Source organism: Papaver somniferum, chromosome 2, assembly GCF_003573695.1.
Source record: "Papaver somniferum cultivar HN1 chromosome 2, ASM357369v1, whole genome shotgun sequence".
NCBI classification, from domain to species: Eukaryota; Viridiplantae; Streptophyta; class Magnoliopsida; order Ranunculales; family Papaveraceae; genus Papaver; species Papaver somniferum.
This window is the reverse complement of record NC_039359.1, coordinates 104437685-104509773: the sequence shown is the minus strand read 5'-3', so window position 1 is coordinate 104509773 and position 72089 is coordinate 104437685. Positions and strand designations below refer to the sequence as shown.

At 38.2% G+C, this 72089-nt stretch overlaps 2 protein-coding genes across 2 annotated transcripts; both read left to right on the top strand.

Moving 5' to 3' along the window:
- Positions 1-37346: 37346 nt before the first annotated feature.
- Positions 37347-40139, top strand: LOC113351717. Its single transcript, XM_026595655.1, has 3 exons — positions 37347-38237; positions 38470-39344; positions 39782-40139. The coding sequence occupies exons 1-3, from the start codon at positions 37347-37349 to the stop codon at positions 40137-40139; spliced, it is 2124 nt and encodes a 707-aa protein (XP_026451440.1).
- Positions 40140-40793: 654 nt separating this feature from the next.
- On the top strand, positions 40794-41267 carry LOC113351716. Its single transcript, XM_026595654.1, has one exon. The coding sequence runs from the start codon at positions 40794-40796 to the stop codon at positions 41265-41267; it is 474 nt and encodes a 157-aa protein (XP_026451439.1).
- Positions 41268-72089: the final 30822 nt, after the last annotated feature.

Here is a 72089-nt window from a genome sequence, read left to right as displayed (position 1 = left end):
TTTTTCATGATTTTAGGAAAATATCATAAAATCAAGAGGTTTGTTGAAACCAAGGAATTTGTTGAAATCAGGGAGTTTCCATGAGATGAGGGAAACATAAAAAATAATAATAAAAAAATAAGGGGCGTGTGGGACCGGCTAGGGCATGACCGACCGACTAGGGCCCGGTCCCACGAGTTTCTCTAATTTTACATTATTTTCATGACTCGAGGGAAATTTCATGAATTGAAGGAATTTTCATGGAATGGAGGAAATAATAATAATAAAATAGTAAGGAGTCATGAGGTGTGGGATCGTCCACGGCTAGCGCAAGGCCGGCCGGCTAGTGAGTTCGGTACCACGACATCTTTCCTAATTTATTATTATTTCTTTGATACGAGGAAACACCATGAGACTGGGGAGTTTCCTTGAGACGAAGGAGATTTGCTCAAATGAAGGTATTTTCATGAGATCAGGGAAAATAATAAAAATATGATAAAATATAAAATTGGGCGTGGGACTGGTCACAGCACGACAGGCCGGCCGGTGGGCCCAGTCTCTCAGCGCCTCGAGTAGTATTTTATTATTTATTATTTTCTTCCTATTTTGCATAGATTCATCGTTCCTTCGTGTTTTGGAATGCTCGTTTGTGCATTCAGGTGCTCGTTTGTGCATTATTGCTGAGTACACTTGCACCATTTTGGTCGGGGCTTACTCGAGAGTGCTCATATGCCCGTACGTTGAACATTTATCACTAACCCGTGGAATTCTGCTGGGAAGAACCACGAATTGAAGTGACGAAATATTACAAAGAATCGTAGAATATTGTTGAATATTCAGTTAACGATTTGAGATAATTAATTTATGGCTCTATACTAGCAGGCATGCTGTCTAGGAGCATTAATTATCTGAGAATTGAGAAATATGAGCTTGTTGAAACGTCATATCTCCTTTATATAGTCAGGGAGAACCTTGTTGCATCCTGAAGACGTTATTGCTCTATACTAGAAGGCAAGCTGTCTAGGAGCCATCCAATCTTTCGATTCTATATAGAAGTAATTACTGAAATTGCTCAGTATTCATGAGATGTGTCGTTGCCTCAGCTGAGAGACTACACATCTACATATACTTTGAGAGACAGTATTCTCATTCAGAGATTTCATGGCACGAGCTTTCATGCTTCAATGAGAGACATGAGCCTCAATACTCACCTGATTGCTGGATCAGGAGCATGTATAATTATGGTTTGATCAATCGCCTGAGATGGTATGATCGGGTTTGTGATTTTATGTCTGACCAAATATGGTAAAGGGGAACCTATCCTAGTAAGAGGTGCAGTACATCACAAAGGGGAACCGATTCTTGTATGAGGTGCAGTAAGGTTTATAGCAGAAAGGGGAACCGATCTTATTAACATGTGAAACACGTTTTTAGGCAAAGGGGAACCGATCTTATGGACATGTGCAACACATATAAGTTAGATACCATATATATGTGGGGAACTGATCCTAGTACCTAGTCAACCGAATTTTTGGAAAGCTAGCGTGACTATGCACAGTACTCACATGGAAGGTAGAACCGTTAAACCCATGATTGTGATTGAATTTTATTTGATCAATCGCATAGTTCTTGAAAGTCAGATGAACCAATTATAAACTTGTTTAGAAGTGTGGCAAATCGGTTTCAAGGTTGTAAGTGTGAAAGAGAACTTACAAAGTAAGGATGTCGACATACTTTGAACACGTGCTGTGAATGTTTATTTCTTTAATTGTTCAAAGTTATTCCTTAATATCTAAGGGAAGAGAATCTCAGGATCGAAACATAAATAAGTTAAGAATCTTTTAATTAAGGTAATTAACTTCATTTTTGGGAAAATAAGAATCAGTAATGTGCATTTACTAATTAGAGATTTTCTGAGAGATTTCAATCATTATTTTTGGACAGAGCATTTCCAGGAATTATGGAAACCGAATTTGTGCTTTAATGAATATCTTGAGAGTATTTTCGGTTTTGGAAATTCCTTGGTGTCCAAACTTCCTTGTCTATAAATACTTGAAGTTTGCCTTTCTAGCAAACTAATCCTTCGTAACAACAAAATTCCTCTTTGTTGTGTTGTTACTGGTGTAGCCTCCTATTCGGAGAGGAGAGTAACCTAATTAGGCGAAATATCTTACGGTCGCTCAGTTTAAAGTCTTCTTTGGGATTGAGAAGCTCTAGCATGTACCGTTGGTGGGAAACTAGATAATTGCGGTTTATCTTTTGTTTTCATTGATTTGATTGACTAATGGTGGTTGAACTTTGATTGCACCTAGTTTGTTTATGATTGAGAATCTTCTCTTCTGATATAAGATTCATTCAAACTAGTTCAGAGTTTTGACAGGGATCTTTAGACTGTTGTTAGTTCTAAAGACGATCTTGTGATAATCCATTGTTAACAGACTCCATTCTGTGCGTGATTGATCACAAGATATTCAAGTGATTGTGTGCAGGTTATTATTGAAGATATAATAATATTTGAAGACGAAGAAGATATTGAGGATTTCTGATTTGTGGGTTCATAATCTTTGGTGTGAACAATACTTGTTTCGGTAAAAGAGGATCCAATTAATAATCGGTTTATCCTTTTGACAGATTGGATTGATTAATTGAGTAGATCGGCATCAACACAATTATTTGGATTAATAGTGTTGTTGGCTTAATCTTAAACGATTACTTCGGTAATTGAACATAAGATAGATCTGAGGAGCTGATGAAGGAGTTTATGTTAAGATAAACAGAAGATCCTTTGTCCGACTCATATCACTTGGTTGAATAGAGTTGATACCAAACATATTTGTTGTTCCTTTACTGTTTGGAATACGAACCAAAAGAATTGTTCCAAGTACGTGACTTATTTATAAGTTGGAGGCATGGGAATAAAGATGGGACTAGGTGAACTATAGATTTAGTTGCTTGGTCTCAACTATATGAAGTTAGGTGTAATTTTGTGTAGGTGCTTAATCCTGAGAGTATTCAATTCTGGATAAGGTCCCCGGGTTTTTCTGTATTTGCGGTTTCCTCGTTAACAAAATCTTGCTGTGTCATTTACTTTATATTTCCGCATTATAATTATTTTATTATAATTAAAGTAAATTTCACAAACGTTAATTCCTATTTACTTGATAAATTAATCCTATTGTGTTTGGTTAAGTCCGAACCTTTTTATCAAGTAATATACTTCGTTGTTATATTTTCTCGATCTCGTATCCATAGACGATCACACGAAGTGTGAACAAATTAGTTGTATTGTCTCGACTCAGTCCATAGACAATCACTTTCTGATAAAGGACTTATAGGTAGGAAAAGTTTTAGCTTGAGGTATATTTGGGTACCCTCGCCTTTTCAATTAGTATCAGAGCAGGCAAACACGAAAAGATCTAACAATCTGTGTTTGGTGCGATCCAACCTATAAGAATTGAATCTAATGTATGATTCAGTTAACGTTACGCAAGAGTATGAATACTCAAAATTTGAAGATGTGACTACTTTGTTGACTCATGATCCAGGAGTTACGAAAACATCTATGTCTATCTCTGATGAAAGAGAAGATGTTAATAAAGAGTTGGTAAAACTCCTAAAGCCTATACAATCTCTGTCTAAAGTACTCACTTTAAAGACAAAGTCAAATCTTCTTAAACAGGAGATCATAGAAAAAGACATTCAACCGAATTGTCTAGCCAAAGAGAAAATGGATCTCACTATCAAACTAGAGGCTCTTGGTAAATCTCTTACAGATAAAGAGACATGTTATATGATTCTAACTAATGATGTTGTTGTGATTTCTTCTGATGAGGAAACTAAAAGTCCTTGCTCGACTTTTACAGACTGTGATAAAACCAGTTTAATCACATTTGAAACAGATCAAGATAATGGTAGTTTGCCTAACTACATCAAGTTAGAAGAGGATGAGAAACCAACTTCTAGATCTACTGATGATCAAATGAAATATTGTCCAAAGGAAACTTTGAACTGATTCCGTGGTTATTGTAAGGAATACAATTTTCAGTCACTTGACAGGAAACTTATACTACTTCAACATACGGTGGTAAAATTTTTGAAGGAAGTTTCTTGTCTTAAAAAACTGAAAGATCATTCCTCAGTAGAAAGACAGATTATACCACATCCTGATAAGATCAACTCAAAAGAGTTAGAGGAAAGAGTTGATAATCGCTTCTAGAAAAAGGTTCCTCCGCACCCATATCGAAACAATTCTGGTTTTGATAAGGAACGACTTCAGAAGGAAGGGAAAGAGAGAATCTCTTCCAAAAGAAACAATCAGGAGTTTTCGAGACTTGTTTCAGATGATCATACTAATATATATCACAAGTAAGTTCTTAGAATGAGGAAATCTTATGAAAATCTCATTGAAAGAATTAAGAGAGATTTATCTATCTCTGAGAATTCTCGCATTAGTACGTTTTCTCCACATGATCATATCTCTCTAGCTAGAAAAGATCATCGTCTTTGGAGGAAATATTTTGGGAAGAAATTCCCGAAGAGAAACATAAACTATGTTTCTGATATTCACTATAAGCTGGAAAAAGCTTACTCCGATGCAACTTATTTGTATCAAAATTATGCATTCTCATACTTTTCGTGCTCATAATCTTGGATGGGAAAGGCACAATAAAACAGGAGCACATTTGTTTTGTGTAGTTGTTTATCAGAAAAATTCTGTGACACTATATGGGTAGCTGCGAATCCATGGTTGTCTGAAAAATGTTCATGTTTAACATGATCTTCCAAAAAGAGGTTTTATTTGAAATTTTCGAATTTTAATAAACCTTCCAGCTTGAGAAATTCGGACTAAGGAAACGAAATATATTCCTTTATATTTTCGGATTCTCCAGAGGTCTTTTGGTCCGAAAGTTGTCTCTTATAAAAGGAGAAACTTTCTCTTACCTGTATTCGAAAACCCTGATCAATCCTTTTATATTTATTATTCATACCCGAGCATGCTTCCAATAACTCGCAGTGTCTCAAAGGCTAATAAGGAGGAAACTCAAAAGGTTAAGGATTGTCAAGGAATCAATATAGAGAGAAAGAAGAAGGGCATATCAAATATCATGTCTATTTATGACTCTGATAGTTCAGTTGGATCACAAGATGAGTCATGTATGTTGGCTTACAACCTACAAGATCCAACCAAAACCAAGTGTATCCGTTCTGATAGTATGATTGACTATATCCATGGTTTTGAGGAACTAAGAACCAATCTCATTATAACGGTTCGAAATCAAGATTGGCTCAAAGATAAGATTGAGAAAACAAAAGTTAATATTGCTGATATGAAGATTCAAGTTGAAAGACTTGAGAAACAAGAAGTGGTTGCGAACAAGTCTCTTGAGACATGCTTTAAGAGTTTGAACACTGAAGAGACCTCAGTGAACAACAAGAGCACCACTAGAGATTAAGTTATATGCTAGATTGGATTGATTAATTGAGTAGATCGGCATCAACAAAATTCTTTGGATTAATAGTATTGTTGGATTAATCTTAAACGATTACTTCGGTAATTGAACATAAGATAGATCTAAGGCCTGACGAAGGAGTTTATGCTAAGACAAACAGAAGAGCCTTTGTCCGACTCATATCACTTGGTTGAATAGAGTTGACACCAAACAGATTTGCTGTTCCTTTAATGTTTGGAATACGAACCAAAGGAATTGTTCCAATTATGTGACTTATTTATAAGTAGGAGGCGTGGGAATACAGACGAAACTAGGTGAACTATAGGTTTAGTTGCTTGGTCTCAACTATACGAAGTTAGGTGTAATTTTGTGTAGCATCTTAATCCTGAGAGTATTCAATTCTGGACAAGGTCCCGGGGTTTTTCTGCATTTGCGGTTTCCTCGTTAACAAAATCTTGCCATGTCATTTACTTTATATTTCCGCATTACAATTGTTTTATTATAATTAAAGTAATGTGCACAAATGTTAATTCCTATTTACTTGATAAGTTAATCCTATTGTGTTTGGTTAAGTCTGAACCTTTTTATCAAGTAACATACTTCGTTGTTGTATTGTCTCGATCTCGTATCCATAGACAATCACATGAAGTGTGAACCAATTAGTTGTATTGTCTCGACTCAGTCCATAGACAATCACTTTCGAAGAAAGGACTTATAGGTAGGAAAAGTTTTAGCTTGAGGTATATTTGGGTACCCTCGCCTTTTCAGTACCATATGCTTCATTGACCTCCTTTTCGCGATGAACCTCCAATTGATGAGATTTAGCGGCATACCCGGGGAGATGATCCTAAGACCACGCCTGAATAAACGAAACATGAACAAAATTTTCAACCTCGTGGATACCATCCACCCGACGGATGTCATGACAAAGCAGGTCCAATTGACGATACAAAACCCCTAACAATATCGAGGCCATGGGAAAAGAAACGCCGCACAACATCAATATAACCATTGGCATAAGATTGCTCCTAAGAGGGTCCCGGGGACTGTACTCGAAGACATCATGACAAAGCCAAAAAAAGATGAAAGCCGCCAACTCGGCACGAGGTGTCTCTTCTTTACTGAGAGGAGGTGTGACATCTTTATCAACTAGTCTTGGTGCCCAGTATTTAATCCAAATGGGAAGGGAGGCCCGTCTATTCTGTTTGATGACAAAATTGGAAGAATCGGCATAACGCATGGGAGAAGGAGCTGAACCATGGAGAGCTTAGAAGTATTGGATAGAACTGGCAAGTAAGCTCTCACCCGTCGGGCCCAGTGAAGGTGTCTTTTTGATCCACAATACAATAGACTTCCCTTTCGCGGCAGGAATTAACTTCTCCTCCTTCGGGGAGGGAGTTGACTTCTCTTTCTGACCACTAGATTTAGACCCACCTCCTTTCTTCGGAACCTGATCCTTCCGCACCTACTCCTTGCGCGACTCATCCTTAAAACTTATCAAGTAGGTCCATAAGTCCCCCTCTTCATCAGTCATAGCCGTGAAGATTGTCTTCTCGTCATAAGAATGAGTACCATGGATAGGAAATCCTGTGAGTGCGACCACATCCTCCAGAATGATAGTGACTTCGCCCATGCGAAGAAGAAAGTATGAAAAAGATATACCCAGCGGCAACAAATCCACGTGACAACACATTTACACATGACTATCTTCCGGTGAAGAGACGAGTGTATTACATCCTCAATGTCGCCGCCCTGATAGTGGCTAAATAGTCGGGATTGGATAAGATATACTTTACCCGATGAGGCTATATGGGCGGTGTTAGGGCAGTAGAGTGGAAATTAATAGAAAGAAGAAGATAATCGCCACGATGAACGGCAATACGTGGAACCTTATTGAATGAATAGAGAGTTGGATCTTCCGTCTCAACGTGCATAAGTCGTCCGGGCACAGGCAGATACGATGACACAGGAGATTAACAATACAAGGGACGAGATTATAATCTCTGGGAAACACGCTCTAGCCATCGTCATGAACCCTCTGTATTAGGACGCGTTTTATGAGTGCATTCCCCAATAGCTCATCGATCTTGTAAGACTTACCATCCACGGGTTTGGGTAACATCGGCGCCTCCTGATCCTCAGGTTCAACCTCTTCAATTTCTACGCTCGCCTCTTCCTCTGATTCCTTTTTTTTTTCCAGACGAATCGCTTCTTAAAGAATCACTCGACATGGTGCGAGTATGGTAGGTCCAAAAACGGGATGAAAGGAAAACGATTGGATGATGAAAAACAAAGGAAGGATTTAACGGACGTATATATATAAATATATATATATATGCGATCTCGAGTGAGGGATGTGGAAGTTACAAAAAGGCGAAATTAATGAAAGAAACTAAAAATACTTCTGACACATCGCGGGTAAGCCAACTGTCATAGAAAATGTGGGGCTGATAAGGGAAGCTTCTCTCCCCGCTCCCAAGGGCGCACGAGGAAAGATTGGTTGATTATCGGGTTATTTTACAATTAATCCAATAGTCAGGGGACTAATGTTGATACATGAAAATATATACCCCTTTACAGGCTAGGGGTTCCTAGATAAAGGGTAAACCCATTAGCTAACATGGGGACTTGGAGACTAAAGCCCAAGCCAAAAGTGCTTATCCATAGATTAGGAAGGATAAGAAAGGGATTAATAGAGAAGTAGAAGGTTATGTTGGGAGGAATCGCAATAATGGTAAATAAGGGGAGACCTATGATATGTGGCATAATGTCGAGAAGAGGGATTTTGGGGAAAGATTATAAAAGGAAGGACATAATACAATGGGAAGGGGGATCTCTCTCATATTATTCTAAGAGAAGGTGTTGTCATTATTGTAACTAGGACGTGCAGGACCCATATCATCTTTTTACCTATTAACAGTCATGATGAATACCAAAGGAAAAGTCAATAAAATCATTCAAATTCAAACAGTCTGATTGTTTATTAGGCGTTTCTTCGACTACAACCTTCACCTTAGAACGACTTGTTGAAGAACCATCCATTTTCTCACTATGTAAGAACCAGGTGGTGTATGTCTGGTCGACACCATTCTCGTACAGATGGGTCCTAACCAGCAAGAATTCAAAATGATGTTTATTTTCACACTTCCTACATGGGCAAGCGCACAATTTTGTAGAAGTACCATTTTCCATATCAAAATCAGTGAATTTTCTAACCCCTTCTCTATATACTGAGTTATAAATGTCCGCTATATGCATCCAAGCTTTATTCACAAAATTTGACATCCTACAAACAAGTAAAATACTATGTGTTAGTAATCTAAGTTCATCAAGTACACTTAAAAATGTCACAGATGTATCAACATGCTACAGTAGAATACCATTCACAAGAACATCTATAATCCTCAATTTTTAAAACTAATAAACCCCAGATTTTGAAAAACAATCGATTAAGAAAACAATAAAAGAAGTACCTTAATTGGTTGAAGATAATCCAGGAGAATGATAGATTCAGAAATTTTAACCAAACTTAATCCTTCTGTGATAAATCAATTAAGACTAAATCTTTGTTGGAATCGAAGATTCACAGAAGAATCAGTTGAAACAATTTTGTTGGTGAAGTTTCCTGCAGCTGAATCTCAAAGTGAATCTGATAAATTTTCCGATGAAATCGATGGGGTTGCATGGATAAACCATGAAGTCAGTGAGATGTGTAATAAATGGAGGTGAAAGATAATATGTAGTAATGTCTCAACCTTTTTGCTATCAACGCATTAACTTGTTTATCTACCTCCAAACTTTCAGACATATTAAATAAAATACTAATTTCAATTGATTTTAGTTTTAATTTTGTTTTTGGATTTTACTTTTGTTTACTGATTTTCGGTAATTAAAATGAAGGGTTATAATGGGAAAAAATGTTGGAGAAATAAACCAAAATCGTTGGCATGCTGGGTATCCCTTGAGCATGAGAAGAAATTGGGAGCTTAGGAAAGTAATTGCCTACAACTCTCCCGAAACTTAGTAACAGATACCAATTATTGCAACGATTATTAGATGTTACAAAGTTACCAACGTCGATACGTCGTTACAAAATAAAATACCGTTAGAAAATCGGGCGTTACAAATTCCCAGATTTCGTGTAGTGCTCTAATTCAGGTCTAATAATTTCTTTTTCAGTAAATAGAGTTTTGTAGTATCCCACTATATGATCTTGCAGCCTTTTCCTGTCAGACACTATTTGATCTCCGATGTAAAGTTTCCTTATTATGTTGTATCTACGTCTAGCAGAAGCATTGCCGATGAAGAAAGAGGTATTCCTATCTCCTTCTTGCAACATTTGGAATTTGATTTTCTAAGAGGTTTCCTCCATCTTTGAAATCTTCTCAAATTCATCCTTATTTGTGAATATTGAAGTTGGCACTTTCTGGACGCCATTCAAAGTGGTACCTCAGTGAAACTTCCAACAAGGCAGAAATATGATGTTGTCTGCACAAAACCATAACATAGGAGGTTGTAGCAAACAAAATTATTGTATCCGTCCTTCTAAAAGAAAAGAAGTCAATTGGTTTAATCTTCTTGATAAAATAATACCAAACAATAATATATGTCCTTTCAAGATGTCCCCGTTACTAGGACATTCCGTATAACGAAAAGGGTACTAGTACTTACAATCCAGTATATAAAAAATCTAGGTTGGTTGTCGCCATATATGTATTGGTTCACCTAATAAAAAAACAAAGATGAAATTCAATGGTGCCAAATAAGAGGATATAAATTTTCTTGCATATAATTTTTGGCATGTAACTTATCATCCATCATGCTTCAATAGTATTTTTTTTACTTCGTCATCACCTGCTGTAACCCAGATTTGGGATATAATTATTTCGGCTGGTGTTTCCGTAACCGGTTTCTAAATATTTATTTTTGCTTGTGCTCCAAGAATTCTTGATATAGGAAGTCTGGAAACTAAAGTAACCACAACAGTAACAATACAATAGAAGCAAATACCCGTACTAATCGATCTAGCACACCATGAGACGATGATGGTGGCCGTGGTGATCTTGGTATGTCGTTATCTTCACAATTAAGACATGGAGCTCCGAATTGGACTGGCGATGGTGAAACAGGAGGTTGAGATGGCGGGGGTGCTGGCGATTCGTTACCATACACAAACACACATACAGTAAAACCTCTGTAAAATAATATCATAGGGACCACAAAAAAAAATTGTATGGAGATTATTCTTATACGGAGGTCTACCTTGAACAAATAATCTGTTTTTTTTTTTGTGTGTGTACTTAGGAAAAATATATTCATATGCATAGAAATCACAAAAATCACAAACATCACAAAAATGTACATAGGTAAATATAAATACTATTTAAATGTGTATTTTATTTACATGCATGAATATATGAAATTTGTTATAATGTAATTCGCATAAAATTCAACTACGACACCGAAAATTGACAAATGAAATAATATATGATCGAAAGATATTGGTATTAAGTTGTGCAAAGAAAAACAAATATTCCATTTTGAAGCATAATGATCTTCTAAAATGGTTAAAAAAAATCTCTTCATCTTAAGCTTATGTATGGTAAGACTTATATTATTTATATTATAATATCAATTTTTCTTATATATGGAGGTAAGTTCCTTAAGATGGGACCAAAAAAAATTATGATTTATTCCCAACCAGATCACTGTTGTGCTGAGAAGAAGTAAAAAGGTGTGGACTTAATACATGATTGTGGGAAGATGCAGATAAACCAAGACTGGTGGTACAAGTTGCAGGAATGGGTCTTGCTTGTGGTCGGCAGATGTTGAATCTCTAATGGGTTGAGCTGATGCCAGCAGACGAGATTAAGTTGTTGTTAGCTCTTGAAATACATTACCTGAGATACCAATATGATGAGAATGAGAATAAAGAAATTAGAGACGTCCATAAGAACCGTTTTCTGATCTTCTACCACAAAATAAGCCTATCTATGCGAAGAAGTTTTAGCAATAATATACACAGTCAGTCTTCTTAATGAAATACAAAACTATTGTGAACATCCATGGCCTACGACAGATCATCAAATAATTTTTCAACCTAACAAGTTTGCCAAGAATCTTCCATAATAAGAAAAAAGAAGAAGAAGAAAGCTTTTTCCAAAAAAGTTTTGACTTGAAAGGTTAATTCTTTATATAAAAAGAGAGTTTTTTCGAGCGACGTGGTTAATCGGAGCTTCTGGTTGATTATGGTCCCACCATTCTAAATTTCAGCCAATAGAATTTCAAGAGAATCTTTTGGACCCACGAAATATTATTTGGAATCACATTCTAGAAAATAATTACTTAAAATTACTAAATCTTATATAATCTTATAAAATTATGAAACAAAAAAATATAACTTTATGTAATTATTTTAATCATAAAATTAATTTTAGAATTAAAAAATATATATATTTGGGAAAGACCACACCAAGATATGCAGTATCCATCATGATTTCATCATAAAATTAAATCGATCATAAAATTAAAAAAAAAATAATATTGTCCAATGTCCAATTACACTTCTTATAAAAAAAAATCATCTAATTACAACTCCAAACTATCGATAATTAAAACCCTTACTTAGGATCAAATTTGAATCAATGATAAAAATTGAAAATAAAAATTATAGTTATGGATACTTACCTGTAGATCAAAGTATGCTTCTTCTTCCACAACAATAAATAACTAATCCTGTCAAATAGTCGAAACAAAATTATCGATTAAAATTTTGATGAAAAATATATGATATTAAGCATAATTTTGAGAACGATATTTAGCAAAACAATTTTTATAGAAAAGTGCAGTAGACAATCATCACAACGAATTTCAATATTGTTTTCTTCGTTTTTGTTAATATTACTTACTTATTCCACAAAAAGTAAAAAATATTAGACATCTTCCAGAAGATTCTACCAAATTTTTTATATACCAAAAGTGAGGCTTCGGAAACTCTAAAATTGGAGAGTTTTTCATATATTTTTAGTCAAAGAAATCTCACTTTTATGATTCTATTATAAGACATTTCAGAATATGCATAATATTTTATTGGACAAAAATAATGCAACAAATAAATGTTCGGCATTCTATATATAGAATGATTAAGCTAAATATACAAAAATACTGCAACAAATATTGCAAGAAATAATCTATTTTCATTTTTATGGGAATCTCGGGTTTGGGTGACTTTCTATATAAAGCCTTTGAGCAAGGGATTTTTTCTTTACGTTTTTTTTTTCCTTTTTCTGTTCTTGGGATTTAATGTTTTTTGTCTGATCTATTTGGTGTTTTTTTTTACCGTGTAGCCAATCGGCTCTAATGCGATCTTGAGCATTAACTTGAGGTGAAACCGGATAATATTAGTCTTTTTGAAGCTTGATGGTATCGATTTTGAACACACAAATACACTTCTTCTTTTTTTGTCTTAATTGTGATACGACATGATGCCCCCTATACAAGATGAGGTGAAAGAAATCATTTCTTTTTATTAGTGCATACCTCTCGCTTTCTCGGCACGGGTTTTTCATAACGAGGTAGTATTTTCATTTTCTGTCGTTTTTATTTTTTTTCTTATTAAATTTTTTTATAATATGGGATTTGATTTGGTTATAACTTTGTGTAATACGCAGAGATTTGATATGAAATATTGATACACAATGCAGACCGAGACGGGTTTTGAGGAAAGAGGTAGTATTTTAACTTTCGGTGTTTTTTTTCAATTCAATCTTTTGATAAAATACAATCTTGAGATTCAAGGGTATTTGATTTTTAATGTAGGGTTTTACTTTTTGTTGATTTATGGCAGATTTGTGATTTTGAAAAACAAAATTTAAGATTGTCAGTGTCTATTTTACTCTCTGTGGGTGATGGATTCTTACTTATTTTTTATTTTCAGTAGAACCTCGTATTTAAATATTGAGGTTTGAGCGGATTTACAACATCTAAAGAGAAAACTCCAACCAAATTGAGCATTTGTATTAACATTATTTATTTATAGGACTCATAAGTTCGGATGGATTTTTCTTCTTTGTTAGATCTTGATGAATGAATAATTTTCTCAATCAAGGTACCCTAAATTGTCCCTTTCCGAAGTCCGGTGTTACAAAATATATTGATCTCGCTGGAAACTTGCTTTTTCAAATGAAATAAATTAATTATATCATCCAATGATATTTTCTATTTACATTTTTGTAGCTTAGTTCTTATAATTTATAAAGAACCTTATAATAAACTATATAAAATTTATTAAATGTTTTTTTTACAATTGATCCTTTATGTCAAGTGTCACGGGTTCGGCTTCACCAAGTGAGTGGACTTTTCTGCTGAGAAGTTCTCGGTGGCTTCACTTAATCCTAATCAAAATGTCTCTTTGTGTCAATCCAAATGAGAGTGCTTTCGAATTTATTTCAGGCACTTACTGAGGTTATACATTGGTATTTGTTACAAGTGTTACAAGTGATGTCGATGATGAAAGAGTCTCTTTGTGTATCCATGAGAAACTTAAGTGATGACAACGACAACTGTGCGTATAGATGGGGTATTAAGGAAGTAGGTGTCACAATTATTATTATTATCTGATTTCATTTGTGATTTCATTTGTCGACATCGTTGATCATATATTCTCATTTCCCGCATAGTGGAGGCTCTTAAGCGTTAATCCTATAAAATATAGTTTAATGATATCAAATATGAGCTTATCCATCCAGTTGGAGGAAACCATTCCGCTGACATAAATGAATGTACGTTTGTGCATCTATTTGACAAGGTTAAGGGAATGACATAAGTTTGATTTTATATTGTCCCATGTAAAACTCGTATCCATTCGGTTGATATAATTGGAGATTTTTTATTTCACAATTTGAGAAAGCGACGTTTAGGGATGCTTTTAAGAGCATGACTCATGGTAATGAGGATGATTATATTTCACCGGAACCGCTTCATACAGTATTTGAGATTACTATAATGCATTATGTTTTTTTTTCTTGCAATATGTATACATCCCTTTTATTGTTTTGGTCCTAAGACAGGGGGACATGGGACTCCTCCCACTTCTTAAAAGAGAGACCAAAATTTACATTTAACTATGGCAAACTTGGCGTATAAAGGTTTATAACAGCTTTTATGCTAACAAGTGAATGCAGAGTTGGCAAATTAAGGATGCAACAAAATAGACTTTAAGATCCCAGCGAAGCCAAATCTCATAAATGTATACAACTACAAGGTTATGACAGTTAATAACGTAAAGAAGTGAAGTAACCGTCCAACACTGCATTGACAATTCATCAACTCCCTTATTTATCAACAAGAATCCAGCTTTAAGCATTCGCTTATGGATTAATAGTATTTATATTTTTCATTTTTCTTAGAGATTAAAATGCAGTTACATGATGTCTTTGTATTAAAATTATTTAACACTGACTGGTACCAGCCCTCTTGAATGAATCTCTTAGGTATTAAAGTTAACAGAAGCTGTATTTGGACAATTACATGGCTGCGTGTAATTCATTGTTAACAAAGTTTATCTAATTTGGTAATAAGTGTTACTTATTATAATCCATTTTAATCCACTTAGGAATCTTAATTCGAACCGGATTACAACTTCTGCTTATAAGTGATGAATTATAATCCATTTTCTTACATTGCCGATGAATTATAAACCATGATGCAATGTGTGTATCCGGTTCAGAAAAACAAAACTCTTTCTAAAGCGAGACCTCTTTCTGGTAGTAGATAATTTCATTGTTTGTATATACATATATGGCTAGAGAGAAATGCTATGACCAAATTCAACCCACTCCGAGTACTCGGATCATACTGTATCACTTCAGAGAACTTTTATGGGATCAACATTCTATGTGACAAATGTTTCCAAGTGATTCATATAATCCGTTCTCTAGATTCCTAGGTTTCCAAGATGGTACCCTTCGAAGAGTTGAGTGGTGATGTTTACAATAAAATCTGCGCTCCAGCGAAATGTTATTAGATGAGATCATAACATAACCTCCATGTGAACACATGACTCAAGGCATGTGATGCGAGTATCCATCTAATCTACTGCTACCTACAAAGCTACATATATAACGAGAAATTGGTAAACGAGAGATCAGGAAAAATTAAAGATTATGAGAAAATTGGTTTTATTGTTCGTTATGATGTTCCAAATGAAAATGCAGAAAAGTTCACAATATCTTATTTTCGCACTGATAGGCGAATTATTTGGAACAAATCAGAAGCTTCTAATGCACAAATACTAAAAGCAACAAATTGATTCAGATAAAAATAAATATTAAAAAACTCTTCACTTACCGAGCCAAGAACAAAAAAAAAACATTCAGTTCAGACTCACACAAAAGTGAGACTTACCATCTAATCTTGGTGGCTGGAGACGGGGGCCATGCCCCGAAACCGTGTCGACTTTTTTCCTTTGCATCTCCAAATATAACTACTAATACATGCAATTTGGTATGTGGGCACTTGGAAACCAAAACTCAACTTCCACATTAATGCATCTTCAAGGATACTAAAAGACTAGAGCATCTCCAATGGTAATGTGGTGCAGATCCCTGTAACTCTTCTTTTAAAGATGTGAATCATAATTTCCTAAATTTAAAGAGGCGAGAAAAATTCTTCTTCAACCATAGAACTTCTCAGCTTATTTAGTTGTGCAGGTTTATAAAATTTATTGGTTGAGAATATTTGGGACCACAATGTGATCCTAACCTTAGATATTGATGACTATGATGTCTATACATTCTCTAATATGACCTTTAAAATTAGAAGATCACTTGGAGCATCTCCAACAGCTGGTGTTAAAAATCCTACGTAGAATTTTATTAAGACCCTTACTTAGGAGGATATACACATATAGTAAATATAGGACCCCACGACTAATAAATCATCTCCAATGGTATAGAGGTTTGACCCTTAGAAACCCTTATGTGATGAGATCTTAACCGTTCAATTGTATATTATTTAATTACTAAAACTAAAAAAATATGACATGGAAGTCATTCCGGAGGTCAAGATAAGGCTTTCTTCAAAACCTTCAAAATTCGTATTTCATCCCTCCTGTTTTGTAGGACCTACTGTTAGAGATGGATTGAGTTAAAATGAAGGTATAAAATCCTATATGTCACTAAAAAAATAAATCTTCCGCCTTCTACTAGAGATGCTCTTAAAGGTGGAGATTTTATCTTCACATTCACTTGATTATTTGTCTAACACATCACAATGCACTCTCTATCACGGCACAACACATCACAATAAGCCTTGATTTCTGGCACATCACAACACGACAAACAACATTCTAAACAAATGATTTTGTGGTCCGAGATGGGCTGGACTGACACGTTTTACACCTTTATATTATGGATTGGTTGGTAAATGGCTCTTACGGATATTTTCATTGGATTCATTATTTATATGTGTTCAAAGTGGTCTATAATAACAAGTAAAATATGAAAAATGAGGAATTTAACCAGTAAAATATATCTTACTGTATTTCCACTTACCTTAATAAAATACCAACAAAATAATCCTGCATAAACGAAATAGAGGAATTTATAAAAAGGTAAGCGGTCGGACGATATTTATTTAACGATATAATCTAACGCGATCTCGATGGCGTTTCTATAGACGGAGTGAATGAGCACGATAATTCGATGGACCAAAATAGGCAAGAGTGTATAAGAAATAAAATCATGATGTTAAGAAGATCAGTTTTCGAAAAAAATCCGGAGCGATAGAACTTTTAATCAATCTTTGGCTTTTAAATAAATATTGTTGAAGCTTGGAAGATGTCGTGCTGGTTTTTTATCAGTTTACTAAAAAAAATTGTCAGTTTCAAAAGCGTTGAACTTCTTGAATTTTCATTAGTTTAATTTATTTGTAACGAACTTAAATTTAAAACATGATCCAATATTTCTTTTACAAGAAACAGATGCACGGGTGAAAAACTAGTTTAATTAAAAAGAAAAAATCACATGAGAAGAACGCATAAGCGGAACCAAAGTTGAGGTCGACACAGAACAACAAACAAAGAAATGCAAGCTAAAAGAGTGGCACATGCTAGTTCCTTAACCAAGCAACAACAATAAAAACAAGTCATAAAACAATTTGATGGTTGTTAAGAAATAATTATACGGAGATGAACCACCACTCGACTAAATCATAATAATTAGGCACTTGATATCCACTTTATGAGTGTTAATTTAGTAACAACTGCACATCATTTGAATTTATTGTCATTTCTCCAATCGGAAGATAAAAAGTATCTGTTTACCCGTAGTATCTTTCGGCGAAGGAAAAAACAAGAGGTTTGTCATATCTAACCACCGATTTGTTGACCGCGACCAACAACCCCGTAGCATCTCCTAAATTATAGACTTCTTGGGCTTCTTTATCTAGTGGTCATTGTTGAAGGGTGATTTTAGTTCTGGTTCTATCCGTCCTAGCTATACCAAATGACCTCAGCTTTTTAGGAATAGTAAGAGAGAGAGTTTCCTTTCCATTGTACCTTGTCCCTCCTTATATAAACTTTCCAAAATCCCCTTCCTTTTATGACATCATGACACATGTCCTAAACCTCCTTAATTACTTCTAATGCCATTCCTTCCTTAATATAACCTCCCCCTTATCTGTTAATTTCTTCCTTGTCCTTTTTTCCTCATAGGTATTTTCTCATTGGACTTGGGATTAGTCCCCATGTCCCACGTTAGGATTGCCTCCCCTTTTTGGGGCACCCTAAACCTGGTTAATTGTAAAATAATCCAGTAGTCATGTCACTTTTTAACATGAATCAATACGCGTTGCGACATGCATGGGGATGCGAACGGCTGTTGCATCCTATATGTTGCCCTTCCTTCCTATATATATGGTTTGCATTTCCTATTTTCGTTATTCACTTTCAACTCGTCTTTCAATTCCCTTTTGTCATCATATCGTCTACATGGCTAGCTCTCTTCACGGGTATGTGTTGACCTTGGCGCCTGTTCCCGCGCTGGTCTCATCAATGTTTAAGCGTGACGAGTTGAAAAGACCGTTGCTCGTAAAAGCCGAGATCGAGACGCTGCGAGAGCAGAGGGTAGCTAATAGGGACGTTATGCGCGCCAGATTCAAAGAACCGTTTGAGGCGCACCAAGATGCTCAGGAGACCGAGCCGTATGGTCGTGTTTCAATGGAGGTCCAGCGTGCATTGGATGATGTCGTCACTGCTCGTTACGCGGCTAATCAACTGTGCATGTATTCTTCGACGATGGTGGCTACTATATACCGAGCCAATTGCGGTCTCTGGATTTCAAACCAAGCGATGAGGCCACTCCTCGGACATACTCTGACCTTAGCAGTTGTGACTTCGCTTGTGCCTCATCCTTACCTTGAGGATGAATTGGCGTGTTTGTTGGTTTTGAAGGAGAAAGTAGGCATGTTATGGACTCTTAGGTTGATTCGTCAGGATAAGGCGCGTGAAGAATATGATGAACATGAAGATACCCTCTCGCTTGCTCGTAGGGCTAAAGCTAAGGACAGGATCATTCAGGATATCCATAAGTTGGTGGTTGAGGCCGATCAAGACATGCATTTGGCTGACGCGCAATGTGATGACGGGCGTTTAATGGTAGAGACCCTGGATGCGGATATCGCTCGTTGTCGTGCATTACTGGCTGGTTAGGTTACGCGCCTTCCTGCTAGTTGTGTTGCGTGCCTTCCTGTGGGACTTGTCTTTTGTCTTTGTTTTGTTATCTTGTTAGTGTTCCCGCTGTTGTTGTTGTTTTTTTGTTTGTAAATGAACCTTTGTTTTTGGGTAAGAATACTACTCTTTTCCTTCATATTGCGCGGCTTTACCATTATCTAGGATGGGTTGGCGGTAATGTATCTCTCTTTTCTTGCGGGAAGTGGCGGGTGTACCGCGCCTATCTTCTCCTCCTCCCCCTTTCTTTTTTTGGGTGGCGAGGCGGTTAAACACGCCTACTTCCTCTTATTTTTCAGAGGTAGGATTGGGTGAATAGGGCGTGGGATAAACGCGCCTACTCCCTCCATTTCTTTGTGAATTGGTGGGGTGTTATGGGTAGGGCGTGGGTTAAACGCGCCTACTCCCTCCTTTTATTTTCGGATTGGTGGGGTGTTGTGGATAGGGCATGGGTTAAATGCGCCTACTCCCTCCTTTTCTTTTCGGATTGGTAGGGTGTTGTGGGTAGGACGTGGGTTAAAGCGCCTACTCCCCCTTTTTCTTTTCGGATTGATGGAGTGTTGTGAGTAGGGATTTGTTTAAACGTGCCTACTCCCTTTTCTTTTTCGGGAAAGGATTGGGTGGGTAGGGCTTGGGTTAAACGCGCCTACACCCTTCTTTTCTTTTCGGATTGGTGGGGTGTTGTAGGTAGTGAGTGGTTTAAACGCGCCTAATCCCTCATTTTTTTTCTCGGATTGATGGGGTGTTGTGGGTAGGACGTGGGTTAAACGCGCCTACCCCCTCCTTTGTTTTTCGTATTGATGGAGTGTTGTGAGTAGGGCTTTGGTTAAACGCGCCAACTCCCTCTTCTTTTTCAGGTAAAAAATGGGGTGGGTAGGGCGTGGGTTAAACGCGCCTACTCCCTCCTTTTCTTTTCGGATTGATGAGGTGTTGTGGGTAGGGCATGGATTAAACACGCCTATTCCCTCCTTTTCTTTTTCATAGATAGGATGGGGTGGGTAGGACTGGATTAAACGCGCCTTCTCCCTCCTTTTCTTTTCGGATTGATGGGGTGTTGTGGGTAGGGCTTTGGTTAAACGCGCCTACTCCCCCTTTTCTTTTTGATAAATATGATGGGGTGGGTAGGGCGTGGGTTAAACGCGCCTATTCCCTCCTTTTCTTTTTCAGATAAAGGACGGGGTGGCTAGGGAATGGGTTAAACACGTCTACTCCCTCCTTTTATTTTCTGATTGATGGGGTGTTGTGGGTAGGGATTTGGTGAAACACACCTACTCCCCCTGGTGGGCTATCATGTTGGGTGCCTTTGGCGTTCCCGTATCCTTTTGTAATTTCGTCAGCCTATCGGGCGCCTTTGGCGTTCCCGTAGCCTTTTACAAATTCGCTAGTCTATCGGGCGCCTTTGGCATTCCCGCAGCCTTTTGTAAATTTGTCAGCCGACCGGGCGCCTTTGGCATTCCCGCAGCCTTTTGTAAATTTGTCAGCCGACCGGGCGCCTTTGGCATTCTCGTAGTCTTTTGTAGAATTGTCAGCCGACCTGGCGCCTTTTCCATTCCCGTAGCCTTTTGTATATTCGCCAGCCGGTCGCGCGCATTTGGCATTCCTGTAGCCTTTTGTAAATTTTTCAGCCGACCGGGGGCCTTTGGCATTCCTGTAGCCTTTTGTATATTCGTCAGCCGGCCAGGCGCCTTTGGCATTCCCGTAGCCTTTTGTAAATTCGTCAGCTGACCGGGTGCCTTTGGCATTCCCATAGCCTTTTGTAAATTTGTCAGCCGACCGGGCGCCTTTGGCATTCCCGTAGCATTTTGTATATTCATCAGCCGACCGGGCGCCTTTGGAATTCCCGTAGCCTTTTGTAAATTTGTCAGCTGGCTGGGTGCGTTTGGTATTCACATAGACTTTTGTATATTCGTCAGCCGATCGGGTGCCTTTGGCATTCCCGTAGCCTGTGCCTTTGGTATTCCTGTTGACTTTTGTATATTTGTCAGCCAACCGGGCGCCTTTGGCATCCCCGTAGCCTTTTGTAAATTTCATACCATCATCGATAACTTAACCTTTATTTTTCAGAGCAAGTGCTTATACATCGGTCGATTCATGCATGGAACTTCTTTAACCATTTGTCGTTGGTTTTGACCTTGGTACCATTCATTCGCCTGAGCTTATAATATACGCTTTCTGCTACCTTTATTATTTTGAATGGGCCCTCCCAGTTTGCAGCAAATTTACCAGCGCTGGCATTCCTTTGCACATGAGGGGAGATTTTGAGGACCAAGTCGTCCACCTTGAAGGTTCTCTCTTTTACGCTTTGGTTGTAATAATTAGATGTGAGCTTCCTGTAAGATTTTGCGAACCGTTCCGCCCGCGCTCTTCTTTCCTCTATCGTGTCTAAGTGAGCGAAGCGGCTTACTTCATTTGGTGTAGTATGGCCCATCGCTACCCTTGTGGACGGGACTGCTATTTTCGCTGGTAGTATCGCATATTCTCCATAGACTAGTGAATAGGGTGACGACTCCATGAAACTGCGCTTCGAGATCTTATATGCCCAAAGTGCAAGCGGTAACTGTTCGTGCCATTCTCTGTGATGATCATGCATCGTTCTGCTTAGGACTCGAATGAGCGTCTTGTCAGTCGCCCCCGCTTGCCCGTTCTTCTGGGGATAATAGGGGGTCGACGTATGTAGTCTCGTGTTGTATTGGCGTAGCAGGTCTATCACATCATTGTTTACAAACGACTTGGCATTGTCTGCTCTAATTATCATAGGCACGCCAAAATGGTAAATAATGTGCTCTTTGATGAATGCAGCCACAGTTGCCCCAGAGTTGTCCTTGAGGGGTATCGCCTCGACCCATTTCGATGTATACTCCGTGGTTGTTATTATGCATTTGTGGCGCTTCGAAGACATTAGGTTGATTGGCCCTATAAGATCCATACCCCAGCTATGAAATGTCCATGGCGTTAGTATATTATGTAACTGAGTGTGAGGTGCTCGAATCAGGGTCCCGTGCATCTGACAGCTTAGGCATTTTCTGACGTGCTCTGCGGTGTCACTCTCCATGGTTGGCCAATAGAATCCACCCAAGTTCCAACAACTTCCACATTCCTTGATGCTCGGAATCATGGGTTCGAGTCATCACCTTCGTTGCTTCTTGGTCAGACAGGAACCGTAGTATAGCATCGTTGTAGCTTCTACGATAAAGGATGTCCTCGTGCATAAAGAAATGCGTTCCTTTCTTTTGAATTTTTAAGGTTTCCTGCCTCTTGCTGGGTAGCTTTCCGTGTTGGATAATATCTATATAGGGCTGTCTCCAATCCGTTCCCTCGACTGTACAAACTTCTGCGGGCTGAGGCGGGGCCTGACAGTCGGTACAACTGTCTTGGAGGAATGCTGCTTGCGGGGACATGCTTGGCTAGTAAATTCCTAACCTATGAAGCTTTCTGTAGAGGTATACGTCACCGGTTTGGCCGCATGTATCCATGTGCAGTTCCTGGAGTATCTTTTCTGCTTCCTTTATATTCACGCATCTTGCGAGCGACCCTCCGGCGGCTCGGTAATATAGGGCTCCTTGGATCATCACAAATTGTTTCAAGTATTGGGTAGGCATTAATCGATCTTCCTCCATCCGAGTTAGGTCTTCAATGTATAGTCGCCTCCAATCATCAGCTTCCTCGAAAGCTAAGTCCTCTTTCCAGGTGTTGTGTAGTTCCTTTCTTCTTACCGTGACCGTACCCTCTTCATCATCATTTAATTGCATCTTTCTTGCTAGGATTGCTAGAGCATTTGCGCGCCGATTTCCGCTGCTGCCAGTATGGTACAATGTTGACCCTGTTTGGTTCATCAAGATCTGAGCCTCTGCTCGATAGGGGGCCAGATATGGTTGCTTGACATGGAAGTCGCCATTCCCTTGGTTTGTCACTACCTTCGAGTCGCCTTTCACTTCTACACTTCCTAAATTGAGTTCCTTTACCATTCTGAGTCCCATGATTAGTGCTTAATACTCGGCAACATTATTACTACATGGGAAATCCAATTTGAACGAATATGACAACAAGTTGCCTCGTGGGGCCTCGAATGCTACTCCTTCTCCTCCAACGGCACCGTATCATGACCTATCAAAGAACATGCTCCAAGGTTTGTCGACGTCCGCGGCTGCTATTTCTCCAGGTATGTACTCGTGTACCTCGCCGTCTCCTTCTCCTGGGAACACGGCTATCAGGTCGGCTATCGCTTGTCCTCTCACTCCATTTGGTCGTTGGTAATTGAGCTCGAATTATGACAACTGTAGAAACCATAGAGCGGTTCTCCCCGTTAGGACGTGATTTAACGCTAGGTAGGTATGGGGTTTGTCGCGGCTATCATAATGGTTTCGTAAGTCAATAGATATGGGTGCAGCTTCTGTGTTGCGTATATGAGAGCCAAACATGCCTGTCCTACACGTGGGTATCTCAATTCCACTTCTCGCAGGACCCGACTAACGTAGTAAATAGGTGACAATTAGCTCCCCCCCATGTCTTGTGCCAGAACCACGCCTATTGCCGAACTAGTGAATGTCGTGTAGAGATAGAGGGGAATTCCCCTTATTGGAGGCCTGAGGACCCGGGGGATGACGAGGCATTGCTTCAGTTTCTCGAATGCAGCGTACTGTGCCTCTCTCCACACAAAGGCGGTACCCTTATTTAACAAGGTAGGAATGCTCACATCAGTTGTGCCAATCCAGGTACAAAACGACGTATGTATGATATCCGTCCTATGAAGGCTTGTAATTCCTTTGCATTTTCCGGAGACGCCATGGTTGTAATCGCCTCGACCTTGCTTGGATATACTCGAATCCCTTCATTAGTCACCACGAAGCCTAAACTTTTTCCTGATGTCACCCCGAAGGCGCATTTGAGGGGATTCATTCTGAGCTTGAATTTTCTGCATCTCTGAAAGACCGTCTTCAAATGGGAGACGTGACTTTCGGCAGCTTGTGTTTTGACCACGATGTCATTAACGTACACCTTTACTGTTTGGTGCAATAAATCATGGAATATGGATATCATGGCGCGCTGGTACGTAGCACCAGCGTTTTTCAGGCCAAAGGGAATCACTACGTAATTGAAGTTCCCATATGGGGTTTGGAAGGCGGTTTTATTTTCGTATGACGGGGCCATCCTTATCTGGTTATACCCGCCGAAGCCGTCCATGAAGGAGAATCGTTTCTTACCTCATGTCGCATCTAGCGTCATATCAATATTAGGTAGCAGGAAGTCGTTCTTTGGGCGGGATCGATTTAGGTCTCTGTAGTCTACACAACATCTGATATTTTCGTTCTTTTTTACCACAGGCACAATTTAGCTAGCCAGGTTGGGTGATGGATGGGTTTGATGAACTTGGCTTTCAGCAACCTTTCTACCTCCTTCTTTATCGCGAGAGCCATGTCCCTTGGGAACTCCCTGCTCCTTTGCTTTATAGGCTTAAAATAGGGCGACACTCGGAGGTTATGGGCCATGAGATCGCTATCCAACACCGGCATATCGTCGTAATCAAAGGCGAAGACATCTTTGTATTCTTTGAGTAGCGCAATCAATGCTTCTCTCTCTTCCTCGTCTAAGATTTTGCTGATCATAATGGGGCGCTAGTCTTTTTGCGTTCCTATGTTAACTTCTTTCGTACCATCCATGGTGAGGTCTCCAGGCGTTCGCTCTTATACAGCCTTAGGCGTCGCCTCTATAAGCTGGTCTCGCAACTCCTCATCGCCGATTGTGTTATAAGGTAATTCAGCCAAAATTTGACTGGTATCTTCCGAGGAAACCTCCACTTCATTTGCTGGAACTTCGACGCGGTTTTGCATGTCCTCGGATGTCCCCTCAGTTGATTGCTACAAGAGTTATACATGCCCTCCATCTGGCCTTGAGAAGCGCTAGAATCTGTATTGCCGTTCTTGTTTCCTTTTTATTTCCGCGGGAAACACCATTCAGGACGGGATAAAGACAGACTTGTCCAGTTCCAGTTTTTCTTCCTCCCTCCACTTAGGGAGCGGGGTGAGTTGCGCTTCGTGCATTTCCCCGACTCCTTTGGTACGTCATAGAAGACTGCATCCGCCATGTACGCTTCCTTTGGGTCGAACGGGTTGCTTGTGGCGAGGATATGGTACTTCTTACCTCCCATATTGGTCTTAACGCATTGGTGATATGTCGATGCCACTACCTTATGGTTGAGCACCCATCCTCGCTCAGTAGTACGTAGAACGTGGTATCATCTTTCAGCACGTAAAATGATGTAAGTGCTCGAATGGGGCCGACCTTCATGACTAGGTTGACGATCCCGATGGTTGTCTGGGTATGACCGCCGAACCCCTTCACTGTAGTAGTTCGCATCCTGATCGTGGACTGATGCACTCTGAGGACGTCTAACGTGTGCATCGAGATTAGATTCAGGGACCCCCCCATCTACGAAGGCTCAGTCCAATCGGTGCTTGTTGATGTGCTCAGTTAAGTACAATGGTCTAATATTTTCCCCCGGATAGCATATGTCTTCATCTGTAAACACGATCGCTTCCTTGGGGAGGAAGTCGTAGGGTTTTCCTGCCGTAATAGCTGTTATATCCTTGGATGCCTCTTTGATTTGGTTCTCACTGAAACCGAGGGAGTCAAAGAACTGCTGAGCCTCTACGATGTCCAGCCCCCAAATTTTTACCGCCTTTTCGACGAGGTTTCAAGGTCGTAGGAGAACCAAAATCATGTTTCTTCTTCGCTCTATTTTCATCTTGATTTTGCTTTCCCTTGTTGTCCATAGAGAATACGGCAACACATGATAAAAAACAATCAAAGTAAAGTATATTTACAACTCCAATGCTAGAATCGGTCAGCACGATACATCCATATAAATTGATCCCTAACAGTTCCACAAGAGAGTCAGTTTAAAAGTATCAATATAAACCTATTATAGGCTAAAAACTATATATAAAATTGTGAACTTTCTCCACTCAGAATCAGTTTATATATGCATTTATATATACCGATTCTAGTAAAACGGTTTAGAAATCACAGACTTTATGTAGACATACACATAATCGGAATGAACATCGACCGATTTTGGTTAGATATTCTTTAACCAGAAAAAACATATTGAGTATCGGTTGGTGCGGGGAACAACGGGCATTAACATAGACCGATTATGATAAACCCTCCATAAAACTTTGATCTTAATTTTTCAATTCTTGAGTGATTGCATGTTCTGAAAACCTAATTTAGAAGATTGGGTTGATAGAAAAGTACCTGATTCAACCATTTATTCTGCTTGTATTGCATTCTGAGATTGTTCGTCTTCTGTAACTGTTTTCTTCCTCGAATCTTTATTTTGAATCACTTGACCAATTCTTGGATCACTCCCACTATGATAAATAGTTCCAGTAAGTTGCTTAAATCTTGATGGTTTCGACATTACATAGAAATAAATAAATGATTAATCTTTCATAAAATCATCGATAATCAACGATGTATTCGTTTGAAAATGAGAAAAAAGGGAGAAGAAGAATCGATTCTTATGGGAAAAAAAATGAATTAGAACAAAATAGATTAAAGTTTTAGTTTTTCTTATTATGATTTAATGGAAGATAATTTCGTATAAAAACACTTGTGATCCCCATGTTCGATTAAAATACCTACTGTCCCCATCTAGCTGGGAACAAGTGATTTTTCTTTTTCATTTTTTGAGAAGAAAAGGATATATTAAAGAAAAACCTATTTCCGGAGTATATACAATGGTCAAAAAAACAAAAAAAAAAATGGGAATAAGATTTTTATACCTGACTAAATTGGGGCCTATGCCATTTAATCGGGGCCTATGGATTTCTTCATTCAGCCAATAGAAAATAATAAAGGGTGTCTAAAATATTGTAAAATTACTAAATTAACCCTCAAAGAAACCTTAATTATTCTAACACAAATACAAACACTAAATCATAACTTAATTAACAAATCCTAATCAATCAAAACTCATTTTATTTTTCAATTTCCATCAAAATTAAAACTAAATCTTAATCAATCACAAACAACAATTAAAGTCTAATTTCTTTTTGTTAAACAATAATAAAACCTAAAATCAGACAATTCAAGTGATTGAGTTAAAATTCCCTTTAAACCATTCCATCTAAGAGATACTCTACAATGATTTACCACTAAATCTTTACAAAAATTCTAAAAACCCACCCATAATCGGTTTATTTGTTCACCATAGTAATCCGATTGTAATCTTAATCGGGTTTTAATGTGATAAACATCAACTACAATCGGGTTACGTTAGTGAACACATCAACCGATTCTGACTTATTATTCAGATCATTTTGGACCATATGTACTCCAATTGGTAGTTGAAAATATCTGTATATCAATAATCAGACTACATTATCGTTAGTATAAACTGAATCTGAAAAAGCTGCAACAAACTACCTCTTGAATCGGACTTTATAAACATTTTAGAAGTCCGATTTTGTTACAAATTTCATGATTCCAAGTTACCCAAAAAAACAAAACCACTTTCATTCATTAAGCTTGGTTCAAGTTTGCAAAATATAATATAAGAAAGCGACAAAATATAAGCATTCGATAGATCAAGTTTTTAACATAAGGAAAATACATCAATTCCTCCCGTGACCTTGTTAAACTTATCTACCGGTGGTAATGGACAATCATCACGTACTCTAAGACCGATATAATGTATGTTGTTATGATTGAATAAAACAATTCTCCGATCCTTAAGCGATTCATCCCAAATGGTGTATTTTGGTGCGTATGTATAACATGATCCCTTACCAAATAGATGAACAACGCAACTCCACGTTTTCGCCAAGAGATTACCACATAAAGGCATACGCATCCAATACTGTGGGGTAATTGGTCCATTCCCCTTTGGCCCTTGTACTCTAGCAACCATTTTTTCAAAAATCACTTCTTTGTATTCTCTTGTTTTTCCTTCCCTCATCATCGATATGTAAAATTCCTTGTCTTCTTCTAGGCGCAAGGCCATAATTTTTCTAAAGTATTGACATTGGGATAGGTTCTCATCGTCCGCCAAAATTATATGGCCTATTTGTTCCGACGCAACGTGATAACCACAATTCCCATCCGCATCCACGTCGTCGGTGGATAACACATAGGCTTAATGATTTCAGGAAGTTTAGAGTAATACTCCTCGAATATGGTGTAATACGTTCGATGGGGTCTACCTCTGTAAGGACCCTCAAGCTCGTCAACGCTATTAGACCGGTCAAGTGACGTTTTAGCCGATAATAAAATGATTAGTTTAACACGAACGTTAATTGGTAGGAATTAATCTAACAACTATCTAGATACAAAACTAGTATCGCTAGATAGGTCTCGAAAAGTTAGGCGAAATGGACTACTTGAACGTGTCATTCGGATTTCGGACGAAGAAGATATGATCAGTTTAGTTTGAAAGGAAAAATAGTTATTTTGTAGGATTACCGACTTGGAAGCCCTTATCGAAGTTTGGGCACCTCAGTATCTTGGGTCGGCCTTATCTTCTCCAAACCGAGGAAGAGAAACTCATTCTTATCTTTTATTCTTATTTCTTCTTTCTTCTTCTTCTTCTCTGTTTCTTCTCTTCTTTTCCCTGGCGATTTCAGATCGAGCTTTGTATTGTTTTTAACGAAATGAATCACTGAAGTTTCATAACATGATGATCCGACGGAGCTGGTGATGGTACTGAGGTTGATTTAGCATCGGGAGAAGAAGAAATTGATATTACTGCAAGTATGAGTTTGGGTTTCTGTAATTGAATTCGAGAGTTCAATTGAGGACGAATAAGAGGAGTTAGAAGTTGGGTTTGTTTCTTAATTGATGTTTGATTGATGTTGTAGGGTGTATTGAAGATTGAATATGATATTAGGGTTTCCTGAGTTGGATTGGAATTCGATTTTGTGATGAACAAGAAGAATTAAGGACTGGGTTTGGTTAATAGAGGAAAGGGTTGGAGTTAATTAGATATTATGGAGTTGTTCTGAGGAAGAATTGAGGAATACAAGGTTTCAGTTGAGATAATATTTTCTTAGTTATTCAGTTCATTGTTGTGTATAGAGTTATTAATGAATTGAGCTTTAAGAACTGGTGTTGGTACTGATGTTGATTGCATGGAGTTATAGTGAACTGAATAATGGAATGGTGTTACAGGGTACGTATGAGATGATAATGTTAATGGAATTGCAGTTCATGATTTTTGGATTGTTTGTATGATAAGTGAACAGTTTTAGAGTGGATGCGTATTCGTAGACGTTGTTGATGAACAAAATTGAGAAGTATGTACTGAACCTAGTGTTAGAACTGTATTGGTGAAGTTAGTGGTTTGAAATGGCAGAGTAAAGGAATGGGGTTGTGTTGAGATAACTAAATATGCTTATGTTATTATTGTGTGTTTTGATGATACTAAACTTGAAGAACAGAGATTTGTGTTGTTGTTAGTGTGAACATGGTATCTAGAGGAGTAATCTGGTGGTAGTTCAGATATTGAGCTTAATAGAGATGAGCCATGAGTCTCTGGTGGTGATTGCAGGGTTGTATGAATGGATGTGCAGTGTTGTCATAGTTAAATGTTGCAGTTAATGAATGAGTTGCAGGCATATAAGATGTTGAGAGTGATATGTATTGGAATTTGATTTGTGAATATTGGTGATGAACTAAGATGGGTTGTTTTGGTTTATGCTTGAAGTTATAGTAGTGGTAAATGAAAGGTGTTTTTATGAATGTTGTTACAGTAAATATTGAATGCAACTGATGTTGTTGTGGTAATGAGTTTGTTTATACTGAGATGGAATTTCAGTTAGGAGCGGAGTGTAATCAAAAGAGGAGTTACATATGAGATTTGAGTATTATTTGGGTGGAGGCATGTTAGATATTGCTTCCACTGCACATGTGGATGTACAAGTTGAAGTTGTTTATAATGTTGATGTGGCATTGGCCTTAAAGAAAGCTGCATTTGCAGGTAGGCTAAGCTTACAGTTGTAGTTAACTTATGAAGTTTAACTAAATTTCTATGTATTATTGTTGTACTGAACTTTAGAATCTTGTTAGAATGAATAGAATCAGGTTGCAAGTGAATTTGTAGTTACAGTAGAGTATATGCCTGATAGTCATTCCAGTCAGTTTACCTGACTGAGTTGAATCGGTGTTGACTCACTGAGTTACAGATCCTGACCTGAGTCGACTCAGTTGACTTGACCTTAACCATTTACCCTGGACTTTGACTGTTAGTTGAACCATTTGACCATCATTGACCGTTAGTTGACCCAGTTGGATCACCACTTGTGTAATGGGCCGAGTCTAGTGAACTTGGGCTTAGTGCCATGTATCCTTGGTTAGATATTTTGGAACATTTATGGTTTGAATTAGCCTTTTACTTCTTCTACACGGTTGTAGATATTCATAAGACTTAGCTATGGACTATAGAATCAACCTAATTGGATTAGTAAACTCTTAGTTATGTTAAAGATAGAGAATGTGATACCATAATGGGCTTAGAACTATTAGATATAATTGTATGATTCTTGTGTGAGCCATCTTGGCTAGATTCTTAGAGTTTTTGTATGATTATCAGTTAGTCTGTATTAACAACGATCGATTCAAAGAATGAACCAGTGGATCGTGGATCTCAAGATAGGCGTGGCTTGTCATCAAAATAGGTGGGAATACTTTTAACTCTTTTGAAACCATTGTTATTTCTTTTACAAAAGTTTATGTTTAAGAAACTCATGCATTGTCAGTTTGTGCATTTCATGCATTGTTTGGTTTGTGTTATGATTGTTACTGTTGATTGTTTGAATCTTTACATGGTTTGGAAAGGTCTTGTAATGTTTGAATGTCAATATGAATTTTTATGGGAAATAAGAATTTCCACCTGTGGTATATAGGAAAAGCTCCTTCACCTTTATACCTAGATCTTTTATGATATATTGGTCGGCAGTTTGCGAGTTCGGAATTGTCGACATCTATATATACGATTAGGTGTGGATTTGCGAGTTCGGAGTTGCACAACCATATTATACATTGTTTGAAGAAGGAGTTTGTCCATATACATATTTGTGCATTTCCAGTGACTTAGTCACTTTGATGTTTGGGAAAACACTCTTGATCATGATTTCTTTAAAGTTAAATGTTATTCCTGCTGGGAACCCCTTCTAGGGATGATGTGGGAACCCCTTCTAGGGATGATGTGCTCACCCTTTCCCACTTTCAGTTTGAGAGACAGATCAAAGTTGCGCAGCGAAAGCTTCGAGGAGTTGACTCCGTTAATTAGTTAACTTCTGTTATGTTTATTATGTTGTTTATTCTATTTGCAAACAAAATGACTATTGTATATGTATCATTTGAGAGAATTTCTTGTATATATATTTCTGAGCAGGGTTAGTTTTCGGTTAAGTTTTATGGCAGATTTCTTAATTGATTGTTTAAGTAAATGATTTAGGTTCTTAGTGCCTCTTTGTTTAGTTAATCTCCTGGATTAGTCAGCTGCTAGATTTGGGGGCGCTACAACCTCGTTCATCCCTAGGCGTGCTTCCATATCCAAGAGCGTCCCTTAGATTCACCATAGAACCCTTTTGTCCTTTCCCTTCCATGCACGTAACCTTGATACTCGTGTTGTACTCGCTTGACTCTCTTGAGAAGGAACGATTAGATTGATTGGCGCTTGACTTTCTTGAGAAGGAGCGATTGGATCTTCATGTTGCGAAGGAGAGATTGGATCCTCATGTTGCGAAGGAGCACTTGTCCCGCTTTCTCCCTTCTTTGGTCGACCCCTTTTCCTTTTAGTCGGTGCCTCTTCATTCTCAATGTGTGAAGGAACGTTTGATGACCGATTAAGGAATTGTCGAAAAAATTTCAAAGTATACAATCGGTTCACCTCTCGTGTCATATAATCTGATTGTTGTTCACATTTCTCCTGTATCTTTTTTCTACAAAATCGGATTACATATGCACGAAAATAAACCGATTTTTAACTTTGTGTATTCTACGTGATTATTCAAGTGAAGGAATTGGATTATGAACATCACCAACAAAAACCGATTCTCGTCATGTACCCATCGCGCCAAAAATTTACTACAATCGGTTTATTTGGTGATGAACAAATACCGATTCCTGTACCCAATTTGAGGATTTTACCCAGAATCAGTTTATGGCATGCTATCGAATAAACCGATTCTGGGTTAAAGTTTTGAATTTTTTTTTCCTTATTCGGCAATTGGGACATGAAAATACATGTTTGTAGATCGTTACAACTCATACCTGTTTATTATAAGCATTATCATCTTCTTCCTCCCGAAGAAATTGTTCTTGTGCTTGAATAATATCCTCAAGCATTCTTTGGTTCACTTTATCTTCTTCATTGAACAAATTGTCCAATTCCGTAGGATCGAAATCATGATAATCTAATGCACCCCCTTCTTCATCATCACTATAAAGTTTCATTTTTTCTAAGAAAATCACAAACCCTAGTTTTTCCTTTTTTTCCCTCTACTTCTTTCCCTCCCAACCTTAAAAAAGAAAAATGAATTTTTACTCTAATCCTAACACTATAATCAAACTCAAAAACTAATTAATTTAGTAAATATTAACTTAATTAATCATCACTAATTTTAATAGGGGTATATTAAGCATTAATATAAATAGTGGATAAGGGTTTCTACAAATTACTTCCTAATAACCCTATTTTGTCATGTAATTATAGGCCCCAATTAAGTGGCATAAGCCTCAATTTAGCAAGATTTTTATAGGATCTTTGTGCAGAATCCATAAATACCCATTGGAACAATCAGTTTAAATAATTGATGCAACAAAAGGAAGTTTGAGAACCATTGCTCTGCAACGTCATCCTGACGTGTGCATCTGTTTCTTTCTTTGTTCATGTTTCCTGAATTTTCCGATATGAGTCTCAACCTTAGTAGTGTTCATCAATCTCTTCAGCTCATTGTGATTCTCATTAGCAGTTATATCATCTACAGATCTCTGTTCTTTCAAATTATTTTAAAAACAGAAAAGCATTGCAAAAGGATACTAAATCCAACATAAACAAGTCAAGTCCTACCCAAACATCCTTGATGTTAATACCAAACAGTTCATAAATTTGTATACTAAGAGTTTAAAATTTTGCATTCAGCATTACATCCCAACTTTCTTAACAAACTCTCAAAAGATTAAAGTCCCAAAATACCAAAATCTCAAACCTGTTACTGAATGTCACAGTACTATTATCCAAATCCTAACAACTATTGAACATTGTAACATTCCTGCAAAAACCATAACAACTTCAAATTTCAAACACTGCAACCAGAAAACACCCCTGAATAACATCACCTTTTCACATAAACACCACCAAAAAGTTAAAAAAACCGACCGATTTTACAACCACCGGAAAAAGAAGAAGCTTCACATCATCCACACCAACACCAAAAAAGTAAGAAAAGGGAAAATTTACCAGAAAAACTGTTTTGTTAAAAACTTGTTGTTCGTTTTCAAGATTTACGCAATGCCTGAAAAACTAGCTTTTCCTGGTAAACCTGAAGAGATTACCACCATTCATCTTCATCAGTGTCCAATCCTTCCTCTTCATAGTGTTCGCTATCACTATCAGATGGTGCAGGAGAAGTCCCACTGGAAGATGATGCCTCATCACTATCCTCATCCCTTTCTCCCCCTTCATCCTCAGTCTCCTCATCATCCAACTCAGCAACACGCCTGCTTACCCTTACACTGCTTGGCTCACCTTCACTCATGGTGCGTGCAAAGATCTTGGGATTGGCAATCTCATACTCAAACCGACTTCTCATTTTCCCATCATGATAAGAATTCATCCTTCTCTTATCCTATGCAGCATCTGAATCAAGGTCACTGGTGTTCACCTCCTCTACCTCATACTCACCTCCGTCAGAAGCCTTGGAATCACTTTCAGTCGCACTTCCAGATCTTGGGTTCTTGGCATGCTTCTCAGCCCTTTCCTCATCCTTCCATTCTTTCCATTCCAAAAATTTTGGTAGCCATGCACTTTAGAGAGCCTCGAAACTTCGCTTTCCCCGTTCTTGAGCGGCCTCTTCTTGTTCTCTCTGACGATTTTTCTCTTGAACACGACGATCAATTTCGGATTGTGCATCATCTCTCAATTGTTGTAATTCTCTCATACGTAAAGAAGGGAGACATGATTTGGCCTGTGCAAATTCAGGTGTTTCTGGTGGTGCAACGGGAAGATTTCCATTGAAATTGGATGAACTCTGGTCAGGATCAGCCATTCTCTCAAATTAATTTCCTAAACCTAAACCTTTCCTCTTTCATAAAAAATCACTTAGAAAATAATAATCCCTTTAAATACCCATTTGCGTTCATTTAATTCCATTTATGGCCCTTTAGTTAACCCGTCATGTCTCTTTGTTAACTACGCCCATTCAAAGCCATGCGTACCCTCTTCACCCTAATAACTATCATTACCTATCAAGACCTATTTTCAACACCTAATCTTTATTACTGCCTTTACTTCTTTTGGAACTGCCATTAAGGAAGGTTACGGTGGGTTACCAAACTTTGAATATTCTCTTTGGGGTCTAATTAAAATTTTACGTTTTATGCAGACTAGAAGAAGGCAACATCAGTTGGAAGGCACCAATGTGATCTGGGGCACGTCAGGCAGTTGCATTGTTAGCTTCACCTTTGCTCCAAAATTATTCATGGACCTTCTTTACCAATCCCCAAACCAGCCATCTCATATCAAATTTTCCCTCCAATTCGCTATCATTATTATCCTTGGCATTTTACATCATCACAAAAACGTCATCCCAAGAAATGACAAATCCAATAAATACCCAACAACCTCAACCCAAGTTTTGCAATCCCAGTCCCACCCTCATCAGAAGATCCAACAATGTATTATTGGGTCTGTCCTCATGCGGTTCTCATCCCACCATACTCACGTGAATACCCCAACTCGAACCATGTACATCAAATTTGGACATGAAAGTGACATTCCATATGTTAGCTCTCTTCCCCCAAAGTAAACTTTGTAGCTATCCTACAACTACCTTACACCAATTTTCTCCTGAAAGTTTCAAACTCCATAGTCAACAATTTTCTCATTCCTTTGTTAAGGTTCTAAACCAAAAACAAATATATCTTACTTGTGTCTCCTACCTCCATATTGTCTGTAACCAATATCAGAACAATATCAACAAGAGATTCTTTTCTCTACAACTGTTTTTTATATTAGTTATTTGGAATCCTGATCTCCATCAATCCACATTCATATATACCAATTATTCTTACTGGATGGAAATATCATACCTATCAGAGAACACTCAAACTTTGAACCAAGAGATCCAAACCCTTTATACTCAAATGACTGAGAAACTAACTCTTCCATCTTATCTTACCAAACCAGTCTTCATTGATAAAAAAATGGTTTTAGTTGAAGCTGATACCAATTGGGAATGGTGCATAGTGGGATATGTTTGCTGTGAAACCTTGATCCCAACTTCCTCTATCAGATTCTATATCTGTAATAATTGGCCTTTAGATCAACACCCAGATATCACTACTTTCAATGGCCAGAGAAATAAAGTTCTTATCCGCTATATATCTGAAGAAGATTTCAACATAATCAACTCTCAAAAACCTTGGTTTGTTTGTGGTTATCTGATGTTTCTAAAAGTTGTCCCAGTAGAAGGTTGGCCCCCAAGCCATCAACTCATCTTTGATGAAGAAATCATATAGTTCATCTTATGCAATATACCAAATGAATGTACTGAATTTGAGGATATTCAGCTACTCTCTCTCAACATGGGAGAACTTATTGAAGCTCAAAACCATTTTGGAAAATATCCTCACAAGAAGAATGTCAAAGTTTGCATTAAAATCCCAGTCCAGAAAGCTTTACCTACTGGCATTCCCCTCTTCACTACTGGTATGAGTGAACCCTTCTTGATAGAATGTAGACATATAAGAGTTCCAAGATACTTATGTACCTCCTGTCCCATCTTCGATCATAAAGATCAAAACTTCCCTGCTTGGAAACTTAAGCAGAAAAAAATCAAAGAGATTGATGCTCGTTGCAGTAACTACTCTCTTCCGGCAGTCTCAAAGCTAATAATGCCACATGAAATTAAGCAAGTAAACCCTTCCTATGATGTCATTTCTGATACAAATATGCAACAGTCAGGGGTAGTACCAGAAACTCAAATTGAAACAACTGCTATTGAGGTGTGCAACAAAGGTAAAGCTACAGCTGTTGGTCAAAGAATGGATAATACCACTCAGAAGAGCTTCTCAAACACCTTTCAAATGGGTCCTTTCATCAACAGATCCACCACTTTGAAGATTTTTGATGTTGGCCCTGTTCAAAAACACTCTACCCAGTTGGAAAATGGTCTGCCAATTATTCTCAAACAAGTCACTACCCAAAATGTTACTGTAGCTGCTTCTATCTCTGGTGCTGAGTCAATTCCTAGTGGACCGATTCGTACCACTAACTCTTATAGAAGGTTTAAAACAACTGCTATCCCAAATACCAGCTCAATTATTACTAGAGGAACAATTACTTCTGCTGAACAAGATGCTCTAGCTAGCCTCAAAAGAAAGATTAATCCCAGAGCTGATCTACGGAAACGTACTAGATCTAACTCCAACTTAGCTAGTCTAGTAGTTATCTCTGAAGAACAAAATTCTACTGAACCTGATTACGCTCAATTTGTACTCCAATCACCAATTTGGGAGAATTACCAGCTATTGCTCTCTCTACATGCTCTCTCAACACTCAACCTATCTTCAACTCCTTTGGAAGCTACAACGTACCTGCTGATAATGCCTCAGATAACAGTGATGTCCGCAACAATTCCCCTCTCAGTGCTGCTAGTTCTAGTTTCAATTCCTCCCAAAGTGATTTTCAAAGTGGTGACGGCAACAGTGCCTCTCTTGGTGGTGGATCTGACTCTACCACTCAGGTAAACTCTATACCCTCCTCTCTGTCTCTTGATAATTCCAACCCCTATTTGAACCCTTCCCCTGTCAATAACATAAACTTAATTGCGTGGAACCTTAGAGGTTTTGGGAAAAAAATTCTGCAAACAAAGAACTTAGTCTGCTTTGTATGAATGTTAACCCTGATATCATCTTCCTATCTGAGACTAAAATGGGTAAAGATATGGCGGCTAGGAAACTAAAAAAATATGGGTTTTCCCTGTACCTTCAATGTTCCCAGTGTTGGTAGAAGTGGTGGTCTGGTTTTGGCTTGGAAAAAGGAAATTCACCTGAATGTTGTTTCATCCAGCTTGAGGGGCATCCATGTTACTACAACTGATATTGTTCACTCAAAAACTTGTCATATCCATTTTTCCTGTGGAGAACCCAATAGTAGTCTTAGGCCTGCTTTCTGGGAACAACAATGCCAACAAACTACTGTCCCTGTAGATGAGCCTGATTTCTTTATTGGTGATTTTAATACTCTTTTAGAAAAAGAAGATAAAAATGGTGGCCTTGAAGTAAATGATTCTGATTTTGAACATCTTAGAAATTTTTGTTCTGTTTTCAATCTTCATGATCCTGGCTTTTCTGGTCCAAGATTCACTTGGTCCAACATGCAACAAGGTCCTGATTTAATTTTTGAAAGGCTTGACAGATGTTTTCTAAACCAAATGGCTGAAAATATTTGTCCTAAATTTTGTGTTAATAACCTTCCTAGGGACTCTTCTGATCATTTCCCCATGCATATAGGTTTCAATTATGAGGATACTCTCATGCCTAGACCATTCCACTTCATGGATATGTGGATTGGGGATCCTACTTGTAGAGATATTATAGCTAATGCTTGGTCTGTTAATCTTGTAGGCTCTCCAGCCTATAAACTAAAATCTAAGATTCTTAATATTAAAAAAGGCCTTAGAAATTGGAACAAACTGTCCTTTGGTAATATTCAAACTGATATATCTACCATCAGGAAAGACTTGTTAGATTTACATATTTCTGACCCTACTGATTCTACCACCACTGCTAGACTCAAAGCCAGACTAGAGTACCTCTACAATATGGAAGAACTCTACTGGAAAGACAAGTCTAGAGAGGTTTGGCTCTTGGAAGGGGACAGAAACACTCCCTATTTCCACAGAGTCACTCTCTTCAGGAGGAAGAGAAATACCATCAGTTGGATCAAGGATTCCTCCAATTCTATTCTAACTGATAGAGATAGTATTAGAAATTCTTTCATAGATTATTTCAAAAGTCTCTATTCCTCTCAACCACATCAATTTCAGGATGAAATATTAAATGATCTCCTTGTTAAATTTTTCTACTTAGGATAATGATACCTTAAACCTTCCCCTCACTGCTGAGGAAATAAAAAATGTTGTTTTTCAAATGGGAGGTAAAAAAGCCCCTGGACTAGATGGTTTCACATGCTTATTTTATCAAAAAAACTGGGATATTGTTGGAGAAGTTGTTGTTGACATGACCCAAACCTTCTTCAGAACAGGGCGTATTGCAAAAGTCTTCAACCATACCAACATTGTTCTTATCCCTAAAGTCCCCTTAGCTGATATGGTCAGTCAATACAGACCCATAGGATTATGTAATTTCATCTACAAAATTATTTCTAAAACTTTAGCTAACAGGTTAAAACCCTTTATGAACAATATCATATCGCAAAATCAAAGTGCCTTCATACCAAAGAGGATTATTTCTGACAATATTCTCCTTGCAAATGAAGCCATATATTCTGTAAATCATAATGAGAAAGTTGAGAGTACTGCTGCCATCAAACTTGACATGTCTAAAGCTTATGATAAACTGGAGTGGACTTTCCTTGAAAAAGTTTTGAGAAAAATGGGGTTAGCTGAAAATTGGATAAAACTCAGTAATCAATTTGTCTCTATTGTTTCCTATTTAGTTCTTTTAAATGGTAGTCCCACTGGTTTTTTCCAACCTGAACGAGGTCTAAGGCAAGGGGATCCCTTATCCCCTTACCTTTATATCATCTGTGCTGAGACTCTCTCCTCTTACATAGATACTCTTCAAAGGAATGGTACCCCGAGAGGTATCAAAATTTGTAAAAACGCCCCTGAAATGACTCACCTTCTTTTTGCTGATGATTCTCTTTTGTTCTCCTCTGCTACCACAGAAAACTTCACTGCCATAAAAAACTACCTTCAAAAGTACGGCCTAGCTTCTGGGCAGTAATAAATTTTGATAAGTCTGGTACCCTCTTCAGTAGGAGAATCCTAGAGCATAGGAACGCTTTTTTGGCTAACATTCTAGATATTCAAAGCAGAGACTTGGGAGAAAAATATCTTGGGACCCCCAATGTTTTTCAAGCTTCTAAAATCCAAACCCATATGGGTATTCTCCAAGCTGTGGATGCCAGAATTACTGTCTGGCTTCATAAACTCATATCTCAAGCTGATAGAACTACTTTGGTTAAATATATTGGGCAAGCCATCCCTTTATTCCAGATGGGGGCTTTCTTAATCCCAAAGCACCTTTGCAGACAGATGGATGCTCATCTCTGCAAATTCTGATGGGGAGAAATTCTAGACCCAAAAGATAGAAAACTCCACCTTTTGGGTTGGGATATTCTTCGCTCACCTAAATCTGAAGGTGGTTTGGGATTCAGAAAAACTGAAATAAATAATCTTTCTATGTTAGCTAGAAATGTCTGGAAAATTATTGAAAATCCTGATTGCATGTTAGCAAAGATTTTAAAAGTAAGATACTTTCCTAGAACTGATTTTCTGAATGCTAAGTGCCCTGACAAGTGCTCTTGGATCTGGAGATGCTTACATGCTATCAAGGAACTGATAAAGCCTTTCATCTCCTGGATTGTTGGTGATGGTAAATTCATTGATCCTTGGTTTGATAAATGGATACCATCTCTGGGCACTGCCACTCCAAACCCTCTTACCCCTCCTGATCCTAGTATTAAAGTTGATTATTTCATTGATAATAGTATTAGAAACCTGGAATGTTTCTAAACTCTCTACCCACTTTGATGATGCTTCTGTTAAGAAGATTTTCACTATTCCCTTAAGCCAGCCTGGCACTCCTGATAGGAGGGCTTGGGATCTCTAAAAAAATGGTAAATTTCCTTCAAAATTTGCCTATCTGGGGCTCAGAGGCATTAAACCCTCTCCTAGTAAATCTATTTGGTTAAATATCTGGAAGATTAGAGTTCCTTACAGAATTCAACTTTTCCTCTGGAAAGTTGCAAAAAATGCCTTACCATTTAGAACTGTTCTCCACACTAGAATGCCTATGAACTCTGTTGATTGTACTAGATGCAAGGATCCTCATGAAAACATTATGCATACCCTGGTGTTGTGTCCTTTTGCTTCTAAAGTCTGGTTTTATCCATTTTTTGCATCAACACTTCTTTCTTTTCTCAAAAAAACTTTCACCAATGGCTCATGTTCTGGTTTCTGGGTCCAAACTCTAGACTGCCCGAGGATTCTCAATATCTTTTTGTTGCCATCATGTGGTCTCTCTGGACTAGTAGAAACAATTTGGTTTTTCAAAATGTGTCTGAAACTCATACCTCGGTCTTAGAAAGGGCTAAAGCTATGATTCTTACTAGGAAAAATACCATTGTAATCACTCTCACTACTCACCCTGCCCTATGTCATAAATAGATGCCCCCTTCGTTTGGATGGATAAAATGTAATATTGATGGAGCCTTTGATGACATTACTGGAGACAATGGTGCAGGTTATGTGGTGAGAGATTTCTCAAGCAAAGCTTCTTTCTGTGCTGCTATGGTGTTTGGAGTTTCATGTGCAGAAGAAGCAGAAGCCAGAACTATTTGGGGAGTTCTTAAGAAAGCAGTGGAACAGAAGTTGACTCACATTATCATAGAAAGTGATGCAAAAGACTTGGTGGAGCAACTTTCTTCCGGTTTTTTTGATGGTGATCCTAGGACAGATGCCATTTTTAAAGACATTAAGCTTTTTTCTTCTAAGTTGTCTGCTTGTATTTTCAGTTTTCAACCTAGAATTTGTAATTATGTTACTCATGAGTTAGCTCGATGGACAAAACGTAAGAAAACCTCTATGTACTGGACTGTGCCTCCTGTTTGGCTAGTTCCAACAGTTGAGGGGTACTACTAGCCTTGCTGAACGCCTTTGATTATTAACAAAAAAAAAAAAAAGTTTAAATGCCATGTCCGCAAACTTGTCCACCTCACCTGTAACTTTGATGGCGGTACAGAATATTAAAGCTTGATCTTACTTTTCGTTCATTCAATTTCTGACAATCTGCTATTTTTCTGTCTAATTCTTCATTTATTCGTGAAGTCGGTCGGACAAGTGATTACTATTAATTTTTGAATCCACGATCGAGTCATCAACTGTCTATATCCCTGTTCGGTTAAGCACCGAGAGACACGTTTAAGAACCCATGCAGTTGTCACGTGAAAAAATAAGTACGAAAATCCATGAGGTATCAGCTATAGATTCATGCACGTATTGTACGACCCACGTGAAGATGTGCTACAACCCATATGGGTGGCATTGTCTATCTAGAAGGACTTCGCTACAAACAAACATTTTAAGCTAACAACGAAAAGAAGTTAAACTGATAACTGATAACATGAAAACAAACAAGACGACCTAATCAATAATTGGATTTTTGGTTGCTTACAAATTACGATCACCGCTGCTTCAAGAATTAAGATGAAGAAAATCCAAAACAACACAAGACAACAGCTCCGTTTTCAGCTCTTTTGCAAGACACCAAAACGGCAAAACCGACACTAACAATCCTACATATACCACTCAATATTTGTATATTATATCCACTCTAACCGAAACCTAAATTACTAACTCCATATACCAGACTCGATATGTATATCCTACATTAGCCGGTATTTTATAAAGAAGAAAGGAGATCCGGCGAAAGAATCACTAATCAACTAAAATAAAAAAGTGCCCCATTGTCTGGGAGGCGGACACACTTGGGATGCAAGCATTTTTCGGTGCACTCGTAGCCCTCGAACGAAAACCCCAGTCAGGCTGAGTTCACGTTGATTTGGAAAATGAACACCCATAATCATAATCAATCATTAAATGGATCCGGTTGTCATGAAGAATAAATATAAACGAAAATGAACTTCCAGTCAATAAAGCCCGAATAGATTGACTCAAGAATCTTCTAATTGGAGAGTTCAGGGCCTTCAAGCACCATATCACCTCCACCAGTGTGCGACATAATACTTTCAAAATAATTGAGTTACGGATGGTTTGGTTGCATCCTGATTCCTGAGCAACGCGTATGGGCAGCGTTTATATGTCGTGCTTTATAACGCTTTCCAAATACGGAAAATGGGTCATTTGTGCAATATTTTTAAATCACTGTTCAAATGGACAAGTAAAAAATAGTTTGGGGTGAAATGGCCAAAAAAAGAAAAAGTAAGGATGAAATTGGATTCATCCTAGCTTAAATTTAAAAAATATCAAGGATGAAACTGGATACATCCTGTGTAAATTAAAAATAAGGAAAAATATTTGAAAATGGGCAATATGAAACTGGTTACATCCTGTCTATTTTTACATTTTTGTCCATTTAAACAGTATCAAAATTTAATAGTCCATTTCACCCAGGAATTGTTGATTTTGGTCTTTTCAACCAAATTTTGTGTTCTAAATAATTGAGTTACACATGTCAATCCTGGTTTGGGGTGCATCCTGAGCAACACGTATAGGCACTGGCGCATACGCCACGTGAAGACCAAGCCCGATAGGAAAAATCGAAATCGGGCTTGAGTTGTAAATCCATGCAGGTAGTTTACGGGCATGTCAATTTAACGAATACAAGAGAAATCAAATATAGCAGCAAAACAAGTTTGAAACTGATAACTGAGACAACCACAGTCCCAGATTCGACTAACAGATTTAGGTAACTGAACTCACAACCCAATTTACAGTTACATTGCATTGTGCCTCCACGAAACAAAAGCACTGCGCCAACAAATAAAAGGCCACGTCCAAGCTAAAGTGAAAAACAAATAGAACAGGTAAAAAAGAAAAAGAAAACTACAAATATTAACCGAGTATAGGATGGTTATTAACTGCTCCGTACTTGCTTAGCTCTGACTCCAACAGCTCGCGTACATAACCTTCTGCAGAGACTCGTCATTACTTGCTTTCTTTCTACTATTGGCTCCATGGACAGCATTGTTAATGTCCTTCCTTCGCTGTGACATCTTTTCATCACTTGAAGCCGTAATCATTGTTTTCTTATCATTACCGATAGTAGTATCCATATTAGCAGCAGTGAATTGATCAGCGCATGATGAAAGGACTGTGTCCCATTCGAATACCTTATCAGAACCATGTCGCTGATGATGCCCTTGAACTACCGTAACACTATTTGCCATCCAATTTCTTCCCGAAATAGTACTAGCCATTTTCCCGTTTCTTAAAGCGCTTGACGAACTGAAGAGGAAATTGAGGAATACTTGAGAACCGTACAGTTAGGTATTTGTGAGAGAAGAAAGAGTGCAGTAGTCTGCAGGAGGTAGTACGAGGATGCTGGCGTTATCGGCAATAATTAGCGGCATGAGATGGGAATTTTAAGGAAGATTAGACACGTAGGTTTACAGAATTAGTATGAGTCATCGTTGATGCCACGAATTTCTTTGTCTTTTCAAATGAGGTGATTTCTTTTCGAAGCATCAAATAAGTTGATCAACGTTATTATCACCTCTAGTTAAAAGTCGTGTTCCGAAAGCCGGAACACTTCTTCTTAGAGCATTCACAATGCCCAGGCGTATGCCAACATGCCTAAGCTACTTTTGACTTTTAGCTTTAGCTTTGGGCAAAATCGCGCGGTGGGAACAAGAGATGCATTTTTTATTTGCGCTTCACTCCAAACGTATCTTAAAAGATCGCCCCTTTTTCCAAGTGATGTTTAGTATGTGCTTCTAGTTAAAAAAAAATTACCCACAAGATGGCCGCCCTAAATAATTATGGTGCTTACAGTTTTGTCCCGAAACCAGCAAATAAAGCTGCCCATTCACTGGTAACGGATGCTCTCACTCACAACGTCCAACACAAGTGGACCAGTTCAAGCATTCCAGCTAGGATTGCTTCTCTCTTTGTAAACAACAGTTAATTATGTTTCTCTGTTTTGTTTACATGCTCTATACCAAAAACAAAAAAAGAAAGATTGGAAGAGAATCTATTATAGGGCCGTTGAATCCATTTGAGGGGCTTCATCCATGATTTTAATGTCTAGTTAGTTGGTTAGCGTCTATCCTAATGGTATAGTAAATACCTAAGTTACCCTTTCATCAATTAAACCTAAATAATAAAAAAAAATCTCTAATTCTAGTCATCATCACAACAACCCAAAATTAATCATCAGAACAACTCGAAATCAATCATCAGCAACAAACATCCCATCAATCAAATCGTCATAATCAATCATTATCAGCAACCCTTCCACAAAAACCAAAACAAAAATAATAACCTAATTCTCTAATTTTAATCAATAACAATCTAAATCAATTAATTTTAAAACAAAAAAAAATCTAGGTCAAGTTCATCAAAAATTTAGTCGAAAATTAGGGTCGCATATGGAGTTACGGTTGGTTATTCTTCATTAACCAACCGTAACCATGATTTTTGAGAGTATTATGGTTGTCCATGGACCCGAAACCAACCATCATTTCCCAAAAATGTCCAGTTCTGCTTGGTTTTTTAACCGTAAAAATATGTAAGGTTGGTTTCGACTATAATATATCGAACAGTTAATATTCCTGAGTGAATTTTTTTATAAGTTGTTAACAAATTTTACGATTGATTTTCATAAAAATTATATCAACCGTAAAAGGTTACTGTTGAAGGGGGTTTTAGTTTTGGTTCTACCCGCCCTAGCTACACCAAGTGACCTCACTATACCAAGAATAGTAAGAGAGAGAGAGAGCTCCTTCCATTGTACGTTGTCCTTCCTTATATAACTTTCCAAAAGCCCCTTTTTTTTATGACATCATGCCACATGTCCTAAACCTCCTTTCAATTAAGCTGAAATTGTTTGTTTGGCTGATAGCCCATGTAGGACTATAGGTGGGCATCCAAACCATCACTGACTGGCATGTCCTAAACCTCCTTAATTACTCCTAATGTCATTCTTCCCCTAATATATCCTTCTTCTTATTCATTAATCCCTTCCTTGTCCTCTCCACTTCATGGGTATTTTCTCATTCGGGCTTGGGCTTAGTCCCCATATCTCACGTTAGGTTCACCATCCCTCTCGGGGGCACTCTAGACCCGTTAAGAGATATTATTTTTCATGTATCAACATTAGTCCCCTGACTATTTGGTTAATCGTTAAATGACCCGATAGTCAAAGAATTTATTAAACGTCATCTCTTTTCATAAAACATCGGGTGAGGGCCCCCCCTTCCTCTTTATTGACTCCGTGATCATGGGCGACGCTTGATTTTCTTTCATCGTGCAAAACCCTCTTATTTCTCTTCAGTTACTGCCGGTTACCATCTCCTCTGTGTAACTGCCACGTTCAGGCTTTGAAGCCATCTATATATAGACCTGTTAGTTTTTTTTCCCTCATCTTTCTTTTTCTCCCTCCTTCTTGAATATACACATATACTCCACATGTCTAGCAGTTCAACCGGCAGTTTATCTGAAGAATCCTCCGAGTCCGGAGGATCCATGAGTAGAGGTTCTGAGGAGACCGAGTACTCGGGGCAAGACGAAATTCTCCTACCTGCTCCAGCAGATGGAAGGTCATATACGATCGCGGAGTTCACTAGTGGACCCGATCTGAAGCGCGCGCTAAGGCTGAGGGAGCTACGTGGAGGTAAAGGCGTTTTTCCTCTTGACGACATCTTGGTCCCTCGCCTTTTGAACCCTCCTGTATTTCCTTATCCTTCCTCTCCTGGATGGCTTATGCAACCCGAGTCAGAGACTATGGATGATTTTTCTTTTAAGATGGTACCGTGGATGGCCATTCATCATGGTGACTACGACCTCCACGTTATCGATATCCGCTCCAGGTCAAAAACCCATCCGGTATGGCCGCACTGGGCATCTTACATACGTCTCAATCCTGACCACGCTGCCACTCTTCGTAAAGAAGGTATTGACGAATCCATAAATTCGTCTCTTCAAACGGGAGGTGAAAAGATGTAGGCACGACATAGTGAGGCTTTTCTCTCGCTGGATTGTTCCTGTTCACACTCTTTTTACGGCGTGGGGGGAAGCGACCATCGTTCTAGAGGATGTGGTTGCCCTTACAGGATTACCACTCCATGGCAGTCACTCGTATGACGAGGCGGCTGTTTATAGAGCGTTGAACGATGAAGACAAAGCGTTATGCACTTACCTGTTGAACTGTAAAGACGCTTCCCGACATGAATTGGTACGGAAGAGTCAAACGCCATCAAAACAGAGCGAGGATAAGAAGGCTACTGGTGAGCGCAAAAAGGGGGCGTCATCGTTCATTTCGAAGGGGAAGACTAAATGGGTTGAAGAAAAGAAGACTCCTTCAACACGCCCAATCGGCGAGCGGCTATTGTCTGATTCTATTCGTGCATACGAAGCGATTCATGGCTCATAGGCTCCAGCAAAGGTTGGTCATGAGTTGGTTGCCAAGACCAAACGACGCGCTTTCTTCCCTCTATAGCTCAAGTATTGGGCTCCGCGGTTAGTAGACGGGAAAGTTCTTTCCCCCGAGCGAAAAGAGGAGAATCCTCGTGTAGAATTGGCCGCTTTCATCCTGTTTTGGCTTTGCCATGATGTATTTGAGTACAGTCCCCAGGATACCATTAAGAGTGAGCTCGTTCCGATGGCGGTGTTGCTGTCTCGCGGTGTTTCTTTTCCACATGCACCGATGTTCTTAGGCGGTTTGTAAAGCCATCTGGATTTGTTTTGTCGATATCTTCAGACGGTAGGTTCATCTCACAAGATTGAGACTTACATCCCAGCTTCTTTTATGCTGGCGTGGTCTTGGGAGCACGTCCCCATACGCGCCTGATCCTAATGAACTAGCGATTCACCGCGAGGAAGATGTCAGACAGGATGATGGCTTGGTTAAGAAGGTTCCAGTTGTTTACGGCTACCCACGGATGTCTCTTTGGAATCTCAAGGGGAAAATTCTCAAGGGAGATATTGCCAAGCATTTGGATGTGGCTAAGGATTTCGAACCATTCCCTTATCAAGATGGTCGATCGGGCCCAGCTCACTATGACTTTACTGTGCCTTTCGACACGGATCTAGACTCGTCAAAGCTTTTGGCGGAAGCGGATTTTTATTCAGCGATGGCCGTGCTGCCTGGCTATCTTCCTGGTTTCCATGCTGGCAAGTTTATCGCCATGTCTTACAACCCCGATCGTGCAGCTCGACAAGTTGGGTTTGATCAGGGGGTACCTAGTAGGTTCCCTCCGCAAGAAAGCTCTGATATTGGGGATATCATTGCCAGTTTCGATCGTTTTATCTTCAAGGGGCCAATACGCCTATCTGATCGAGAGATAAACTTTTCGTTCAAGCAGCCTCTCTCCGCGCGTCCTTTTGCAATTACTGAAAGAGCTCATGGGTACCATGATTTCTTGCATCGTAGGGCTTTGAATTTTCTTTTGCGTGAAGCGTCTCCTCCTCGTGACCTATCTTCTTAAGATCTTCGAGTGCTTCATGCGTCCGGCCGGATCAAACTTAATGATGTCGTAGCCGTTGCACACCGTCTCGTCCCAGCTAATAAAGGTCGCTCTTTAGAGCCCGTGGTGAATTCATGGACTCCTCTTGTGGGTCATGAGCCCATACAGGGATCGAAGTCATTTTCCGATCGTAAGCCTCCGTGGGTAGATGTGTCAAAGCCACCTGTTAATCCTCTGACTACACATGTAGTTGTTGTTCCCTTTGTTTTTTATTCGTCTATTATTTATCATTGCCCCTTTTTCTCTTAGATAAAATGGATAACGGGGGTTGCTTTCTCAAGAAGCTCCTCATTCCAATCACGTGGGGTGGAAGCCCTTTTCTTATGTAATGGAAGAGTAATTGAACATGCCTGAAAGTGATTGGACTGAGAGGAGCCTCGCTAAGAAAGCCATGCGAGAAGCAGCTAAGTTACCTGCTTCGCGCCCTTATTCTTCTGCTAACATTTCACCCTTACAAACCCAGCAGGGCCGTCGGAGGAGCGCGTCATAACCCCCTAGGAGCGTGAATAACAATCCTACTTCCTCGTTTGTAGACCGCTGAGGGACCTTGGGGTTAGTCATCCTAAGGGATCTGGTTGGGTATCTCCGCGCCTTCATGTATCGTCAGTTCATCCTCTTCGGGATGAAACTTTTCGTGCTAGGCGGAACTTCCGGTGTCCCCTAGTGCCCTTATGCAATCAATGAGCCCATCTGGGTCAAGTCGGTCAGTTTTAGGTGGGTCTTTGTCCCACGTGGCACCAGCCGTTGATGATCCTGCGGGTAATATCCTATTAAATACGTGTCTTTGTTTTCATCATTATTCTTTCCTCTTACTTTCCCTCTCTCTTCTCTCTGTTTTTTTCTTATAAATCTAAGTTGTTTATCGTAATGGTGGTCATCTTTCATTTTTCAGGTTCCACTAGTGACTCTGAGTCGTCTTCTAGTTCTTCCGCGTCTCGTCCTAACCCTGCTGATATCTCGCCTGGTTTGTCGATTCCTAAGGTTAGCTCCATGTCCCTGTCCCCTTTTTTTTCGTTCAGTTGTTTGCTAAAGTTCCATTATTGGCGCTGGGATATGGGTAAGAAGCGTAAGGATACTGTTAAGCCTGACATGGATGGCATGCGGCGCGTTGTCCCCATTATCGATGGGTCTGGAAACATGCCCTGACAGATGGTAGTGGTTCCTCTACTCCTCTGGAGAAGCATAATGATGTTCCTGTTTTTGAAATACCAGTTGTTCCCAATGTGCCAGCAAATTCCGAGGATGTGTAGTTTCGCTTCCCTTTGGTGGTGAGCGCTACCGAGGATGGAGTAGACCCCGCCACTCATACCCTCATTCACGGTTTTTGGGTTCCAACCGTTTTTTCCGCTGCTTATAGAGATATTGTGGAGTGTGGTGGTGGTCATATGGCAAAAGCGGGTCTTCTGGACGTTCGCCTTCTGTGTTACATGACTAGAAATCTCTTGGAGCTCGCCGATCAACTCACGCGTGTAAGGGATGATCATGTTGATGCTGCGACGATGCGTAGATGGGATACTACCGTGCAGTCCGCATCAACGTCCAGTTTCCGATAACGTGGTTGGAAGAATTGTTGTCAAAGGTGAAGAGTCGTAATGACCCTCGTGGACGGCTTACGAGTAATATTTCTAAGCTAGAGGGGGAGCTGGGAAAGCGTTCTGAGGCTACTTCCAGCAAGAAGGCGGTGTTGAATCTGTTGATTGTTGATGTTGGGGTAGCCAATGACGAGGTGCTACGAGCCGAAACCGCGAATGCAACGGTTCGCGCGGAGCTTGAGGAAAAGCGACAGGAGTTGGCTAAGTTGTAGCCATTTTAAAGTGATTCTTCTTTGTGTTACCTTTCCCTTTGCCTTATGGATGATATATTTGGTATTTGTTTTATTTGTTTTTATTTGTTGTGGGATATTGGTATGATGCTTGGTTGATTATTAGTTTGATGTTGGTGTTTTTCATTATTCTTGGCTTCATGAATCGTCGCCTATTCATAATCTTCTTCTTTTGGTCTCCATAGAGACGTGGTGTTGGGTGGGCGTTGATTGGATGCGCCTACTCCCTCCCCCCCCCCCCTTTTTTTATCGAAGGGTGTCGGGTGGGGTGGGCGCTAGTGAAACACGCCTACTCCCTCCTCTTTTTATTGAAGGGTGTTGGGTGGGATGGGCGTTAGTGAAACGCGCATATTTCTTCTTCTTGTATTGAAAGGGTGTTGGGTGGGGTGGGCGTTGATTCAACGCGCCTACTCCCCCTATTATTACCGAAGGGCCCTGGGTGAGGTGGGCGTTGATTGAACGCGCCTACTCCCCCCTATTTTTATCGAAGGGTGCTGGGTGGGGTGGGTGTTAGTGAAACGCGCATATTCCTTCCTCTTTGTATGGAAAGGATGTTGGGTGGGTTGGGCGTTAGTGAAACGCGCCTACTCCCGCGACATCTCTTTCTTGAGTTTTTCTTCCATGCCTTTGGCTTTCTAATGACTTTTTGTAGATTTGTTAGTCAATCGGGCGCCTTTGACTTTCCTAAGACTTTTTCGTAGATTTTTCAGTCAATCAGGCGCCTTTGGCTTTCCTGAGAACTTTGGTAGATTTGTCAATCAATCAGGCGCCATTGGCTTTCCTGAGGCCTTTTGTAAATTTATCAGTCGATCAGGCGCCATTGGATTTCCTGATACCTTTTGTAGATTTGTTAGTCAATCAGACGCCATTGGCTTTCCTGAGACCTTTTGTAGATTTGTCAGTCAATCAGGCGCCGTTGGCTTTCCTGAGACCTTTTGTAAATTTTTCAGTCAATCAGGCGCCATTGGCTTTCCTAAGACTTTTTGTTTATTTGTCAGTTAATCGGGCGCCATTGGATTTCCTGAGACCTTTTGTATATTTGTCAGTCAATCAGGCGCCATTGGCTTTCCTGAGACCTTTTGTAGATTTGTCAGTCAATCAGGCATCGTTGGCGCTATTCGCTTTCCTGAGACCTTTTGTAGATTTGTAGGTCAATTAGGCGCCATTGGCTTTCCGGAGACCTTTTGTAAATTATTAGTCAATCAGGCGCCATTGGCTTTTCTGAGACCTTTTTTAGATTTGACAGTCAATCAGGCGCCCTTGGCTATCCTGCGACCTTTTCTCAAATTTCGAAAGGGAAAGTTGTTCTTACCATAAAAAGGGGGTATTTACAATGTGGTATTGCCATTCATATTCTTCCTCTCCTCATTTCTTTCGCATTAATGGAGAGGGAAAGGGTCATGCTCAATCGCTTGCTTAGTTTCCCCGAGTTCCCCAGCGGTGCGTTTGCATTCAAATATACTCCTTATAGCAAAACATTATTCTGTTGGGTGCCTCAACCTTCGATGATAGTGGAAGTACCTAGAGGAGTTCTTATCCATACCGTCGGGGGCAGCTGAATTTCTTGTTCAGTGACCCAGTAATTCGATTGCGCGCTCTTTGCTGCAAGGAAGAAGGGCTGATGGGTTTGAGTCATGCCTAGTCCTTCCACTTCTACCATGGTTTCTACCGATGGTTTGGAATTGATCCATCCTTTCTCTATTAATGCTAGGTCTTACGTTGCGCAGTGCCTCAGATAAGGTGCTGACTGTGTGACACCAAGCAGGGTCTATGGGTATTTCTTCTATGCAGATGATGATCCTTTCAGCCGCTTCTTCTAGCTCGACGAAGGTCTGTAATCTAAAATTGATCAAACTCCGCTTGAAAGCTGGGATCATTCCTCGTACACAAATCTCAACGAGTGTTTCCTCACTGATGTCTTCGTGACAGTCTAGTACCAAGCGCCGGAACCGTAAGATATACTTTCCTATTTCTTCTCCCATCCGTTGTCCGTTCTTTCTCAAGTCTATTGTCGTAATTTTCCTCTTGGCTGAATAGAATTTTCGAAGAAAGAGTATGGACATAATCGGCCAGGAATCCACGATTTCTGCCTTTAGGTTGTCATGCTAGGTGAACGTCATGCATGTGAGCGATTTGGGAAATTCTTTTAGGCACAAGTTCCCGTCGGAAGCTCTATCGTTCATTGCTGATAGGAATCGGCTACGATGTTCCCGTGCGTTCCTCTGTCCGTCATAAGTCTTGAATTTCAGAGAAGTGTAGTCCTCAAGATATTGGTATTCTCGGATGTCTTTTGGGTATGGACTGCTTACGCAACAGTGGTTGTCTTGTTTTACCACATGATAATTCTTCTCCAAGTACCTCGCCATTTCTTCCTGCACAGGAGTTTTTACCATAATGGTTGTCGTTTTTGTGCTCCTCGCTTTTCGTCATTTCTTCAGGAGTTTTTTGTCCTGCTATTACTGCTTGTGTTATCCAATCTTCAAGATCTTGCCTTATGCGTAAGTGCTCCTCTAGTTCCTTTTGCATATTTTGCAGAGTTGGTGACATGGGTTTTGGCAGTTGGGTTGCTCGCATGTTCTTCCTTTGTGTTGTTATTATCTCTCTGTTTTGGGACCCATGTCCCACAAATCGTTTGATAACACCTTGGATCGGTGTTTCTTCCTTGCTGTCTTCGTCTTCTATTGTTACTTCTTCTAAATTGATGGGTCGATCAGTCGCATGGTTTTCTACCACACTAGAGTTAGTGCCTCCTGAGTGTGTCATGATGAGCTAGGGACGAGCCTCCGGGTGTGGTCGCCAAATGTTGAAGGGTGGTTTTAGTTTTGGTTCTACCCGCCCTAGCTACACCAAGTGACCTCAGTATATCAAGAATAGTAAGAAAGAGAGAGTCCTCCTTCCATTATACCTTGTCCTTCCTTATATAGACTTTCCAAAAGCCCCTTCTTTTTATGACATCATGCCACATATCCTAAATCTCCTTAACTACTTATAATGCCATTCTTCCCATAATATATCCTTCTTCTTATTCATTAATCCCTTCCTTGTCCTCTCCACTTCATGGGTATTTTCTCATTCGGGCTTGGGATTAGTCCCCATGTCTCACCTTAGGTTCGCCATCCCTCTCGTGGGCATCCTATACCCGTTAAGGGATATTATTTTTCATGTATCAACAATTACGGGTGGTAATTTTCCATAATTACGGATAGTTTGAAAACCATCGAGACCAATTGTACATTAAGTTAACAAACCGCAACTTTATATTTCTATCCCTATAAATCAAAAACCACGTACAAAAATATTTACGGTTAAAATTGGAAGCACCTAAAACAACCGTAATTTCACCTAAGGTTAATTTTACGGTTTGTCTAGAAAGACAAAATTCCAGCCTTAATTGGTTTATGATTGGGATTTCCCCATTTTGACCAGTTACGGTTGGAAGTTCATCAATCATTAACCGTAAATGCATTTTACGGTTGGTTTATATGAAAAACACCAACCGTAAGTTTCTCTGAAAATATAAAAATATAAAAAAAAAAAGAATCGGTCTTCCACCAATTTTGATTAATAAAGAGGACATTAGAGCTAAGTTAGAGGTATATCTGATTATTTTCAGCCATTGATTCCTTACTTTGCTTGAGTGAACCAAAACCTAGGATTTTTCAACGAAATCTCAGGGAAAAAAAAATTCTCTCCACTTTTCCTTCCCACCGGAACAACTCTTAATCTGACTTAGTTTCTTGACTAAGTATAAACAAAATCATTAGTGAATTTTTGGATTCGTTAATGTTATTTAAATAATTAGCACTAACTAAATGAAGGTAGTTTATCCATTATAAAAAATCTAGATAAGGGGATTTTGAAATTACTTAACCACCGATTTTTCGTTATCATAGTAGCCCTTCTAATGGATTCAACGGCCCATATAACACTATTCTTGGAAGAGCAAGGTTATATATAGGTTGTTAAAAGAGTGCCCCTGGAATGTGATCAAACGGTCAGAAACTTACCATTATTTTAAGAGACAAATGAAATGGATTTTAAACTTGCATTTGTCGTATACGCTTAGTGTACGCCTCGACGAACTGTTAATTAATATAACATTTCCTGTAAAGAAAATTTAAAGTTTTCATCTGATTAAACGTAAATGTTATAATTTCGTGTACCAGAGAGCCATCAAGCACCAGACGGCTTCTATTTATTTATTTATTTATTTGCTGAATATATGGTATTGTATCCATAGTTGAAGAAGGTTACATTAATGGAGAGTATAAAGAATATCCTTCTCTTAATTACTAGCTCAACCTATTCTTACTCATACTAAAAAGTGAGTGTAAAAAGTAACACGATAATAAGGAAGAGAAAGTGGGAGTTTCGATTCTTCTTATTAATTAAAACCGTACAAGAGAGATGAGTTATTTGTAGTAGTTATAAGAGGGGATAAATATTTTCTTCTTGAGATAATTATTCATGCAGTAGAGACACGTCTTGCATATGTGTCGTGTGGATATTAACGTGGATCCCACACGCTGGTGGTCATCCATAATTTAACCGCCTTATTATACTCCCCCTTGGATGATCATCAGTATGAAAATGTCTTCTCAAAAATACAGGAGATAGCGAGTTGAATAGAATCCGACCAAAAATCAGTTGCCTCGTCAAAATCTTGCTTCCGTTGTTGAAACTATGCCAGGAAACCTTTTAAGAAAAACCTGGATACCGGAATCTCACAATGTTACTGAGGATGTTGCTTACTGCACTTCGTTAAATCTTATCAGGAAAATCCGTGTACGGCAAAAACCTGAATTAAACAATACTGGCGATTATCTGATAACTGCATCTCGAGAAAATCTATTGATATTCATCTCTTTAGATGATGATCATCGTTTTAAGGTTGTTCTCTCATTAAAAACCTCGTCAGTAAAATCCAGAGGGAATAAACCTGAACGTAGGAAAACATGAGTACTTAAAACAATGACAAACCCGCAGATGTTGCCTCGTTAAACCTTGTCCGGAAAAACCCAGAGGGATAAAAACCAGGACGAAGGAAAAAGAGTACAACACGTCGAACTGCTGATAGCAGTGGACTCGCATGCCTCATTAAAACCTTGACAAGGAAAACCCAGTGGGACAAAACCTTGACTAAGAAAAAAGAGTACACGACTTAATGTCCAATATGCCCATATATCCATAGTCTTCCATGGCTTTACTCCCCCTGATGAGAAGCCTTCTCGGTTGATCATTATGTCTGGTAGTATTGCTTAGAATTCTGGACCACCCTTCAAAGTCTTCTGCAGCTCCATCTTCCTTTAGTTGAGAAAATCAGTCTGATTTTCCTCTGTGCAATTTCTTAATGATCATCTGGTTGTGCCAGCCTTTTATATTTTCTCCACTAGCTTTGTCTGAACAATCATAATCTCTTGGAGGATACACAAGTTCCTCTTTTACAAGACTATTAGCTAGGAAAATATTTAGTTGCTTCAACGACCCTGCCAAAAATCAAAACTTAAACAGTCCGATTAGCTTTTCTTTGTGGGAGACATTCAACGATCTTTCATGAAAAAGATCAAGCTTAATGGTACCGTGAAGATGAAGGAGCTTCCTCCGGACCAATGTCTCGATATTGGTGCTGGATAGAACCAGGCTTACATGTTTACTACAAACCCAATATCAGGTATCTATAGCATATTTCAGCTAATGAACCAGTTACACATCTTTTGTGTAATACAAACCACAAAGTGATACATCTCCTTTGTTGAGATGTAAATTGATCAATCTTAAAAAATAAGAGATCGAATGATTAGATTATCCATTTAAACATGTCTAAACCTTTATGGTTGACGAAATTAAAGGACTTCTAGATACAATGCTCAATCAAATTGAGCCCTTGTTTTACCGAGATTTTCCATCTCGAACTTATGCTTTAAGCATTTTTGTGCTTTGGATAACTCTTCAGGAGTTCCAATAAAGTAGATGTTGCATAAACAAATCTAGTAAATGCACAATTTATGAGCATATAAGATGGTTTACATATCCCTGGATAACATAAACATTCACTTAGACGGTTGATTACTTTCGTCCTTTTTGAGTAAATGTATATGACATGGTGATTCAACTAATAGTTAAAAACTTCAGGAATTTATATGCAGTTTTTTTGTATCTAGTCTTTCATAAAGATCCGCAGTAACCACATCCACTAGATGCACATCGAGTCCTTAAAAGACTGCCAGACAAATACCAAAAAGGTAGTTGCATCCATAATAGGGAATATGTTACAAATCAATCCATCTCAGGTTCCTGTAAAAGACTTTGTGCCATTAGTTGACTTTACTTTTCTCACTATGCACATACACCCACCTGTAGCCACTAGGGGTTACATTATCGGATGTCGGAACTGGAAACACCCGTTTGTGGCCAAGAGTAGCTCACATTATCGAGTGTTCGGGGTGCAATACCAAATTTATGCATTTTTTCGAGAAACTGTTATTTTGCTTTGATCTCTCCTGGTTTAACCAATCTTACCTTTGATGACATTCCCATAGAGAGTGGTTTAAACCAACAACACCTACAATAGTATCAGTGGATACTTTGACTATGTCATCAACAATCATTAGATTACGATCACAAATTTCTCTATCGCATGCATGCCTTATGGAAATCCTCTCATTTTGAGGTTTCACAGCCTTTGCAGAGACATTCTCTTAGTAGGAGAACTATACTCAGAGAAATTAGATCTTCCACTGATAATATCTTTGAGAGCACTATCTTTCAATGACTGTGACTGGCTTTTCCTTTTAAGAGGTGCAAATTATTTCAAGTCAACTAGTCATCCACGCTCAAGGTGTGTTCTAAGTGACACACTTTCTACTATATTTATAGCTTCTCAAGGAAGAAATTTGATTTGCAATCTCTGAAGATGTCTTTCAGTGATGAAAACATCAAGATGAGATACATCCTGGTTTATCTTTGTGCAAACCGGGATACTTCACGTCGTTTTTCAGGCGATAGCCTTTCCTTCCCCAAATGGTGGGAAGACTTTCTCATCAAATTTGCAAATCTTGTAATAGAGTAGTAACAACAGTGGAATATAACACGTCTCAAACAGAAAAACATGACAATGGTTGCATGAGTAATAAGTTCAAAGTGCACAGGAACATCAAATGTGCTCACCATCAATGCCCAAAGCATTACTAAGATGATACAACATCAACGGATGACAAACAAGAGTTTCATTTAAAACTATACGAGTATAGATACACAGTTACCACCAGGTGAGATGTCGAGTCATTTATGACTACGAGACCATACTTCCATCAACCTAGTTAGTGTCTGCGGAAACTCACTTTCAAGGGGTGGCGATGCATAACAAGCGACCTCAATTAGTTTTCTCACTACGCTTTCACATAAGCATCAAATTTGTGACTGATGCTCAGACTAAGTTTCAAGAGCGTACACAAGGGAGAAAACACTTCAATATGAACTAAGGTCCATGTCTGCCAATCATATAAAATTTGTCGATAATTCCTTTGCAAAGGGGATATCCATCCACAACGATTTCAGTAGCTACTCTGAATATTATCGACAACCAGTTAACAATTAGTTAATAACGATCTCACGTCATTCTATCGAGTAAGAGGATACTCTAATCCATTGGTAACAAATTTGAACATGCGGATATCCTTCTCCTTGAGATATCGACGCAAATTATGTGGATACGCTCCTGGTCAGGAGTTATCAACTCATCACTCAAAGAGAATATGGACGTTATCTGATTAGATTGGCATACCTCATATAAGAGGTTTTCGTCTATGCTGATAAGCATATTCTCAGAAGAAGCAATCGTTGCGATTCCATGGCATGCCTTGTAAGGACTTTCTTACGCCGAATCAAGCAAGCGCACTCTTGCTAAATATAGCAACAGAGTAGTCTCTAACACCTCAGGCATTTCTCGGTGTGAGAATTTAGATGAGACACAATTGGAGTTAACCAATATCGTCGACGATTCTCCCCCTGATCCTTAGGCGGGAATGTCTAATCAACAGAACATCCAGTTTTACAAGACTCAACTCAAGGGAGCAACTGGGTGCAGAAAACAATAATAACACGCAACCCACGAGAGGTAACTGATCAGGTTTCCTCTCTCGTTTACTGTCCAGCTGGTTTAATTTTAAAAATTTACATTGCCATGTAAAATTAACAGTAAACTGTGAACGAATTTTGTGACATAGACACTATCTCAATATCAGTACCAGTCCTGCCAAGACGACCGATAGAGATCAAACACAATGAACAACATTTCAAATGCACGTAACATGTCTTTCATGTCACAGCGATAGCAGAGCTCTTCCAGGCTCAAAGATGGCTTATTCAGACCATCCATTATGCTACCGTCCGGTATTATTCCACTTCTAGTGGTACGGTGCTCATCAGATTCTTAAACCCAATAACTATTGTGGTTCCCATATTCAAATATGCCTACCACAATTGTATTTTTCCTTCTTTGCCAAAGATAAACTTATTTGCATAGGTACTGCTGCAAATTTAATTCACCAAATTCAGGATTTTAGGTAATAGCTTAGGTAACGAGAAGACATGATATTAACTCTAAATATCATTTACAAAAATGCAACACTCATTATCGCTCGACGTTTGTATTTCTACGAGGCGCATTTAAAACATCCAGCTCTCGTTGTTGCTATAACAACATATACAAAGTGAAAATTAAGCAGTAGCTCTTTGCAGGTAGCCGATGCATATAATAGGCGCATATTGTGCATGCCGTAAAGCTAGCGGGAACATATAAGGGCGCAAAATATGCATATCTCCTTATTGCTCACCACAACATTTTATACGGTGCATATATCTTCTACAGAAATTAAGCCGAACTATTTACCACAAAAATCAATGGTGAAAACAAGGAATAAAACATTCCAAAATTAATATATACGGTTCGAACATAATACCGACAAATCTCCAACTTCGTCTATTAGGCTCGACGAAATATTAATTTATCAAAGTTGAAATATGAACACATTCTTTATACCTTAAAAGAAATTTTCTCGATATCAATTGCGGGTCATTCCAAGGACCGCTGATAGAGACTGGCTAACCACGATAACCCGGTGTCCATTTTTCATCGCATTCCGACCCTTTAGGTGGAACGACTTTGATTTATGGAGATTACTATAGCAGAGGAATATAAAATTTTGTTATCCCAAGGATGCAATAATTCCTCGCTCTATCGATATTAAAATCGTTAACACCATAAAACTCATTGGTGTACCAACAAAGGTAATTTTATTCTCTAAGCCATCCAAAAGGACACGGAAAAACCTTTTGTTGGTTGGCTAAAGAGAAAAATAGCAAAAACGCTGCAAAACTCAAATATTTGGATAAATTCGAAAATCAAATAACATAACAAGTCCTAATCAAAATAGGAAACAAAATTAGACATAATAAAATTTTATGCATAAAATTACTTAGAAATAGCTAAAGTTTATACGCAAGGGTTGAATAGAATTATCCTTTTCTGTATCGTCAGCCCCCAACGATTACCACAGAGCAATTCGTGATGATAAAGTATTATAATTTCGTGTAACAGAGAGCCATCAAGCACCAGACGGCTGCTATTTATTTATTTGCTGAATACATGGTCTTGTATCAATAGGTGAACAAGGTTATATTAATGGAGAGTATAAAGAAGATCCTTCTCTTAATTACTAGCTCAACCTATTCTTACTCATACTAAAAAGTGAGCGTAAAAAGTAACACGATAATAAGGAAGAGAAAGTGGGAGTTTCGATTCTTCTTATTAATTAAAACCGCACAACAGAGATGAGTTATTTATAGTAGTTAATAGCAACTCCAATGGTGCGAGTATAACCAAAGACCAAAGAGAGAAAAAAAGATCAAATTTTGGGTTTAGTATGGTGTGTGACGCTACGGCGGAAAGACTAAATTTGGTCAGACGTACATTATACGTTCGCCTGGTGTGGGGCGTAGACTATACCAACGTCTGATTGGGACGTGCACTAAAAAAAAAAAAAATGAAAGAAGTGGGGCGGAGGTATAATGCCCGCCCCACTAAAATGATTTTGGAAACAAAGAATGGGGCGGGGTATAATGCCCGCCCCATACAAAATAATTAAAAAAAAAAAATGGGGCGTAGACTTTACGTACGCCCCATGTGAAGCGTAAACTATACCAACGCCTGGTGTGGGACGTAGACTATACCAACGCCTGATGTGGGACGTGCACTATATGTCCGCCTGGTGGTGGGGCGTGAAGTATATCAACGATCGACTATATCTGGGTTTAGTCTTGGTCCCAGACCAAATATACTCTGAGTTTTAGTCGTTGATCAAAATTTGATCGATAGTACGTTCCACTACTTCTGTTCAAAAAACCAAATATTTGGGTTTACTCTCCCACTGTGGACGCTCTAAGAGGGGATACATATTCTCTTCTTGAGATAATTATTCATGCACTAGAGACATGTCTTGCATATGTGTCGTGTGCATATTAATGTGGGTCCTACATGCTGGTGGTCGTCCATAATTTAACCCGCTTATACAGTAAATTTATTTAAGTGTTATTTTAACTTAAGCTCATCTTTCAGGCGGAGTTTATAAATATACATTGAGTCAAGCGGAATTTGGAAATTGGCTTGATGCTAGGCAGAGTTATAAACTTCATCCTGTTAGGTTTGAAAAATGCCATATCTAGATGCCTAATCTGCTGAATTTGGTGAGTGACCTGTGCGCTAGTTTAAGACATGATCAAAGCCTGGACAGTACTTGCAAGGCAGAGGAGCATGCCATATGTACTTCCATTGTCAGTTATGGTTTTGTATAATTAAGGGTAAGTTGGAACGGTAAGAAAATGCACGTAAAATAATTATGCTCGTGAAGCATACTTATATCAAGGAAACTTACCATTCATTTGCCTAGTGAGAAGGGAAATTACAGCTCAGTTACACAGATAAGTGGTGCATCGGGGAGATTCAGCTTGTCGAGCGTGGTGTTAATCAGAGGCAAAATATTCAGATTTGTCACAACTTGTCTCTCATCTTGTTTCTCTTCTCCATTTACTTTTATAGTTTAGTTTTTATTTGCCTTTTTCGGTTTGTGATTATTTTCCTTTTTCAAGTTTTTTGGTGGATCTTTTTGTTATTTATTTTAGGTACGTTTCTTTATTTTATGAATAAAATATCTTTGGACATACAATCATTTACAATTTTTTGGGCATGAAATCACATCATCACGTGGAAACCTCGTGGATCACAAATACGAGAGAGTCAAGTTAGTGACAAGTACTGAACACTTCCTTTAGCAGCACTTTTCCTGCTTTCGAGATATGTACCGTTGCGCGAGATTGTGACACGTGTAAAGCACTAGCGGAGATTTACAACTAAGTTTGAAATGTGTGGTTGAACATTTAATGCTACCAGAAAAGTCGATTTGCAGTCTGATTAAACAGGTGGTGAAAGACTACATAATGTGATACAAAATGATAGTGTCAGCTTCGGCAAACAAGGATGGACGAATTGACTAGCAAAGACAACCACCAGCGAAGTTCCCTTCTACAAGTCATCTACAGTAAAAAGCCTCTCCGAGAAGACTAGCGAGCGGAGTGAGATGTCCTCCACTAGCAAAATTTTGCATTTAAAAGAAATTTTGAACAATGTAAGAAAGGTTAAGTTTTTTAGGGTTCATTAGCAGACTAAGGGAGAGAATTACGGCGAGTATTCTTTAATCACACTGAGAGCTTGTAATCATCTTCCATCCATAGTGAAATCACTCTTATGGACATCATCTTTACACTGAACCGCGTTTATTGTAAAGATGAATCTTTAATCAAAGTATATGTTTTTATACTTTGTTTACTCACAATCTTAACCACGTAACTTGGATTGGTTTATACTCGTGTTTGTAGATTTATGATGAATCTTTGAGTGTACTTTGGGTTTTTCTGCAGCTACAACAATGCTTATCTTCAACCAAGTCCTAGCAATAGTTTCATCTCCGACAAGTCTAGGAAGATTGGATTTTATGTTTTCTCTAAATTATATTCCCGTTTTACTTATGTTATTGTTGTATCTTTTGTTTTTTGTCGTATGGTTTTCTTTACTTTGTTAGTTTCCAGTATTGTAGGGTCGAAATAACTGCTATTTGCGACGACCAGTTTCTTCAAGAAAGTTTCTCTGACCGGTGCAAGATTTTGAAGGAACTCAAGATCTTGTTTTATCGTCAAGGGAAACCGGTTGTTTTGAAATTAGTGTATGTCATCTCCAACAGGTATATGAACTCTTTGTAAAATGAGATTTTTATGTGCTCACTAATGTTAATGAATCTTCTAATCCTATGATCCTTCCTTTAATATTTATTTTATAAGGATGTTGTTTTGGATCTTATGTCAGAAGAATGGTAATGACCTTATTTGGCTGAATTGTTATCCCAATTTCGATCAACATTTATCCGACGAGTTAGAAAGTTCTAATGAGTTTTTCAGCAAGCTATGAAAAATGTAGATCAATTTTATCCTTTTTCCATATCTTTTTTTGGACAAAATTTCTACCAAATTGTAGATCATGCTTTAACAATCCAAGCTCATTTATTCATGCGCCGGGTATTATTACTATTGTCGTTAGTATCAGTATCATTGTGGGATAACCCCGGTTACTGTTTGGAAATTACTTTAATATCGTGTTGTTTGTTCAGGCTTACTCCTATTTTATCTAAAACAAAGCTCATGGAAATAAGCTATTTTCAGAAAAGGTACGAATCTGGTTATGCTCGTCCAAAACATATCAACCATGTGATGGTTGAAACCAGTGTAGTTAATCTAGGCCGAGATATCGCCCGATTATTTCGGTTTCGCTAGTGGAGCGAGACGAGATTAACTTCTCGCCGAAACAATATTCTGCCCAAAAAATCGCTTGTCTCGGTCAGATTCGGTCAAAAATCGTCTAGGATAGCAACTCAGACGTGGGGAAGAATAAATATCATCAAAACAATCTCTGATGAGATAAAAAGATCCCCGTTAAGTGATTCTGAGAAAAACATCTTATGATTGAAACGATCAAAAATTGCTTCATATCTTAATAGTTGATTAAACTGGTCATTATTTGATGTCTCTTTCCATTCCGTTGAATGGAATACTGCTCTGGCTAGTGATGGGTGATTGTGGAGTACGGTGGAGCATAAAAAAGAGAGGAGAAGAGATGAAGGGAACATGAAGCAGTATTGAGAAGGAAAGACATGAAGTTTTTCCTTTACTGCACGTGGATGGATGTTACAAGGTTTTGAAAAACAGAAGTCCTTTTTTGTTGCACGTGGATGGATGTTAGAACTTACAAGAATTTGGATATTGAACTTATTATTTATCCTCTAATTTTCTTTTTCAAAGTAGTTAAACCTTTAATAGGTGTAAATTGGGAAAAACACTTTATATATACTATATAATTGCATAAAATTTAGACCGATATTGCACCAATACGTGGAATTGAAATCTTCCTGATATAAAATTGTACCAGTGGACCGGTCCACAATCGAGGTAAACCGATATCTGATATTAATTACATTGGTTGAAATTCAGTGTGACTTAGCGAGTTCCAAACACCGATTTTTCCAACTCTGCCTTCCTCAATAATTCAACAATTTCCGTAATCAATGGCTCAATATGATTCTATCAATCAAGCAATAATTCTTGTCTTTTAACAAAAATCAAAATCAAAGCCAAACAAAAACCAAACTCTAAAAAACAGATTTAACAACAATCAGTTGTTTCATAATCTTTACAACCTAATATAAACCATTGATAGAAGAGTCGCTCATTTGAAGTTAAGTCTTATTGGTCAGGCTAGTTAACTCAATGTACTATCTTCCTTCGCTTTCTAAAATTAAAATTATCATCTAAACTTCTCAGTTCAGCTCGGTGACATTGATTTTTCTCAATGAACTTTTAAATCTCAACCACAATACCCATCCATGTTATCAACGTGAGCAAAACGTAAGAGTGTAAACGAAATATAGTATTAAAAACGTCAAACAAAAATTAAAATGTGACGCCATGCCAAATGATATGCCGCTCGACGGCTAATGGTCAGGACTTAGGCGTCTCATCGCATCTTTGAGAGAGTGTTCTCCTAAACGCCTAACCATATGGTGTTTTGGGAAATTCTAAAACGCCAAATCATTTGACATCCGCGTGTTGATTCTATATCACACCCAAGTGTCAGATGGACGTTGTTTGATTCAAGGGGTAAAGGCCACACTTTTCCCCTTGAATCTTGAATTGTAATTTCCACCACACTAAACCTAAAACGGGTAACGGTAGAACCATAGAGAATACTAGAAGCAAATAATGTGGGATTCTGGTTGCAGGATTTGATTGGTAAGACCACGTGAAGGTACATAATGGACCGGAAGTGTCAATAGATGTCCTAGTCTTGAGGACCACCATTACAGTGTTAAGAGAATCAAATCTGACCTAATCGAATTTTAAGTATTGTTAATTAGCATCAATAATATCCCTCCGATTAATTAAACATAATAAATTTAATCTATCTCTTTGTATCCTTTCGAACCCAATTTATTAAACAATAATTTATGCATAAAAAGTAACTTGGTTTTTATAAGTAATGTAACTCGGTTCATTACTTATACATTGAGATTTCTGAAAGGAAAACTGCTTATTATTATTGCGTGCTTCTATGTGCGTAGAAAGCTGATTCTCTTATCTAGAAGAGGTGCTCAGTTAACAACAGGATTTTGTGAGACGTTTGGCTAAAATTTCCTGGTACAAATTTGGTTGCGTTCCTTTGATTCCTTTTGACCGAACTTACATATCCTTAGTGTACTCTTTGAGCTTTTCGTGAGTTTTAATAATAATCGAGCAAAAGAAAGAACACTGCAATAAGACGATTAATAATGAATTGTCACACGAACTAGACGACGGGTCAATACAGAATAGGGACTCAATATTCTAACGATTAATGGTCCAATCCAACCAACTGCTAGCCAATTAAACTATTCGTAGTTGGTTTGAACTTTGGACTAAACATGGCAACATCCAGTAAAATATGAATCAGAGTGTAACCGGAAAGCTCAGGTGCTTATTATATGTGGACAATTGGCACTTTTATGCTGGCTAATTATGTTTTTCTAGGTGGAGTAGTTCTTCCCCACTTGGTCACAATAATGCTCGTCATAGTGCATTTCTCATAATGAGGAAGTAGTCCAACCAAAATCAAAATTGGAAAATGGGTCATTTGTCTAAAATCACCGTTCAGATGGACGAGTAAAAAATAATTTGGGTGAAATGGCCAAAAAAAATAAATAGTAAGGATGAAACTGGTTTCATCTTAGCTTAAATTTAAAAAATAGCAAGGATGAAACTGAATCCATCCTGCGTAAATTAAAAATAAGAAAATATTTGAAAATGGGCACGACGAAACTGGTTATATCCTGACTATTTTTACATTTTTGTCCATTTAAACAGTATCAAAATCTAACTGTCCATTTCACCCAAAAATTATTGATTTTGATCTTTTTAACCAATTTTGTGTTAATTTTAAAAAAAAAAAGGAAAAGGCCTTTGGGGGCACTGATAAAGCAATGACCCTTTTTGGAACAGTTCAATCCCCTCCCCCTCGCACACGGCTAACCAGTTTTCTGTGGAGGTGATCCGATAGGCAAGTTTGTATGTCCAGCGGTAAGATCTGGTGTCTTCATTTTTTGAGTTACTAAAAATTGGAGACGGGTGCTTCTACTAGTGAGCAGCATGCTAATTGCCCAGGATAGATGGTTCTCGTCTGTATTTTCATCGGTTATTTGATATGCAGTATGCTATAAACACTTCTGAAAGGGAGAATAAAATGAAGAACAGAATCATGAAATTGGAGAACGAGGAATTTATTTCTTTCTTTTACTGCATACGAAATTTACAAAACAGAGAAAGAAAATTCCTTGGATCCGCCAATACACGTTTCTATTTACATATTTTCATATAGTTCTCTTCTCCCTCTCAATTGAAACTCTGCTTTGTTTTCATCTCAACAAAGAGTAGATCAGGTTCAGTATCACCATTTCATTCGCCACGCCTAAGCTTTTTTTTATTCTTCGCCAACGCCACGAAAGATAAACGGAGTTTTTAATTTCTCGGCAACTCATTTTCGCCGGAATCTTCAAATTTTTCAATTGTTTTTTCCCATTACTAGGAATTTCCAGCGTAAGAGTTCTTAGTTCTGGCCCCAGCAAGTTATAAACATAGCTTTCTGAACAGACTCATCAGCCTGTTTTCTCTCATCACGATCTCCACCAAAGCTATTTGGGATAACATCTCCAGAATCAGAACCGATTATGCCGGCTAATGGTCGGAAATTTAAAGAATTCTTGCCGAACTTAAGACCGGTGTTCCATTTCAATCCTTGATCTGTGTGACCTTGTACTACTGCTACACTTGTTGCCATCCAGATTCTTCCTAGATAACTCATCTTTGTTTGAGAACTGTTGATGTGTGATTAGATTATTGATTAACTAACAATGTTGTTTGCTTGAGTTAGACTTGTGTTGAGTTGATGATTTGAAGATGGGAGTAAGGGTTCGTTATTTATAGAGGGGGAAGTGGGAGATATTTTAGTAGGCTGTTTTGTTTAATGAAACCATTCGCGGTATCCGGTTTTCTTGTGCATAAATCTCGAACTCTTTTGTCGTTTTGGATACTTGACAAAGACAGTCTTGTTCCTTTCTTTTATATCGAATTTCATTTCTCGGTTTAATTTATCACTGCTGTCTTTATATGCTAGATGAAGGTTTCTAAGATATCACGAGAAAATGAAGAGGAATAGATACAGAATGCATGTAGGAGGAAGATGGGGCAGGTGGCGACCTTATCTCGTTCTCCACCATGACTCATCAACAGTGCTCCAATAATATCCTGAATCCTAATTTATATGTCAGATAAGATGTCCTTATCGGTGTTACCATCTGGGTCCCAGTCTGTTTTTATATTCTCGTATCATCATTACGTTAATCTTTTTTTAATATTATATTCTCGTGCTTATATAAGATTCTGAGATTAGTTCCGTATTTTTATTTTTCGGGTGACCCAGAAAGAATAAGGACGACTAATAAAACAGATCACTCAAATCTAAAATTACCCCATCATTTATCTTCCGTTTTTTATAATAGTCATTTTGTTTTTATTAATTTGTAGGTAAATTTACAATCTGGAGAAATCCGGAGAAATTTGTTATACATAGGAGTTCTTTTATTTTTTTTTAGTTTTAAGATTTTAGATTAGCAATCCACGTCAGTTAGGACAACCTCCTAAGTTTTATGGGAATGCTAATCTAACAGTTAGATTAGCAGTCCACGGCTGCTAGGACAATCTCCTAAGTCCTAAGGGAATGCTAATCTAACAGCTAGATTAGCAGTCTACGTCAGCTGGGACCACTGCCCAGCACTAGTTGAACTGCGAGCACATGCTAGGAGAGAGAACTAGTGTTAATTTTTAGATCACACTTTCTTTTTTTAATTGCAACAGTTAACTGTCAATCTAACAGCTCAATCTAGCCCGTAGGAATTAGCCTAAGAAGAAAAGGTGGGAGAAACATGATCTTATTAGATAATGGAGTACCATACCTACCGAGATTTTATAGTAGAACAAAAAGAAAAAGCATGAGAAACTATAATGAACAACCCGAAATCGGTACATAATGGAGTAGCATATCTATCGATTGTAAACTACTGAGCCATAATATATCCATAATCGGTAGAAAATGATATTTAATTGGCTCCGATTACAATGTAATCCCAAAATTGGATTGTGCCAAAATCCTTAAATTTTCGAATTCTCTACACAAACATAATCGGTAGTAAATGAAGTTTATTCAACTTCTGATTACAATCAGTAGTAAATGGACTAACATAATCGGTAGTAAATGAAGTTCATTTAACTTCCCGGTTCTAAAGTAGCCCCAAAATTGGATTTTGCTAAAAGCCTTAAATTTTCAAATTCTCTAAACAAACATAATCGGTAGTTTCATGATCATAATCTACAGATTGTGATAGTAGCCCCAAATTCTAAATTTTCAAAAACCAATGGAATTTTGAATTTCTTTATTTTCACAATCGGTAGTTTCATGATATTTATTATCTACCGATTAGACAATCGGTAGTTTCGTGATGTTCATCACCTACTGATTGTGGTAGTAGCCCCAAATTAAAAAAATTCAAAAAGTGGAATTTTGAATTTCTCTATTTCCACAATCGGTAGTTTCATGATAGTAATTATCTCCCGATGGCAATGTCTCAAATTCAAAATTTTCAAAAAATAATAATAAAATTTTGAATTTCTTTACTTTCACAATCGGTAGACATGGATGGATTTTACCTACCGATTATGCTTAGATTTTAGCACAAAAAATTGAAGTTTCTAATGCAAAAATAATTGGTAGATAACAATCTATTTTACCTACCGATTATGGTTGACGTTCTTAAGAAATGAAGAACATCAACCATGATCGATAGATAAAATCAACTTTATACTTAACAATTATGTTTCTGCAACTGCAAATCTTAGAAAATTTTCTGATTAATTTTTTGATTTCAAGCAATCAAATCCTAATTTTGAATCACATCTATTATCATTTATCCATTTTGTTTGTTTTTTCTTTTTTTATGTTCCTAGTTTCAATTTTAAGTGTTTGAGCACTGCTCGGTCGAAGTCGCAAGCGTTGCTATCTCAAACTTGTTTGTCAAGTTTAGTTGCCAAAATTATAAGTCTTTGTTAGAGCATTGCTCGGTAGAACCCACCAAGCGTTGGTATGTCAAGTTTGGTTTTCATATTTTAGTGAATCAAAACTCATTTAAAGAGTCGCTTGATTATTTACTAGAGTCAACTTCGTACAGGTTAGCTTGAAAGTATTAGGATTTGAGACTTACAAGTATTACATGAAGACTTGAAGATGTGAAGAAGTATGGAGCTACAACGACAACAATCATCCTTCCTCTTGAGGTTAGTAATATTTGACTTGAACTGTTTCATTCCCTAACGTATCTTTCAAGTCGTGCATATTGAAAACGAAACTGCGAAGCTGTGTATGAAACTCTAGATAGACATAGTATTAAGGAATACAATACGAGGTTTATTGCTTAACCATTAAACTTTGTATATAAGACATCGCCACAATCGTTTAAATTCTATTGTGATTATGTATGGGTGTGAGTGAAGATTTCATCCTAGGAAACGATGTTTTTACATTAGTTTAAAGGAAGTAAGTCCACAAACTTGTTTGTGGATCGAAAGGGAAATCGCTAGGCTTATTGGTAATGCTATTCATTGCAAATCTATTTTGAACTACCAATATGCGTGATGTGTATAACCTATCATAAACTTGTTTATGTGGCTGGTAAAACTATTCACGGATGCCTGACATAAGTTATTGGTATAACTTTTATTAGTAAAACCGATCTTAAGTAATTACTCAAGATGGTATGGTCGATACCTTGTAAATAACAACTTTTATTAGTGAAAGGGGAACCGATTCTAGTAAGAGGTGCAGGTAAATTTTCAAGAGGAGAATCGATCCCTGTAAGAGGTGACACAAGTTATTAGTGTGAGGGGAACCGATCCTATGAACATGTGCAACAAGTTCTTAGAAGTGAGGGGAACCGATCCTATGCACATGTGCACCAAATTACAGGTAGTTACCATAAGTATGTGGGGTACCAATCCTAGTACCTAGTCAACCGAGTTTTGGTAACTAGTTTGACTATGCACAGTACTCACATGGAGGTAGAACCGAAACTTGTTTTGGTAGAACCGTGATACCCATGATTGGTGATTTGATGGGATAATCAATCACATGGTTCTTGTAAGTCGAATGCATTTTGTTTCCAAGATTGTAAGTATGAAAAAGGACTTACAAAGTAAGGATGTCGTCATTCTTTGAACACAGGTTGTAACTCTTATCATTAATTGTTCAAAGATATTCCTTGATAGCTAAGGAGAATCCCAGGATCGAAATTAATTGAGAATCTTTTTATTAAAGGTTTCTTGGTTTTTATATGGTATTTAATTTCCAGCAATTAAATACATATCTTTAGAAAATAATAATTAGTAATGTGCATTTACTTATTTTTCTATTGGAATTTCGGTCAATATTTGGACAAAGCATTTCCAGGAATTATGAAAACCGATTTTGTGTTTATTGCATATCTTTGAGAATGTTCGGTTTTGGAAATTCCTTGGTGTCCAAACTTCCTTGTCTATAAATACTGAAGTTTTCAATTCTAGCAAACTAATCCTCAAAGCCAGCAAAACTACCTCAGTTGTGTTGTTACTGGTGGAGCCGCTTATTCGGAGAGGAACATACCCTAATTAGGCGAAATCTCTTACGGTCGCTCAGTTTAAAGACTTCTTTGGGATTGAGAATCTCTATTAGTACCGTTGGTGGGAAACTAGATAATTGCGGTTTATTATTAGTTTTCGATTGATTTGATTGACTAACGGTGGTTGAACTTTGATTTCACCTAGTTTGTTTATGCTTGAGAATCTTCTCTTCTGATATAATATTCACTCAAACTAGATCGAAGTTTCGACGGGGATCTTTAGACTGTTTGTAGATCTAAAGACGTCTTGTGATAATCCAACATTAACAGACTCCGTTATGTGTGTGATTGATCACAAGAGATTCAAGTTGATTGTGTGCAGGTGTTTATTGAAGATCAAAGAAGATTTGAAAACAGGAAGACTTTTTGGGTTCATAATCTTTGGTGTGCACAATACTTGTTTCGGCTGGAAAGGGATCCGACAATAATCAGATTTATCCTTGTGATAAGCGTGATTGATTAGTTGTGTATATAGACATCAATACACTTCTTTGTGATTAATAGTCTTGATTGCGTAAGGATTACAATCACTTTGGTGATTGGTAAGAAAGAGATCTAAGGACCCGACAAAGGTTTTTATTAGTTAAACGAGAGAGTCTTTATCAAATTCATATCACGTTGTTTGAAAAGAGTTGTTGCCGAACAGATTTGTTGTTCCTTTCCTGTTTGGAATACGAACCAAATGAATAGTTCCAAGTGCGTGACTTATTACAAGTTGAAGGCGCGGGGATACTGAGGAAACTAGGTGAACTGTAGGTTTAGTTGCTTGGTCTCAACTATACGAAGTTGGTTTAGATTTTGTATAGCGGCTTGATTCTGAGGGTATTCAATCTGGACTAGGTCCCGGGGTTTTTCTGCATTTGTGGTTTCCTCGTTAACAAAATCTTGATGTGTCTTTTAATTTCTATTTCCACAATTATAATTGTTTTTTATTATAATTAGAAGTGAAATACACAAACGTTAATTCCCATTTACTTGATAGATAATTCTATAGTATTTGGTTAAGTCCGAACCTATTATTGATGTAGTTTTGAAAGTGGTAGTAAAGTTCGTTCAACTCAGACTTGCGTAGACTCGATTATAGATTTAAATAAAAGTAATAACAATTTTTACGAGAGACTGGGACTTAGGATTTCACTACTACTCACATTCAATTGGTTCATATAACGATTCATAACAATTCTAGCTCTTTTGTAGACTATATTCTTTGCCAAAATTAGATTTTTTTAAGCATTAGATGTAAATCATAAGCATAGCGCATCAAGAGTTCTTAGACTAAGCATACGCTATCATACAAAATCACAAATGATCAATGCAAATCATAAATCACTTAAAACAAGTGCAAAAGTCATAAAGAATCAATTATAATTACCAAACAATTGTGAAACATGACTTCCTCCGTCGTCCCAGTGTTGGGGTTTAGCTCTTCATGGTGAAAACATGCTCAAAATATTTATTCATGGCTCCAAAGTGTTTGAAGAGAGTGAAAATACAAAAGAAAAAAAGATAAAACAGATCAACTGCAACATTTATATGCGTTACAGACTGACTGTTACAAAGGATTACAGAGAATATAAGACTGCCTCCTAAACGATACTTCTTTGATGCAGTAACAAGCACCTCTCTGCGGCTGACTTAGGACGTCAGTTCTTCTTCTTCTTCCTCCTCTTCCCTAAAAGTGCAGAAACGACTCTGCAACTTTCTTTCTCCGAGCAAAGACCTCTGTTGGCTCTCCCGTTCCTCTGTAACTTCCCCCAACTCTAGACCACCCCTTTAAGTATCTACTACTCCATATTTTCTTCCTTCTAAAGTCACGGAAATATCTTACCAAATCTTCTTTATGCGTCTGTTGTTTTCCCTTATTAAAACTTCCAAAACTTTGTCAAGATCAAATGTTCCTATAATATCTCTTCTCAGCTCCATGTAACTTCCATATTTTGAAATCAAATACCCGAGATATCATAATTCTCTGTTTAAAGAAGTCTCCGTGAGAAATCCGTTCTTTTTCGAATCAAAGCCCAACCCAAGCCTGCTATAATGTACC

Excerpts from the sequence above, each read along its gene's own strand:
- LOC113351717 (XM_026595655.1), top strand. The coding sequence starts at position 37,347 with ATGGGTTTTCCCTGTACCTTCAATGTTCCCAGTGTTGGTAGAAGTGGT. Across the intron at positions 38,238-38,469 it reads GGAAAGACAAGTCTAGAGAG|GATAATGATACCTTAAACCT; the intron begins GTTTGGCTCTTG and ends TTTTCTACTTAG. Across the intron at positions 39,345-39,781 it reads TACGGCCTAGCTTCTGGGCA|AAAAACTGAAATAAATAATC; the intron begins GTAATAAATTTT and ends TTTGGGATTCAG.
- LOC113351716 (XM_026595654.1), top strand. The coding sequence starts at position 40,794 with ATGCCCCCTTCGTTTGGATGGATAAAATGTAATATTGATGGAGCCTTT.